The sequence below is a fragment of the Oncorhynchus mykiss genome, chromosome 29 (assembly GCF_057628025.1).
Source record: "Oncorhynchus mykiss isolate SJ-2025 chromosome 29, ASM5762802v1, whole genome shotgun sequence".
Taxonomy (NCBI): domain Eukaryota; kingdom Metazoa; phylum Chordata; class Actinopteri; order Salmoniformes; family Salmonidae; genus Oncorhynchus; species Oncorhynchus mykiss.
Window position 1 is genome coordinate 40,545,234 of NC_143050.1, and position 72,089 is coordinate 40,617,322.

Sequence of the window (72,089 nt, forward strand, 5' to 3'; positions counted from 1 at the left end):
GCTCAGCCAGCAGCTCCCGAAGAGAAAGATTACCATGGTTGGTACAGTTAGAAAGAACAAGCCTAAGCTCCCCCCTGCACTCTTCGCAACAAGAGGGAGAGAGGCCTTCTCATCAAAGTTTGCCTTCACCCCCACCACCACTCTAGTTTCTTACCTCCCCACAAGAATGTGGTCCTCCTGAGCACACTGCAAAAAAACAGCTGAGATCAGTGATCGTGAGGACAGGAAGCCAGCCATCATCCTGGACTACAACCACAACAAAGGAGGCGTAGACAACCTGGACAAGGTGATTGTAACTTACAGCTGCAGGAGGATGACTGCCCGCTGGCCCCTGGTCATCTTCCATAACATCATAGATGTATCCTCATACAATTCCTGCATGATATGGAACAAGATAAACCCTACCTGGATCCCTGATAAGCAGAACAAGAGGAGGGTGTTCCTGGAGCAGCTGGGAAAGGCACTTCAAAGAAGGGAGTGCCTCCCCCACACAGCAGCCTCTGCAGTGCTTGTGAAAGCTGTTCAGGGGGCTGAATCTTGTCCTGATCCACATGAGGCTGCAGCTGGGGCAGGCAAGAGGAGGAGATGCCAATTCTGTCCCCCAAGGAAGGACTGTAAAACAAATACTATGTTCTGCACATCCGAGAAATACATCTGTCCATGCACACACACTTGCATACTGTCCTACATGTGCTAATTAGAGTTGAATGATTTATGTTCTTCACGTTCTTCTTTTGTATCTATTATCTTCTTTTATTCTTACTTATTGTTGTTGTTTTTACACATTGTGGATGGGGCAATGGTTTAAAAAAATGGGAGAATACTAGTATTTTGTAGTTGAATTTCTCATTGTACAGTATATAAGAATATATCACTATGTTGCCAAAAAAGTATGACTCGTTTCCTTTCAATAAAATGCATTCAAAACTACTTTCTGCACATTTTTTCTACTTTCTTAGGCTATACAAGTGCTCTCTCTTGCTAAAGACAAATGTATGTTTACACCTATGCAGTACCTTTAGCAATAATAATAAAGTAAAGAAAACAATTATGACAGGTATGTTGTAGTAAAAACAAGTGGTGTCCACTGATTAAATGCAGTCTTTTTGCATTTTGAAAATGGGAAACCCAGATATTCACAAAGTTTGTGATGAATGACAAGTTGTTTCTTCATGCAAAACAGATTTGGGGTTTACAATTCAATTAAGCTACTTTATTTTAGGGGTTTAGTGAAGGCAGGTCATTTTTTACCCTTAGGATAAGGTAGTAAACAGAATGTTAAGACTACACAAGGGTTAAATAAGTATTAGCACCCCTGAGTCAATACTTTGTAGAAGCACATAGCAAAGGGGTGTGAATACTTATGTACATGATATATCTGTATTTCAATTTCAATACATTTGCAAACCTTTCTCAAAACATGTTTTCACTTTGCCATTATGGGGTATTTTGTGTAGATGGGTGAGAGAGAAAAAAACAAGTTCATCCATTTTGAATTCAGGCTGTAACACAACAAAATGTGGAATAAGTCAGAGTATGAATAGTTTCTGAAGGAAATGTAGAAAATAATAGAAAATAAAATATGTTCCCTTATCAGTGCCTCCTGAAGAGACTAGTCTTGAAAATGTTTCCAACATTTTTTATTTTTACAGTAGCCCATTACATGGTAGAAAGGTAGCCTAATTACAAATGAACAACATAAGAATGAATCCGTACAGAACTATTTATTTCCATGGGGAGTTATATTTGTATGCCATCCAAAATTTGCATGGGAAGGCTAGTGAGTGTTGCACTTTCTATTACACTGCTTGCCCTCCCATATGGTCCACCATAAGTGAGCCCAACCCCCTCCCATACTGAAAACATATCTTGCTGTTCTCCACTAACTTATTGCTGCACTCATGTATACAAGGTCATTACTCATACTAGTGCCCATAGCAACGGGAGGAAATGAGAGGGAGTCCAAATGGAGTTACCGCCCTTCCTGCTTAACCCATTAACTCAAATTGAGCAAACATGGACTGGAGAATCAGTTTAGGCTACAGCTCATTGGCAGCAACAACAGCAGTAGCAGCAGTACAACCATAAACAAATATAAAGCTATGAGTAGGCCTATAATGTGTGCAGGTTCTGGGGAAACAGTTGAATACCAGGCAGAGACCACTACAGTTGTACCATTGAGTGCAGCTTGTAACCCAAATTGCCTGCAGCAATTATTGAATGAATGGAGAAATGTGTGAGAGGGGACTCAGCCCCGCGGATGACAACACTTCATTCATCAAGGTTATTGGACTGAACCAGTTCTGCCATCTGCAGTCAAAATCACTAATCCCACATGTGCAACTGGACACAATAGATGACATGAGAGTACATGACTGCATATACTGTATGACACGTTGTTTTCTAAAATGCATCTCTTATACTCAGTACATGAAAAATACACTTAAATATTATTTTATGAAGACAATAAAAAACACTGACGCTTTAAGTACAATCAGACTCGCCAACTCATTGTTTGACGTCACATTCAATAGCAACAATTTCAGCTCAGTTACTCATCGTGAACTTGATTCGTTGCAAGCCAAGTGCCGGTGTGTCAGATTGGTCGATACTGCCCCCATGTGTTCATTAGATTTTATCACATACTGGGGGAAAATTATAACAAGATTGGGGTAAGGTGGCCCCTAGGTGCAGATCTAGTCCCAGTTACCAAACACCAATTGAGTAAAGAGCTTGGGTAAAACCTGAAACGTAGATCTGTTTACCTTCCTCTTACACATCCATTGACATTTATGTTATATGTTAGCAACATATATTTGTCATACAAGCACAGTTTAGGTTCTCTATTAGCCCGGTTGCCAGTCTGTTTCAGCAATATTTTGGAACTGGTTGCCACATCCAATTTTTGGTATAAAGTGAAGAATGTATGATGGATGATATATTATCATTCGGATTACATTTACTCACATAGATTACATGTGAAAGACATTAGAATAAATTGTGGTTGTGGCATTTTCCAGACATAAATGAGTATGCACCAATAATCAGATTTAACATAGTTCAGCCTGCTAGAGGGTTGAGGTCAGCTCAGCATCATTGTTTCAATAGCTGAGTGTTAGTTGAGTTAACAGTCAACTCAGTAGGCTATCCTGTAGATGCCGTGAGGAGTAGGAGTTATGGTCACAGCAAGAGCGCAGACTTATCACGCGAGTGCCCTTCACATGCTGGGGGAACAAGGCAACTGAGGCCGGAGTTGCGTGTGATAACTGACAGAGATATTAGAGCGAGGCGATTTGCTCCATGCTATTGACCTGGAAGCTTTTTATTCTCCAGACCCCCTGGTGTCCCTACTGCGGCAGTGACGGACCACAACTCGTGGCCTTCTTCATTAGAAACTCTGAAAACAAACAAACTAAACAACAGCACAAAAGAGGGTCCTGGGACAAAACCCCCTCTCTTTCTGCCGTGGCTGGTTGTGTTGTGTGAAATCACGTCATGGGCTACAGTCGTCCAGCACAAAACAGCAGGAGGCAGAGGACCAGGCACGGGAGGCACAAAGGACCCAGGCGCTGTGAGTAGGCCTGTTGGTGCTGCTGGCAACAAGGCCCCAGAGAAGCCTGCTCATAAGGTTTTATGGACTGGAAGAAGCAGGTGTACCAACCAGCAGCATCCCAGATCATTCCATGGTCTACGACTAGTTTCAAGTTTTATTAGTCGTATGTATGGTATACGCATAGTAAACTTCTAACCTGTACACTCGCACATTGACTCAGTACCTGTATATAGCCTCATTATTATTTTGTGTAACTTTTATCAATAATTTTTTACTTTAGTTTATTTAGTAAATATTTTACTAACTCTATTTTCTTAAAACTGCACTGTTGGTTAAGGGCTTGTAAGTAAACATTTCACTGTTGTATTCGGCACGTGATAAATAAAATTTGATTTGATACATCGTCCAACAAAATGATTACTTGCAGGTGCCTTCTCGACAATGCAACAAAAATAAGAAAAGATAAGAATACCATGGTCACCCCTTGTTCCTGCCTGTTCACTCCCTTGTTGTTACCCACCCTACTCCAGCCCCCTCTCCAACCCCGTTATAAGCTAAAAGCCCCCTTTACCGCCACAGCTAGGCTAGCCCCTGATCAACCCCCATACCTCTGCCTCTCTCCTCGATATCACTGCAAGGACATCATTACCTTTGCCTTCCAAGAACAACAGCTTATGGTTAGTTTTACTTGAGCAAATTCAGTTCCTAAAGCTCTTCTTAACCTCTCAAAAACACATGGCTGGAAAGTCACAAAACGTGTTTGGTTTGAGATGGTGGTGTACTATTTAAGTTGATTCATTACCTCAACTAAAATACTGTAAAAGCTATCCCTGTCGCTCTTGGGGTGCTGTACATTTCTATTAATAGAAGGAGGAAAATAAAACATTTCCCTACTCAACTTTTCTTGTTCAGACTTATTGACCTATAAGGCTTTTTATCTTTGATCAGACACCATGATATAAGTGAATGAAATATATTGATGGCAACCAGTTGACTTCTAACCTAAAGGGCACGTGTTTCATTCATGCCCCTCAATTGGTGGTAATCCCAACTGTAGACATGCACGATATGCCTTGGCTGAATAGTGTTATTCACTTTGACACACAATGATACATCATTATGAAAACATATTTGCTTTATTTGTGTGTAAGCATGCAGAGAGAGAGAGAGATTATGCACACACAGCAAACAGGTTAGAGGTTATTTAGGCTGCATTCACACAGGCAGCCCATTCTGATATTTGTTCCACTAATTGGTCTTTTGACCAATCACATCATATCTTTTTCAGAGCTGATCTGATTGGTCAAAAGATCAATTAGTGAAAAAAAGATGGGAATTGGGCTGCCTGTCTAAAATGCTGCCAAAGTGTATGTCACTAGCGGAGGTTATGGGACTGATGAACTGCATAAATACGACAGGGCAGGGGCTGAAAAACTGTTTTCATCCAGGCAACATAAGCCTAAATACGTAGTTAGGAAATCCCCACTTTGCAGCAGATTTGTAGACATGCCTCACAGTCACCTCAAAATAAACAAACTTTGAAAGCCAAGGCCACGTACGTAAGAAAGTAAAGTCAACCAACACACAATAGGTGAAACTGATCTATTAAATCTACCAACTCCACAGTCATGGGTTACTTTCCTACAGGGGATCTTCTGGTAAGGAGGAAGTTACCTAGCATAATGAATGTGACATTCACATGTCTTATGGTTTGCATTGCATAGTTAGTTTCAGGAAGGCGTAATTCCCAGAAATAGTTGTGATGTCACGAAAGACCTGACTAGAATGGGTCGCTGTTGACAAACTATTGTCACCTATTCAAAAACAAGCTATTTACCATGACCATACAACAAAATACTGGTAATACCTGTTACTCAGGTATAAACAACCAAAAGAAAGCAAGCTGTGGTGAGACAAATGTTGATAGCAGATTGATTTAGCTTTTGATCCTTTGTACCAGATCAGAAATCCACAGAAAGAAATCAAATAATATCTATTGCTTGGCCAATTGATCCCTAACCAAAATATAAAGTTGTGTTTTATGAGCTAAATTAGCAGCATTTGAAAATAGCCACATAAATATTAGCGGTTAAGATAGAGAGGTGGCCCCTAATTTCCTGATCTGGACAGGGGTTTAGCTATGAAAACTCAGACAAAAACAAAAGCGAATGGCGCTTAATTTAGGACTACACTCCTCTATGGCAGGACTTGACAGATTAGGGAGAAATATTTGGCATATCCCCCTAAATCAGATTAGCATGTTGCAACTTTGACCAGTGAAGGGGAAAACCTCTGACCTTTCAAACGAATGAGTAATTCCAGATTATTCAAGCAGAAGTAAAATGCTTCAAATGGTGACATGTAGAGACTTTGCAGCACAAAGGAAACACTAAAGATAGCTAGCTGGGTCAATAAATGTTTTTAATTTGATCTGAATGGTACCATATACATTTCTACAAACCTACATACTCTACTGCTCTATTACTTTAAGTTGAGAATGAAAAGAGTAACATGAAACATGCTTATGAGAGAAAATCAAAGATTGGATAAACACCTGGCACACTTCTAATATGCCTGTTTCCATCTTCTGTGATTCAAATAAATTCCCATTTATTTGTCACATGCGCTGAGTGAAATGCTTATTTTACAAGCCCTTAACTCTATTTCTTGAACTGCGTTATTGGTTAAGAAAATAAAACAAAAGTAAAAATGTTTTAATTAAAAGTAACAATAAAATAACACTAATGTGTGGGGTTACAGGTTAGTCAAGGTAATTTCAACCTGGTGTAAGGTTACTATGTATAGATAAGAAACAGCGAGTAGCAGTGAAAAAACAAGGGGGGTAATTTGATTAATTGTTCAGCAGTCTTATGGCTTCAGGGGTCTAATTGGCGTTCCTGTACTGCTTGTCGTGTGGTAGCAGAGAGAACAGTTTATTATGACTTGGCCCTTCCTCTGACACCGCCTAGTATATAGGTCCTGGATGGCAGGAAGTTTGGCCCCCGTGATGTACTGGGGCGTACGCACTACCCTCTGTAGCGCCTTACAGTCGGCTGGCTAACAGTGGCCATACCAGGCGGTGATGCAACCGGTCAGGATGCTCTCGATGGTGCAGCTGTAGAACTTTGAGGATCTGGAGACGCATGCCAAATCTTTTCAGTCTCCTGAGGGGGACCTGCTCAACTACAGCCCAGTCGATGTTAATGGGGGCCTGTTCGGCCCTCTTTTTCCCGTAGACCACGATCAGCTCCTTTGTCTTTGGTTTACAATGAGCCATTTCATTCAAGGAAAATTGAGAAATTGTTCTAATGAACCTGTGGTCCAAATTTTTTTTGCATCGCATAAACCAATTTTTAGCATTTGACCAAAACTGTGATCTTTGTGCTTCAGATGGTAATCTCACAGCAGAGTAACCAGTCTAGCCTAATCTATTATCCAAGCTTTCGTATTAAAATGGATTAACAAAAACATTGCAAAATGTCATGGTAAAACTTTAATTCACCCAGGTTAGGTTTTTGGAGCTGACACACAAGTAAAACACAGGTCCCCAAGGCCTCAAAGATTTGTATGCGGATAGGGCTTCGCAACCAGAATATGGACAACTAAAAAACAAAAACAAAAAAAGAGGCTTGGTTATTAAGTGTCATTCATTGGCAAATTTGCTAAAATACAAAATATTTTTCTGTATGTTTTCAATAATTGTAAGTGTCGCGCTAGAATAAAGCATGTTTTCGAATGTTTTATTGTTCACATACCTGGTTTTACAGTTTGGCACATTATGAAGAGAAAAAAACTATAGTGCTCATGCGCGAGAAACAAGTGGAAAGCCTGCTATCAACTCCTTGCACCATCGGTGGACATTACACAAAATGTGTTAGCTACTTAGTAAGAAATTATTATTATTAAATGTAAATCACTAACAACGGTGTAAGTTGTGCTTCTAATCAGTACGTTAGGTTGCTTGCAATGGATGATACTGGGTCTGTTAGCTAGCTTGCTAACACTTAGCTAGCTACGTCTCGTTCAACGAGTTGGCCAATCTTGGGCTAGCTAACACTAGTCGGTCTGTTTGGTCTCGTCTTTATTATTTATTTCAAAATATTACCTAACTACCAGTAATGGTAAGTCAGCTAGCTAGGCCCTAAAATGTAACGATGTAAGCCTCTGGACTGATTTGATCCTATGTTGTTAATTAGGAATGATCCTTGTCTGTTCTCTTGCAACCACTCTCTCCTGTGGGTTTATGCATATTAGCACTAACCCTCGGCCTACCCAATGCTGATGTTACGTTTTAATTTATTCTAGGCTTTCACTGACTTATCTTATGGCACACTCGATGTGGTAAACAAAGTCTTCGTTAACCAAGACAGTCGCCATCACATCCACCCAGCACTGAGTCGACCCTGTTGACTCTAACTACTCAGTCATGGACAAAGGTTTGGTACCAGGCAGGACCAGTTCGGTCTCAGAGGAGATGGAGGGGATATGTGTGATGCCAGATATGAGTGGCATCAAGTCGGAGCACCCGGGTGGAAGTGCGGACAACACAGGTGCACAGAACGTGGCCATGGGGATCAAGTTCATTCTGCCCAACCGCTTCGATATGAACGTATGCTCAAGTCACTCAACGAGGAGGACAGCAAAAACATCCAGGACCAGGTCAACTCCGATTTGGAGGTGGCTTCTGTTTTATTTAAAGGTACCAACTAACTACCAACTGTTGACGCACTCATTGGTATTACAATGCAATTCGCATGTTTTACCCTATCCCCCAGTACTCTTATTAAAGGTGCCTACCGTTACTCCCTCAGTCAAGAGTCCAAGGACCTTGTGTTATTTTCAGAGGTAGACCCGCAGCACAAAATATCAAAATTAAACGTGAATCGACTCTCAATCACGAAACGGTTCTAGAAACAAAGCCCTTTACTTCTCATATCACATGCAAATAATTTTCACAAACGCTAAGCATAACCGGCTTTCTCACAGTTGCAAGCCGACAGTATTTTCACTGACATGTTTCTGGCGGCCTTCTACCGTTAGCGTTACAATACAGGTGTTCGGAGCACGCTAGATACTGAATTAGAACAGGTGGTCCTTCGGTCTTGCTTAAAACACGAGCTGTAACATTGAGAAATGGCTACGTAGGAACACTAACCCTATAAAAAGGTGTATAAATGTTACAATATATATATACATTCTCACTGATATGCGTGTAAATGTTCAGGCCGAGCGTTGGTCTTAAAACTACCCCGTAGAAGACGTCTTCGTTCAATTACTTAGTTATGTGTAATTTAGTGGAACTGAGAGCCATGATTTTAGGCTAATTTGATCCCAGATAAATCAGGAGGTATTTTGCTAATCAATTGAACGAAGCTAATGTTTGATGATGCTGCTGCCTCTTTTCCCTTTCAGCCGAGTGTAATATTCTGACTTCACCCTCACCGGGGATACAAGTGCGTCATGTTTATACCCCGTCCACCACCAAACACTTCTCTCCCATCAAACAGTCGACAACACTCACCAACAAGCACCGTGGTAACGAAGTGTCCTCCACTCCTCTTCTGGTCCACTGTAAGTACCTGAGCTCATCTTAAACTAAAGGTGGTTTCTTTGTCCACAGACTTCCAATTTAGAGGTCGGACCTATATGACTGCGTTATCCTAGATTTGTCACATCATTTAGCCTCAAACCATACCTGAATCTAACATTGAACGATGGCTGCTTGACCTCTGAACTATGATCTTTCCAGCTCTGTCCATTCATCAGCTAGCAGCACAGGGTGAAATGGTTTTCCTAGCCAGCAGGATTGAACAAGGTGAGGATGTCCTCAAGGTGGAGTTCTATTTGTTTTGATGTTGTCGGGCTCCTTAGAACCATGCAGTCACATAATTAACAGTTGGTAAGAACAATATGCACTCAAGAACGTCTATAATATGGCTCTCACTGGTTGACTTGAAAGATGTGGAACGGAACGTGTTACTGATTGCTTTGGTGTTTGTATGGCTGTAGAGACTGATTAACCTGCAGGATGAGGAAGGCTTCACCCCCTCTGATGTGGGCTGCAGCACATGGACAGATTGCAGTCATAGAATTCCTGCTTCAGAATGTAAGCACAATGACATGTTGAGACGAATAACTCAGCAAATTACTAAATTAATTTGAACAACATGGTACAGAAATATAGTCAGACATTGTTATAAAATGCACATAACAGCAAAACACCACATTGTTGAAATCATGTTTTGACTAAATGGGCCGCTTAGACCTGACTATTTTCTCACTTATGGTCTGTCTCCATGTTCTCTTCCTTTAGGGAGCAGACCCCAACCTGTTGGCTAAAGGCAGAGAGAGTGCTCTGTCTCTGGCATGCAGTAAGGGATATACAGACATCGTGAAGATGCTCATCGATTGTGGGGTGGACGTCAATGAATATGACTGGGTAGGAAAGTTAGCTGATTCAGGATTTTAAACTGTATTCTTGTGTATGGCTTATGTAGACAAATGGATCCCCCAAATCAGTGATGTGAATGTGGTGAGCTTACCTTTCTGGAGGCTGCCCAAGGTGTTTGCCCGAATGTGATGCAGTGTTTGTGGGTTGGTTTCAGAACGGCGGGGCTCCCGTGCTCTACGCTGTCCATGGGAACCATGTACCCTGTGTGGAAATCCTCCTGGGTAAGGACTGACTGGCTGGCTGACCTTCCACTCAGCAGACATACTGTACTTATCAACAGCAATGGCAGTTATCTGAAACTGACTTAAATGTTTAGGTAAATTGTTTAGATGTAGGCTGTATTTGTGTAGACAGGTCTGTCATCTGATGAATTCAAACCTTTCCTGTCACAGAAAGTGGAGTCCGACTCTGGCTTCAACGCTATGGATATGGCTGTGGCAATGGGCCATAGGAATGGTATACAAATATGCATTTCATATCATTTATAGGCTATATACTTATCATGAATTCTGTATACTTCCGGCCCTTCTTTGGACACTGTTAACAACCCTCCAGGCAAGCTTCAATGCCATACAACTCTCCTTCCGTGGCCTCCAATTGCTCTTAAATACAAGTAAAACTAAATGCATGCTCTTCAACCGATCGCTACCTGCACCTACCCGCCTGTCCAACATCACTACTCTGGACGGCTCTGACTTAGAATACGTGGACAACTACAAATACTTAGGTGTCTGGTTAGACTGTAAACTCTCCTTCCAGACCCATATCAAACATCTCCAATCCAAAGTTAAATCTAGAATTGGCTTCCTATTTCGCAACAAAGCATCCTTCACTCATGCTGCCAAACATACCCTTGTAAAACTGACCATCCTACCAATCCTCGACTTTGGCGATGTCATTTACAAAATAGACTCCAATACCCTACTCAACAAATTGGATGCAGTCTATCACAGTGCAATCCGTTTTGTCACCAAAGCCCCATATACTACCCACCATTGCGACCTGTACGCTCTCGTTGGCTGGCCCTCGCTTCATACTCGTCGCCAAATCCACTGGCTCCATGTCATCTACAAGACCCTGCTAGGTAAAGTCCCCCCTTATCTCAGCTCGCTGGTCACCATAGCATCTCCCACCTGTAGCACACGCTCCAGCAGGTATATCTCTCTAGTCACCCCCAAAACCAATTCTTTCTTTGGCCGCCTCTTTCCAGTTCTCTGCTGCCAATGACTGGAACGAGCTACAAAAATCTCTGAAACTGGAAACACTTATCTCCCTCACTAGCTTTAAGCACCAACTGTCAGAGCAGCTCACAGATTACTGCACTTGTACATAGCCCACCTATAATTTAGCCCAAACAACTACCTCTTTCCCAACTGTATTTAATTTATTTATTTTGCTCCTTTGCACCCCATTATTTTTATTTCTACTTTGCACATTCTTCCATTGCAAAACTACCATTCCAGTGTTTCACTTGCTATATTGTATTTACCTTGCCACCATGGCCTTTTTTGCCTTTACCTCCCTTCTCACCTCATTTGCTCACATTGTATATAGACTTGTTTATACTGTATTATTGACTGTATGTTTGTTTTACTCCATGTGTAACTCTGTCGTTGTATCTGTCGAACTGCTTTGGCCAGGTCACAATTGTAAATGAGAACTTGTTCTCAACTTGCCTACCTGGTTAAATAAAAGGTAAAATAAAAATAAATAAAAAACAGGTTGAAATATCATGAATCCTTTCACAAGAGGTATTGTACTCTATGCATACATAAAGCAGAAATATAGCAGTTCATTACTTGTCTTTTGCCAGGTCTACTTTCATAAAGATACATATGGTGCAGACAGACAACTCTTAACTACATATTAGAATATTTTGAAAGAAACAAGGGTATTTGGTGAAAGTTCCTTCTAGTCAGTGTATAACAATAGACAGGTTTCCATTGACCCAGGTTTATTTGACAATCAATGTTGCCAAAAAAATACGTAATGGCAACGACAGCTATAGGAGAAATATTCTAAAGCGACATGGGTTCGACGGGTGGATTTTGAATGTCAAACTTTTTTTTTTTATATAGAAAATCAACTTAAATGCTGATTGCAGAATAATTTAGAAGGTACGTGATGTCATCACATAACTACGAAGCTCCACTGGTTTCATGAGCTGAAATAAGATCCCAGAAATGTTCCATATGCACAAACAGCTTCTCTCATTTTGCTCACAAATTTGTTTACATCCCTGTTAGTGAGCATTTATTATTTGCCAAGCTAGTCCATCCACCTGACCGGAGTGGCATATTAAAAAGCTGATAAAACAGCATGATCATTACAGGTGCACATGAGAATTAGAATGTCAATTCTTGCATTCTATTCATGCTGCCTTTCCCAGTGTACCTGAGAACACCTGTATGCCCTCCCACCACCTGTAGGCAATTTAATGCACAATTTGCCAAAATGGATCATGGAAACACTCCAACCACTATTTTTATTAGACTAGGTTTTTGCAAGAGTTATTTTTAGGCGTGACATTACATCCAGCTGTTTTTAGTTGCACAAGAACGCTCAATGGAAATGCACCGTATCAGGCAATTGTCGCATCTATTTTCTATGTCAATTTCTCTAACAATTAAAATTGCTGGACAAGTTAGTAAGGTGCTGTGTATGCCAAGGCTAGACATGTCATTTATGGAAACATATCCCAATCAAGCCATGCACAAACTAACCCAGTAGCTGTTACAATTTCATTACTTGGATATTTGTACTCTGGGAATAAGAAACGTAATGTTTAAAATGGCTGCCTTTTGGAGCTCTGCTCTGTTTGAAGATAGCATTCTTATGTCCTTTTCTTTGTCAGTTCAGGTTAAGCAACCTAGCTTTCCTATTTACCTTTAACCAACTCTACCGGATACTTGCCTTTTTGATTTCGTACAATACTCAAACTTTCATGAAACTTCTCTATTCTCTGATCAGTTCAACAGGTGATGGAGGCCCATCTACTGAAGCTGCTGATGGGGATGCGAGAGTGACCAGAGCCCAGGGAAAAGCCACTAACCTGGGGGACATGAGGAAGGATTGCCTGGGAATGGAAATGCAGTATACAGCAGACGCCATTATGAAGAAAGAAATGTCTGAGGACAATCGTGAAGCACGTCTGAGGCTCATGTGTGAAATGTTTAGGAAGCATGTGAGAGTATTTAGGCACCCCATGTATCCGTTTTGGGTAGACGTCCTGAGTTTTGTAACAATGTAAGAAACTAGTGCATAAACCCAAACGTCTGCACAAATCATGCATTAATAATGGGGGATGTTGAAAGTTGAGTTAATTGCACACGTCATTTGAGAATTCTGCCCCTCATGAAAAGGGTATTGGCATGAAAGTAAAACAGCCTAGTGGGTCAACTGCCGCAACAACTAAGAGCATCGACTTCTATGCTGCTTTGGTGCCCTAGCTCCCACGTAACGGCATTCAGCGAACCTGTGCACATACTGTGTGTGATGGAACAAAGTCTTGCATCTCAATATCTACAGTGCTGCTCGTGGCAACGTCATTTCGCGGGCTACTTAACAAGTTGTGGTGAAATTAAGTACATCGAACAATAAATAGTAATAAAATTGGTCCCATGTTACATGAGCTGAAATATAAAAAATAAAAACATTTTCCATAGCAACAAAAAAAATGTTGTCCAGAAAAAATAAACACGCACACTGCTCTTGGTAGTATCACTGCTCTTTATTAAGCTTTACGTATCGGCCTCAGAGCTTTTTCAAATATATGTAAAGCTTAATAAAAGAGCAGTGTTCCAGGGAGGGGGGGTCCTGCTGTAGGTAGGTTGTAGTTTAATGCATATTTGTGTGTTTATCTGCCCGACTTCATTGGAAGATATGGTTGAAATGCCTTCCTAGGGTACATTAGTGTTGTAGAATGTTCCTTCAGATTTTTGCTGGTGCTGCTTTATTGTAAATAAACACCTTGTAAACCATCTTCACCAAATTTAGTGCACAGATCATGTCCCATTTATCTGTACAAGTCATTGATTCAAAGTAAACGCTGTGCACGTCAGCGCGAGCGTAAATGGCCTTTAAGTCACATTGTTGGCAGTCCAGTGCACTACTCTGTACCATGCCTTAGTTGACCATGGGGTGCAATTAAAACATTTAAGTAATCAGAGAAAATATAAATTGACAATAGCAAAATGTTTATTCCAGATATGGTTTCAGCCAGACTGCAAAGAAATCAGGTTCAGTAACATGGAAGAAACAGCTGAAGAGAATATGAAGAGCACGAACCTCAGACAACCCGTACAATCTCTCACTGACTCAAACTGGACACGGACACCACAGTGCACAAAAAAGCATTTGAGTCAGGTGGCAAGAAATGTTAAAAAATCAAATAAAAAAAATAACGCCTAGTGCCCCTATCCAACCCAGTCAAGTCCTGTTGAGACTCCTGAAGGTCTGTTTTTTTTCTTTAGTTTGCCTCATCCTTGGAAGCCTCATCGAAATTCTCCACCAGATCTAAAAACAACACAAGAGCCAACGGTGGGTCAGTAAGGTTAAACAGGCCTAAATACAAACATACATGCCTCTTTCTACTAATCTCAGACCACTTAAGGAAAAAAAGGAGTGTTTATCTGAAACATGATCCCAGGTACAATCCCCCCCCCCCCCCAAATCAGCTCTCCCTTTACACTCAGAACGAGTCTCGCTCTGTAAGGGGAAGGTACACAGAACTCCAGAAAACAGATGTAAAAATCATGGCACTGAAGATCAAAAAGGCACTGAGGATCTCGAGGAGGGTCCTATTTTTTCAATGAAGACTGAAATCTGTCATGTCCATATGTCTCAGAGGGGTTGAGGGTTCAAATGGAAACAATTCAGACTGTCTCGGGGGGGGGGGGGGGGGGGACACAAAGGGAAACTAAACTCCAGTAATAACATGATGGCATAGACATGGACTGTCATCGGGATTCAACCATTCCTCACCCTGAACGGGAGTGTAATCGTTTGAGAAAACTTTGGGTTACGGGAAAAGGATAGCCCTGGGAAAAGCTGTGGGTAATTGTAATGGCAACCTCATGTGTTTGGACCCATTTTCTCCAACAAAGAAAAGCAAACTGCTTTCAGAACTCCTAAACAACGAACAAAGTTTCAAACACTAAGCCCACCACCCCGACATCACCAATTACTCTAGTCATTGTTGGATCCCCTGAGCATGACCCCCTTCAATTCCCAAAAGTAAGCAAACCCTGGCAAGGTTTTATTAATTGGAGGGAAAGTAAAAGCCCAGATGTAACTTATTCTGGAGGCAGACTTCAGAGAAAGTATAACATGTGTACTAACTAGACATGTGGGTGATGATGAGACAAAGGAGCACGTCACTGAGCAAATTCACAAGAGGCCAAGAACCAGGTCCATTATTGACGATACCTACACAGTACCTATGGTCAAGTAGAAATAAGCAGAGGAGAAAAATAACCAATAGCTAGAGATGTGTCCATCCATGCCAAAAGGGTGGGAGTGGGACAGCGTCAAATGTACTGCCAGAGGCTGGTGTGATTCTCACACGGATGCCTCCATTGCTACACTTCCACCTAAAGTGCTCCACACAGTATGCAACATATCTGACATTGCTTTGTTTCTGTAGTTCCACGTACTTTTGCGCAGCTGAAATTTTGGGATCGCTCTGTTTGCAGAGACTGAAATCACTGGAGAGCTCTTAAAAGGAATGATTCACCAATGTTGAATGTTTTGTTTTTGTGCATCTGAGTGATGTTCTATCAATTCCCTGGGTCAGTTCATGTTTGTGAGTTATTGGCATTACAAGCAGGCAGAAATCCAGCCGGTATGACTTAGCACTGCGATAGTTGCTCTCGCTACACTGGAAGGTAATAGGAACACGACTTTTAGATTGCTAAAATGTCTGTCATTTTTGCAATATTCCTACCTCGAGATGTGTAATTTAACAGAGAATTTTCCTATTTGTCTGCCTCAGTCCAGGGTGCATATCATGATGCAGTTGCCAAAGATATCAGAAAGGCGATAAGAATCAAATGAAGGAAGGAGCGTAAATTCAACAAAAAAAGAAACGTCCAGGACCCTGTCTTTCAAAGAATTTGTAAAAATCCAAATAACTTCACAGATCTTCATTGTAAAGGATTTAAACACTGTTTCCCATGCTTGTTCAATGAACATGCAACCTGTGGAACGGTCGTTAAGAAACTAACAGCTTACAGACCGTAGGCAATTATGGTCACTGTTATGAAAACTTAGGACATCAGGAACGCACAATCCCTCCATCAGTGCTCAGACTGTCCGCGATAGGCTGGACTGAGGGCTTGTAGGCCTGTTGTAAGGCAGGTCCTCACCAGACATCACCGGCAACAACTTTACCTACGGGCACAAACCCGTCGCTGGACCAGACAGGACTGGCAAAAAGTGCTCTTCACTGACGAGTCGCGGTTTTGTTTCACCAGGGGTGATTGTTGGATTCACGTTTATTGTCGAAGAAATGAGCATTACACCGAGGCCTGTACTCTGGAGCGGGATCGATTTGGAGTTGGAGGGTCCGTCATGGTCTGGGGCGGTGTGTCACAGCATCAACGGACTGAGCTGGTTGTCATTGCAGGCAATCTCAACGCTGTGCGTTACACAGAAGACATCCTCCTCCCTCATGTGGTACCCTTCCTGCAGGATCATCCTGACATGACCCTCCAGCATGACAATGCCACCAGCCATACTGCTTGTTCTGTGCGTGATTTCCTGCAAGACAGGAATGTCAGTGTTCTGCCATGGCCAGCAAAGAGCCTGGATCTCAATCCCATTTAGCATGTCTGAGACCTGTTGGATCGGGGAGGGTGAGGGCTATTCCCCCCAGAAATGTCCAGGAACTTACAGGTGCCTTGGTGGAAGAGTGGGGTAACATCTGGCACAGTCCACGAGGAGAAGATGCACTGCAGTACTTAATGCAGCTGGTGGCCACACCAGATACTGACTGTTACTTTTAATTTTGACCCCCTTTGTTCAGGGACACATTATTCAATTTCTGTTACTCACATCTGTGGAACTTGTTCAGTTTATGTCTGTTGAATCTTATGTTCATGCAAATATTTACACAAGTTTGCTGAAAATAAACGCAGTTGACAGAGGACATAACGCCCCACCAATTGCGTTGACGTTGTCATGCTGCGTCCCGCAGTTGCTAAGCTCATAGTCACGTAATCCCTTCTCAAAACGGACTATGTTGAGAAAAGTGCCCATTTTCCTCGAGTACGCAACTACACAAATCCAAAGTTACACGATATTACAGATAGCAAGTTAATTCTCACATCTTGGACAAGATTTGTAATGTTGTACTTCTTGAAATTGGTGACAATATTGGGTTTTTGAGCTAGCGCCTAATAGACTCCCATTCACTCCTTGAAGAGCGCTTGTCCCAGAATCGCTCAGAAAGCACCGCTCGGTCCATTGACGTAGCATGGGCAACGTTTCCCCATCTCCTCAAAAGTATATCTGCTGTTGCGAATGTCCGACTCCACTGAGGCACATCGATCTGCAGGTTGAACATGGTGAGATTGTAGTGATAGTGTAGTTGGTTTAGGCGATTTTACAGCTAACTAGCTCCTTCACATGCTGATATTGTCTTTGATATTATTGTGTGTAGCTACATTTGCTAGCTAGCTAGCCCATAGAGAGCATTGTGGATTTTGTAGTCGACCTGAGCTGCAACAGACTTCCACAACGATTTCCCATGTTGCTATCAACCTTATTACAATGCCAAAATGAAACATTTGTTCACAATCACGTCTTCAGGAAGATGTATCCAATCATGAAGAATACTTAACACTGTAAATTAAAGGAATGAGTGGTTTTAGGGGGATTTTTCCTCTAAGACTTAGCCCACACCAGTGTGTCACTAGTGCTTTTTGTTAATGAACGCTAGTGTAAATGTGTTTCCATCAGGAGTGTGACTAAAGACTTGGGGTGAGCAGAATCAACTACTTTTACATCAAGACAGTTGCTTTGTGAGAAAGTGTTACAAGTTCAGCTAGCCATTTATGTAAATGCCAGCGGAAAAGTACCAGTGGCCTGACTTTGGCCCAAAGTCAGAGCAGGTTTGCCGGAGCCACAGGCTAGTGAGAAACAGGTGCCGGCCCACATGGATGGAAACAGAAGTCTGAGTTAATTCTCAGATTGTGATTGTTTGAGTTTCAACCTCAGCACGTTGAGACTGCTCTTCATAGAACTCACCTGGAACATCATCATCCTCTTCCTCTATGGGGGCAATTGGTGCTTTTCCATCTCCAGCTGTGAGGAAGAAATAAGAAATGTTAAACTACTTGCAGAGCAATGTACAAATGCCTCACGTCTTCAGGAAGATGTATCCAATCATGAAGAATAAGTCAAACAAAGGGCATTTCTATTACAGTGCCTGCAGTGCTCAAGATCCATCGAAGAACCTCCAGCCCTACTTCAAATCCCAAACATTCCAATTACAAGTGCAAAAAGGTTCAAATTATTACTGTCTGTTTCGTTTACCAATCCACCTCCTCACATACACTAACACTACAGAAGTCTGTGGCCAAATCAAACAGATGAGGTGAAGACTATTTTGAAATGTCCCCCAGACACATGTACCCTGTTTGGGCAGCGCCTCAGCCAGTACCCCCTCACCATCCAGCTACCTCCCCCAGGAACACGTACCCTGTTTGGGTAGAGCCTCAGCCAGTCTCCGGAGGCTTGTCAGGCTGTCTGCTCCCAGCTGGTTGAGGATGCTGGGCAGCATCTCTGTCAGCTGCTTGGTTTCGGCGTGGCCAGTGATTGTGAAGGTGTTGGCTGCCAGGGAGGCCTGCACTTTGGGGTTGTTGAAGTGGATCACTGTCCCCTGGTTCGTAAACATGTTCACCTGCGAAGAATGAGAATGGTTATGCCATGTTACTTGCAGTCGCACTAGACATCTCCATTTCTGAAAACTCACAGACCGCAGCTAGCTAAGTTGTGCCTTGAAAAGAACCCTCTGCTTTCAAAGAGATCAACGCATACATTTAAAAAGCATACATTTAAAAAGAGATGGCTACAGAGCAAATGGGTCAGTCTAACCATTGACCAGACCTTACCTCTTCGATACCAGAGATGTTGTTGACACCTAGTTTCTTTAGGGAGAACTGAAGTTTCTTGTCATCTGCTGTTGCGGTTCTGTGCACGACCTTCTTCTTTCTGCGAGCGGTGCCCTGTATAACAGAAGACAGATTCAAGTGCATGCTCTTTTAACACCAGGTGCAAGATGAACTTTACAATTACGTTATTTTTTTTAAACATATTGACTTTTTTAAATAGTGTCTGTGTTACTAGGTGGAAAAACATGATCGGAGCATAATAGGAAGATATTGGTGTATGTTAATGGCTTATTTTCTTACCTTGCCGCCAATGCGGACTTGTGCCTGAAGTTTGGCAAGTTTTTCTTGATTCATTATTATTTCTTTCATCTGAAATAGACAGCATTTGGGTTACTGGTATTATATCATTAGGATTATGTGTTTCTGGTTAACTAACGTTACATTTGTAATACCTTTGTAAGCCCCGCCTCACTTAAGCCTGTATTTTTCTTACCGAAATTATTTTCGACTAACATCGGACTACGCACCTCTCAGATTCAGAAGGGTTGTGTTAAATGAGTCAGACACATTTCAGTTGAAGGCATTCAGCTGTTTAACTGACTAGATATCCCCCTTTCCCCTTCCTTACACTAGTAACGTTACATGTAGCCTAAATTAATTTGAGCATGAAAATACAAGTTGAAGGCACACCCCCACACGTGAGTGTACTGTTGATATACAGTAATTTAGCAAAAATCCCCAAAACCGTAAATCAATATTGTGGTTGAGAAGTTTGAAAGGCAACACTACGATGTCACGTTAGCAACCAAACTGCCTAGCAGTATCAGCTGGCTAGTTGATCACATATCAGCTAGCAAACGTTATAGAACATTTGCCAACGTCGTTAAGACTCAGAGCTGCAACCAAAAAAAAGCAGACGCCACCCACGGCTTAAATTAATGAACTGTAGCTAGCTAACAACGTTAGCTACATGTTGTCTAAGTCTAGCAGACAAACTATCAACCAACTTACCAGTACTTAGTTGGTAAGTTATTTATGTTTAGATATGAGAGCTAACGTTAGCTAGCTGGATAATAATAGGCACTGATGTAGCTAACTATGCTAATAGGCCGTTGTTCCAGTTCTTTGGACATCAACAGTTACATTTCGAGAAAATGAAAAAAAAACACTGCCAGCTAAATATCTACATACATTTGACATGTCGACGATGACCACTGAAAAGTAAAAGCCAGATGTATCGGGCTTTTTGCCTCTGGCTAGCTACCAAGTTGCTAAATTCGATTAGCGCCAACGGTATTGGACCTGTCACTCAAACCTCACCTCCCAGCTCTAAACTCCATTACCAAGCCCACTTGTGCTCAAACTCCACGATTTTTACCGGTCTGATAACCGAGGATATTGTTTACCGTGTGCAGTTGGAGAAGAGCAGAAACAGTGCAGGAAATAAGGTATTTTAGAGCTCCTCACTGACCTGCACACTAGCAGCGAGCACACGCGGGGAGCAAGATGGAAGCGAGAGAGGCTGGAGGAAGTGACGTGCGGGCAGACGTGCAACCGCAAAAGTGCCTGATGTCATTCATATACCTCAGTGGCTGATGGGCTAATTCATTTATGGGAATGAGGGATGGCCCTATATGTAATAATTCATGGAACTCTTTATGCCTTAGAATAAATAAGGGAGTAGCTCTATATAAACTGATTATTTTATGATTAACCCGGAGCATGGTGTAAAAGGCAGACAGTCGCAGCTGCACTCAACGTGTGTATTGGTGCGCCCCAATAATCTAACAATGATTACACGTACACATCTTAAGTGCTACACGACCTGGTGGCGTGTATGTGTAATGACGTGTTAATACCACATTACCACATTCCTCCTCCCTTATTAAGATTTCAATATAAAATCTTCCCCGACCCCAAAAAAACTTTTTTTTAGGATATACAACATAAGAAGACATTCCCTATGCTATTTTATTGCATTAAAATGAACTAATGCTGAAATAACGTTCCTTTAACTGAAACAGCATTCTTTTTAACTTGTTCTGTACTCTACTGAACTAAACAAGTCAGTGTAAACAATAAGCATGACAATAGACATTACATTTCACATGCTCACAAGCATTTTAGTTTACCCTGTTCACAGTTCAAAGTTCTTTAAGCAGCTTTGAAGCTTTGTGACTAACACTAGGGATAGCGTCCATTCTCAACAGAGGAGGAGCCACCAGCTGTTTCTGAGCTGGGCTCAGTATCTGACTCTGAAACTGGGTTCTCCTCTTCTTGAACTGTTTCCTTTGTTACGATCTCTATCTGTGGAATGTGCACCATAGAAACAAGTGGATAGCTAGAGACCAGCCGGTCCTCTGCCATCACAACTAGTAACTCACTTGTTGTTCCCTCATGTCTGGAAAGAATCTGATCAACATGTCTGCGAACCACTTTACCATCTCCCAACATTACCTTGTTGGAGACAGGACCAGTCACTGAGTCTATGAATCCAGGAATACATTTTGGCCCATGACTGACATTTCTGGTAAGGATAGGGTCCCCCTCTCCAAAACTTTGGCCCTTGGTACGTTTGTCATGGTTCTCTTTCTGTCTGTTTTGCTTGCGTTCAACTTTCCATTTCAGATCTGAACGGACTAGGTCCAGTGTGGAGCGTAGTCTACAACCTAACAACAACTCAGCAGGAGAAAGCATTGTTGTGGATTGAGGTGTTATTCTGTAGCTGAACAGAACAGGTGACACTTTTGTTGCTATGCTCCCTTCTGCACTTTTTTTCATAATTTCTTTGAATGTCTGTACTGCGCATTCCACCAGACTATTTGAAGATGGTTGATATGCAGCTGATGTCACATGCACAATACCATTGTTTCTGGAGAATTCTTGTGCTTCAGTGCTCACAAAACAGGTTGTGTTGTCACTCACTCCTTTGGTTACTGAAGCTCTGTCATAGGCAATCTATAATAGTGGTGGATGAAGCAGAACAGGATACACATTCACCCATTTAGAATGCGCATCAATCAAAATCAGAAATAATTTCCCCATGAATGGTCCTGCGTAATCTATAGTTGAAGCCAGACATACACTTAGGTTGGAGTCATTAAAACTCGTGTTCAACCACTCCACAAATTTCTTGTTAACAAACTAAAGTTTTGGCAAGTCGGTTAGGACATCTCCTTTGTGCATGACACAAGTCATTTTTCAAACAATTGTTTACAGACAGATTATTTCACATATAGTTCACTGTATCACAATTCCAGTTGGTCAAACATTTACATACACGAAGTTGACTGTGCCTTTAAACAGCTTGGAAAATTTGAGAAATTGATGGCATAGCTTTAGAAACTTCTGATGAGTCAAAAAAGTGTTTTTCTACATTTAATTTCACCTTTATTTAACCAGGATGGCTAGTTGAGAACAAGTTCTCATTTGAAACTGCGACCTGGACAAGATAAAGCATAGCAGTTCGACATATACAACAACACAGAGTTATACATGGAATAAACAAAACATACAGTCAATAATACAGTAGAAAAAAAAGAAAACAAAAAGTCTATATACAGTGAGTGCAAATGAGGTAAGATAAGGGAGTTAAGGCAATAAATATGCCATGGTGGCGAAGTAATTACAATATAGCAATTAAACACTGGAATGGTAGATGTGCAGAAGATGAATGTGCAAGTAGAGATACTGGGGTGCAAAGGAGAAAGATAAAGAAATAAATCAAATAAAGAAATACATTATGGGGGTGAGGTAGTTGGATGGGCTATTTACAGACTGGCTATGTACAGGTGCTGTGATCTGTGAGCTGCTCTGACAGCTGGTGCTTAAAGCTAGTGAGGGAGATATGAGTCTCCAGCTTCAGTGATTATTGCAGTTAGTTCCAGTCATTGGCAGCAGAGAATTGGAAGGAGAGGTGGTCAAAGGATGAATTGGCTTTGGGGATGACCAGTGAGATATACCTGCTGGAGTGCGTGCTACGAGTGGGTGCTGCTATGGTGACCAGTGAGCTGAGGTAAGTAAGGGCTTTACCTAGCAGAGACTTGTAGATGACCTGGAGCCAGTGGGTTTGGCGACGAGAGTGAAGCGAGGGCCAGCCAACGAGAGCGTACAGGTCGCAGTGGTGGGTAGGATATGGGGCTTTGGTGACAAAACGGATGGCACTGTGATAGACTGCATCCAATTTGTTGAGTAGAGTGTTGGAGGCTATTTTATTTTGTAAATGACATCGCCAAAGTCGAGGATCGGTAGGATGGTCAGTTTTACAAGGGTATGTTTGGCAGCATGAGTGAAGGATGCTTTGTTGCGAAATAAGAAGCCGATTCTAGATTTAATTTTGGATTGGAGATGCTAAATGTGAATCTGGAAGGAGAGTTTACAGTCAACCAGACACCTAGGTATTTGTAGTTATCCACATACTCTAAATCAGAGCCGTCCAGAGTAGTGATGCTGGATGGGCGGGCAGGTGCGGGCAGTGATCGGTTGAAGAGCATGCATTTAGTTTTACTTGCATTTAAGAGCAGTTGGAGGCCACGGAAGGAGAGTTGTATGGCATTGAAGCTCGTCTGGAGGTTAATTAACACAGTGTCCAACGAAGGGCCAGAAGTATACAGAATGGTGTCGTCTGCTTAGAGGTGGATCAGAGAATCTCCAGCAGCAAGAGCAACATCATTGATGTATACAGAGAAGAGAGTCGGCCCGAGAATAAAACCCTGTGGCACCCCCATAGAGACTGCCAGAGTTCCGGACAACAGGCCCTCCGGTTAGACACACAGAACTCTATCGGAGAAGTAGTTGGTAAACCAGGTGAGGCAATCATTTGAGAACCCAAGGCTGTTGAGTCTGCCAATAAGAATGTGGTGATTGACAGAGTCGAAAGCCTTGGCCAGGTCAATGAATACGGCTGCACAGTAATGTCTCTTATCGATGGCGGTTATGATATCTTTTAGGAACTTGAGCGTTGCTAAGGTGCACCCATGATCAGCTCTGAAACCAGATTGCATAGTGGAGAAGGTACGGTGGGATTCGGAATGGTCGGTGATCTGTTTGTTAACTTGGCTTTCGAAGACCTTAGAAAGGCAGGGTAGGATAGATATAGGTCTGTAGCAGTTTTGGTATAGAGTGTCTCCCCCTTTGATGAGGGGGATGACCGCGGCAGCTTTCCAATCTTTGGGAATCTCAGACGATACGAAAGAGAGGTTGAACAGGCTACTGATAGGGGTTGCAACAATTTCGGCAGATAATTTTAGAAAGAGAAGGTCCAGATTGTCCAGCCCGGCTGATTTGTAGGGGTCCAGATTTTGCCGCTCTTTCCGAACATCAGCTATCTGGATTTCGGTGAAGGAGAAATCGAGGAGGCTTGGGCGAGATGCTGTGGGTAGTGCAGTGCTGTTGACCGGGGTAGGGGTAGCCAGGTGGAAAGCATGGCCAGCTGTAGAAAAATGCTTATTGAAATTCTCAATTATATTGGATTTATCGGTGGTGACAGTGTTTCCTAGCCAACTTTTTTGAGTTTGTGCTACAGGATGCAGATTTCTGCTTGAAAAGCTAGCCTTAGCTTTCCTAACTGCCTGTGTATATTGGTTCCTAACTTCTCTGAAAAGTTGCATATCACGGGGGCTATTCGATGCTAATGCAGAAAGCCACAGGATATTTTTTGTGCTGGGCAAAAGCAGTCAGGTCTGGAGAGAACCAAGGGCTATATATGTTCCTGGTTCTACACTTTTTGAAAGGGGCATGCTTATTTAAGATGGTGAAGAAGGCACTTTTAAAGAATGACCAGGCATCCTCTACTGACGGGATGAGGTCAATATCCTTCCAGGATACCCGGGCCAGGTTGATTAGAAAGGCCTGCTCGCTGAATTGTTTTAGGGAGGGTTTGACAGTGATGAGGGGTGGTCGTTTGACCGCGGACCCATTACGGATGCAGTCAATGAGGCAGTGATCGCTGAGATCTTGGTTGAAAACAGCAGAGGTGTATTTGGAGGGCAAGTTGGTTAGGATGATATCTATGAGGGTGCCAGTGTTTATAGGTTTGGGGTTGTACCTGGTAGGTTCATTGATAATTTGTGTGAGATTGAGGGCATCAAGCTTAGATTGTAGGATGGCCAGGGTGTTAAGCATGTCACAGTTTAGGTCACCTATCAGCACGTGCTCTGAAGATAGATGGGGGGCAATCAGTTCACATATGGTGTCCAGGGCACAGCTGGAGGAAACAGGTACAAAAGTATCTATATCCACAGTAAAACGAGTCCTATATCGACATAATCTGAAAGGCCGCTCAGCAAGGAAGAAGACACTGCTCCAAAACCACCACAAAAAAAGCCAGACTACGGTTTGCAACTGCACATGGGGACAAAGATCGTACTTTTTAGAGAAATGGCCTCTGGTCTGATGTAACAAAAAATATAACTGTTTGGCCATAATGACCATTGTTATGTTTGGAGGAAAAAGGGGAGGCTTGCAAACTGAAGAACACCATCCCAACCGCGAAGCACAGGGGTGGCAGCATCATGTTGTGGGGGTGCTTTGCTGCAGGAGGGACTGGTGCACTTCACAAAATAGATGGCATCATGAGGAATTGAAAATTATGTGGATATATTGAAGCAACATCTCAAGACATCAGTCAGGAAGTTAAAGCTTGGTCGCAAATGGGTCTTCCAAATGGACACTAACCCCAAGCATACTTCCAAAGTTGTGGCAAAAATGCTTAAGGACAACAAAGTCAAGGTATTGGAGTGGCCATCACAAAGCCCTGACCTTATAGACCATATAGAATTTTTTTGGGCAGAACTGAAAAAACGTGTGTGGAAGGAGGCCTACAATCCTGACTCAGTTACATCAGCTCTGTAAGGAGGAATGGACCAAAATTCACCCAACTTATTGTGGGGAGCTTGTTGAAGGCTACCCAAAACGTTTGACCCAAGTTAAAAAATGTAAAGGCAATGCTACCAAATACTAATTGAGTGTATGTAAACTTCTGACCGACTGTGAATGTGATGACAGAAATAAAAGCTTAAATAAATCATTCTTTCTACTATTATTCTGACATTTCACATTCTTAAAATAAAGTGGTGATCCTAACTGACCTAAAACAGGGAATTTTTACTACGATTAAATGTCAAGAATTGTGAAAAACTGAGTTTAAATGTATTTGGCTGAGGTGTATATAAACTTCTGACTTCAACTGTATGTGCAATCATCTCCAGCATTTCTCTGGGAACTCCCAGGTGTGGAACGGGGCTGCCCGTCTCGGTGAGTGCCCTGCCCTCACCAAGACAGCGCTTGTTTCAGTAAAATGATATTATTCTTATGACTAGATTGAATAGCAAGCCTTTCTAACTGGTAGGTAGCCTAGGGGTTAGAGAGGGTTGCCAGTTTGAATCCCAAATCTAGTGGGAAGTGAGCTGGCAACTGGAGCGTTGCTGTTGTGCCCTTGAGCAAGGCACAACAGCGCCCAGTGTGGCAGCCCCCCACACGTCTCCAAAAAATCTGTATATTGGTTTAATTGCTAAATTGTAATTACTTTGCCACTACTGCCTATTCATTGCCTTACCTCCCTAATCTTACCTCATTTGCACACACTGCATTTAGAGTTTTTCTATTGTGTTATTGACTGTACGTTTGTTAATTCCATGTGTAACTCTGTGTTTTTGTTTGTGTCGCACTTCTTTGCTTTATCTTGGCCAGGTCGCAGTTGTAAATGAGAACTTGTTCTCAACTGGCCTACCTGGTTAAATAAAGGTGAAATAAATAAAAAATAGTTTTTAATTATTATAAGTAATGGCTATAAGGCGATGAGCTGCATTACATCCTGCGTTATCAGTCACAATGTAATTTTAAAGGCCCTCTCATTCTGTGTGTGAGAACAAGGTGGAAAGTGTCACCATAGCCTAGACCTAGACCAGGCCTAGCCTGTACTGAATGGTATTATAATTTCAATACAGCATAAAACTTGGATCCCATACCTAAAGCCTGTTACAATGCAATAACAGTAAGCCTAGACGTAGCCTACACAGACTGCCAAACTGGTATACCTATTTGTGGAATGCTAATATTCAAAGAATTACAACAACAACAAAAAACTCCAGTCCAGTACAAAACTCCCATGGCAATGAGAGCACAAGAATGTAATGTAGACTAAACACTATGAAACAGAAAAGCAAACAATGATAGCCCACCCATTTTGGCCAAAGTGTCTCTTTGTCCAGATTTGAATAAAACTTCCTAACATAACCCTCCACAGTGGGCTAGCACATGAGGCATCATGGATCTTCCTGTGATGAAAACATTGTGACACCTTGTCAATCTATTCACCTTACTTGTAGAAGCCATTTTGGTCTGCTTACATGCTCATTGAATCTGTTGTGTAGATGTTGTCTAGCTAGGAATGTTTGAACTTGGTTTTGTACAGTAGTGACACTCTCACATGGGGTTATAGGTCACTGGTCACATGTAGCCTATACAGGTACACAGGTTAGCTGACCAGGATACCAGGAAGTGTTCCCATAGATGAGAGGAGAGAGCAGACAGTTCTTATTGTCTCACTGGAAGAGTATGGTAAATCAAATATATTGGAACTCTGCATTTGATCATCTACCATAGGCCTAATGCATGGGATGGGAACACCAACCAAATATCTAACTGATCTCAAACTGTGCAAATAGTGTGTCATATGGAATCAGCACTACATTACCAGATCAAAGTTAGCAATGTTTACTTTGTCCCAACAGAAACAATCTCAAGTATTTTCACAAGTATTTGATAAGTAGCCTATTTATTTCTCAGGTTATTCACAAATATACAATATATTTCCTGAAGTAGCCTAAACTGTGCATTGTGTACACACACACGCACACACACACACACACACACACACACACACACACACACACACACACACACACATACACACACACACACACACACACACACACACCCTCTCTCTCTCTCACACACACACACTCTCTCTCTCTCTCACACACACACACACACACACACACACATACACACACACACACACACACACACACACACACACACACACACACACCTTACACATTAGCCCTAATCACGCACACGTACAACCGCACGGACTCACAATATGTGCACTGGTATTGTCTTGCCCTTTATGCATGTGATACATATGAATCACAGGCTACCAAGTCCCCGGGGAGAGACGGACTGTTTTGGTGACATTCATAGGATTTGTCAGAGCTAGAGACAGGGAGGCAGGGATTGCGTTCAGCAGTAAGTGCTTTCTTTGGTACCCCGTGGCACGGAAACACCCTCCGATCGCAGAGGGGAATTTAGACACACACATTTACCACACATGCGAGCCCTGCTTTAAGTGTCAGTTTTAAAATATCACCCTCCTTTAGCTAAAGGCTAAACCTGGACTATACTAATAACTTAACGAAATAATGTCAAATGAGTAATTATAGAAAGCATGATGCAAACAGGCTAAATGCTTTCCCCATATAGACCAAATGATGTAGGTGACAATCGTGACATATCAGTCCGTAAACGTATAGGGCAAAACCCATTTCAAACATCTTCAGAGAGTTTCAGTGCAGATTAAAATTATTAATTAAAATAAATTATTACCGTTTTTTAAAATCAACTTTCACCTATTAATTTGTAAGTGTCACTTACGAGAGACCCAGTCAATCGAATTTATTTGATTGGATCGTTATTCGATTTATTTTGTCTGAAAGTGACTGATAATTGATAATTTATAAGTCCTTCCGTAGCCTTCTCCAAGACTAGGTTATTGCAAGTCTAAAATAGGCATTTGAAAAGGGAATAGGACTATTACGAAAGTATTTATAATTATTTTTTAACTCTCCACTGTTCAACAAGGCTTCGTTTCCATATGGTGACAATTCAGTTGCCAGAAACGGTCAGCATCAACTGAGATTCTTTATGAGTCAATTTTTTTTTTTACAGGAATAAAACATAAAATATTCAATCCACCTTTCTATTTTACAACCTAAAACTGCATTGTGTCCATATAATGTAGTGCATGTGGCAATAAGTATGCCTAATTGTGGTCCATATTATCTATTTTCCTATAAAGACAGCACAGTATCCCTCTTAGGCCAATGGCTATTAGGGTATACATATGATATTTAGCACAAACAAAGAAACTAATAAACACATACTAGTGATTTTCAAATAATTCAAAAATGTTTGTATGCATGACTAAAAAACAATTTTATATCACTGCTGTGTTAATTTTGAAGAGTTAAATCGAAAGGCCATTATTTCGATAGTCATTGAAAATGGTGTTAATACCTGTCTGAGAGAGATGTGTATTTGAGAGAGTTCTATGGCCTTTTGGCGAGGTTTAGGCCTGAGCCATTTGTCAGCCAACAACTGGTTAATTTGTGAGAACGCAAAGGCTTGAATGTAAATCATAAACTGTTAGTGGAATATAAATATAATTCAAATGACATAGAAAATAACGAAAGGGGAAGTAAAAGTGTTGTCAATTTCATATTTTTTAAAAAGCTGAAGTCGTCAAAGTAGTCGTCCGTTGGATGGAGTGTGGACTTTTTATCCGCTAGATGGTGCTAGTCCAGCAGAAACGCTGCAGTAGATAGGCCAGAGTAAAATAAACATAAGTCGTCATACAACTCTGAATAAGCCATGGGGTAGCTTTATATGGTCATCAAAAAAGCACCAGACATTTTCTTACTGACATAAAGGGAACCTAAACCCATTATTATATTATTTATTGGCCTACAGGCTCTATTGTTGTTGTAGTGCTTTGGTAGGCTATAGTTGTTTCTGAATTTACCAACATAACTTAGTGGGGGACATAGAAAGGGACATTATGATAACAACATTAATTCATATCCTATTTGCATTAAAATGTACTTTTACTTGTACTTTATTGTTGCAGAAACGCACGTTGAGTAGGTTTTCAGCGCTTTGAAAACGTATTTATACGTTTTATTTACTGATTTATTTTCACGCACCCTATATTGGTGTGATATATTAGATATGATCATCTTTCACCTGTGTCAAGAGATATGTCTTAAATGTGTCTAGTTGTGGGTGCAATACATGCCTGATTTAGGCTAGCCTAGTGCCATAACAAAGTGAGTCCCAGTTTAGATTGTTATTGTCACATTTTTGTAAATTCACTAAAGAAAACAAATGAACCAAGTTCACTCAACAAAAAAATGGGATTCTTCACAGTTGCCCAACTTCATGAACGTAACTGTCTCCGAGTTGTTAAAGGGGGTTCTTTAGAATGAATCGTGTAACCATAGCCTATCATTTAAAATTGATTGGTGAGCAGGAACATTTTAGAAATCATAACGTATCCTACTTCTCGTGCCTATACTTCTAGTGCAAAGGCAATGAAAAGGAACACCACAATGGGGAAGATGTTTTGAACTATCGGTTCCGTTTTACAATATAATTATGAGTTATATATTCTCTAGGCCTATATATTTCAAATTAATGAATCAAAAAGCATCATATAAGCCTATGTTGGTGTAGTTTCAAAATGTATTAGCTGGTGCTGTGCATAAAGCAATTACGCACGTGTAGCCTACATTCAGATTGTAAAACTTTTAGAGATATGCTCGACACACTCTTTTGCTAGAGCCGTATTACGCAAGAAAGTTTCACACTGTTACATGCAGGCAATTACAATATATTACAGCAGATAGCATGATCGAGATAACCCAAATAAAGGATTTTGTACCATGCGTAAACATCACGATCTCATCAAAACATTATAGAAACTCATCAAAACAGATGTATTCGATGTTCTTTCTATATTATCTTGAACATCTTCATTCAGTGCTATAAAGTCTGTGCATGGGAGATAGAGGCCCTTATTTTTCGAGCTGCTCGCATGCTCTGAGTGACCCGTGACTGATGCAAGTTAACAGCTGACTCTTTTCCATTACAAATGGCTCGCGGATAATCTAGATAACTACCGGATCACGCAAACTATGATGCGTGGAGAGTGGGACATGAAATTCCGTAAAAACGCTGATAATTTAGTTTGATGTAGGCTATAAATCATTAATTAATCTGAACCATTACTTTTTAATGGTGAAATGGAATTTCTAAAATGCCATAACTTTATACATAGGCCTACTTCTTTCAAGCATAAAATCCCACTATCATGTTAGAGCTTTTTATCACAATAAATTATCATCTAAAAGGGATAGTCCTGCATTGGCTTTGTTCTGCATGCAAACTTAGGCTGCCTGCAGAAATGAAAGCTGAAATTAAATCTTTAGATTAACCATATGTGTAGCCTATACCAAGATGACCACCAAAAGAGAACCAAACTTTTTAAATCGTCCACCGTTCTTTTTCAAATACAATGTTTTGCTTTTTTCCCCCTCTATTAATTTCCCTTGGTGACGTTCCTTCGCCATGTGATCAGAGCACTGGTATAAAGCGCGATGGAAGATCCGCCCTCTTTAGGATTCAGGTTCGGCCTTTTTCAGGTCCTTTAAACACACTTCAAACTACCATCCGAATGATGCGCTACTGAAAAAACGAAAAAATCCATAAAACACATGAAAGTGCTTGGAAAAAGGGACATCTCTTACCGCCGGCGTGCTCCTCTCATCCCCTCATATGAGTTGTCTTGAAAGAGGGCAGAGTAGCACGGGCAGCATCTCCTCTTCCTATCCGCCGTAGCTTCTGGGAGCGCACAGCACAGTGCAGCGCTCTGCATAACCAGCCGTGAGCCATGACTCTGAGCTCCGAGATGTCGGATGCCTCCATCCTTTCGGAAGAGACCGACATCGACGTGGTCGGCGAGGGGGAGGATGGGGACAGCCAGACGCGCTCCTACGTAGACGAGGTGGCGCAGATGCACGATGATCTCCTGGCTGGCTCCCCGCCATGCCTAGACATCTCCTCGTCCCGGGATCCGTACAAACCAGCCAGTAAGAACATCCTGGTGAAGCCCCCATACTCCTACATCGCCTTAATCACCATGTCCATTCTCCAGAGCCCCAAGAAGAGGCTCACCCTCAGCGAGATCTGTGATTTCATCAGCAACCGTTTCCCGTACTACCGGGAAAAATTCCCCGCGTGGCAGAACTCAATCCGACACAATTTGTCACTAAACGACTGTTTCGTCAAGATACCGAGGGAACCCGGAAACCCCGGGAAGGGGAACTACTGGACCCTAGATCCAGAGTCCGCCGATATGTTCGACAACGGTAGCTTTCTGAGACGACGGAAACGCTTCAAACGACAGCAGCAGCAGGACTTGCTGCGGGAGCATAATAGTTTTATCCCCGCTGCTGCGTACGGCTATGGACCTTACGGCTGCGGCTACGGTATCCAGCTGCAGTCCTACCACACACACTCTGCGCTTTTCGCGTTTCAGCAGCAGCAACAGTCCAGGCATTCACACACTGGGACCATTATCTCGGCACCGTCCTTGCCCACCTCCAGTGACTTGGCGAGGAGCAGGTTCTTACCCCAGCTCAGTCCCAGCCTGGTTTCACCCATACACACTTCAGCCAAGTCCAGCTCGCCTGTCCAGCGCTCTACCTTCTCCATAGAGAGTATCATTGGGAGTTCGCTGAGCCCTGCGCACACTCACTGTGCTTCGCGGACTTCTACTGTTGTTCCAATGTTATCGTCTTCCCTCGCGCCACAGTCGCCCAACCAGCCGCTGAGTATGCACCCAGGAACTGTTTTACACATGGTCGAGAACTTTCCCAACATAATTCTGAACGGTACTAGTGGCTGTTAATTTCTATAAACTAACTTCCAAGTTTTCAAGAAACACAAACAAAAACGCCCCCTCTTTGAAGGTAGGATTATTTTTGTATGTTTTTTGGTAACACGCAGCTGAATGATGGACATTAACACTATTCGTGCCAATTCATTCTGTAAAAAAAATATTAGGCTATATTTATGTTAATACAATTTTAGTGTCAATCTAATTTTCTCTCCACGAACTTTCATTGTTTATGAAGTGATTCATTTAAGTCTAGGGCGTCTCAGGATATCGACTAAATGAAAGGTTATACATGATCACGTCTCAAACAATGTATATTGTGTCAAACACACATGTTTTTTAGTTTGGCATTTTTTTTTACTCTTTTGATTTGTGCTCTGTATTTAAAAGACACAAATATGAAGGTCATTCATTTATATGCAGTGTGTGCTTATTTCAGTAATAAAACATTGTACATTCTTTGGCAAGTATTGTATAATCGGAGTGTGATATTTTTTACACGGTTTGTTTTTCAATGAGAATAAATATTGTTTTACAAAAAAAGACATTTGCCTGGAAAGTCATTTTTGGAGTAAGTAATATAGCCAAATGAAGGCCCACAGTAGATCACGTGCATGAAGTGTTGTTGTTTTAAAAATACCTATAATTTTCATTTTTGTTAAGAATCCTATTCCCAAAAAGTAAAATACAATGTAGGCTATTACTTATTGAGTGGAACCTGTAAAAATAGGACTGAACAACAGTGCACATAATACTAATATCAATACTACTAGGCTACTACTTTTAGAATAATAAATTGATAGGCCTATTATAACTACTCGACTGCTGCCGTTTATAATAATACGACTTACTACTACTAATAATAATATAAATACATCTAGGAATAGCTGTTACAATTACCCATGGACATTGTTAGTTGGTTCCCATATACAAAGCAACAACAGAGTGTATTCCTCTGTTACTTATCTTCCAACTTTTACTAGTGGTTCAGCACAAATACTGAAATAGATGAGTGCGAATCAGCTGTAAGAACATTATTCTTACATTAAATAATAATTAACTTTCAGTGTAACATTGCCCAAACTAGAACCATTACTTTCAACAGGCCCTGGGTTGCAGGATCAACCTCACACCTCTAGACCTAAATAAGAAACGTCTATGTTCTATACTGTGTGTGTGAGTGTGTATGTGTGTGTGACTTTTAGAACATGGGCAATTCTACGATTAACATTCTGAATCAATATTTGTTCAAGTTTTTCAACATTTATCTTTATGCACAAAAGCAGCCAAAGTTTAGTCCTCTTCTGAGCGGCCTATGTGTGTGACTGTAATTCCATGTTCCATGCACGGGCTAGATGATAAACCTTGGTCCTACAAGTCCATTTACCCTCTCATACATTTATCCTCGTAATTACTCGTGGTGGACAGGGCGGTGTCACGGGGGTGACAAAGACTGTATTTTGCAGGACGATGATTATCACGGGTGATCAGAGGCAGCTGGCTCGGACTCTTGAGTAAACACTCCTCCTCGACCGTTTCATAATCTCCTCATAGGCCTACATGTCACAGTTGCCATGAGAGAGCGAGATGTATTGGCCAGAGAGGCTATAGCCTACTCCTTCACATTCATAGCCCACAGCTTTAGTATACAGACATGCGCCTTTTTATTTTAAAAAAGCAACTCAGATCATTTAATGATAATTAGGAGACATGAGCACAACGTATTTATCCTGCAATTATGCCTCATTAAATATTAGGCCTAACCCTGAATTCCAAGTAGAAGAAGATCCTTGAGCCACTGTTCACAATTATGAGCGGGCGACAAGCGAAGAGAAAGGCCTCCTCTCCCTGTCTCTGATGGAAGGACCACTGTTTGGAGAGTGTGATCCATCCGTGACTACAAATGCGCATCCCCGTTGCCCGGCCGCGTGTTACGGCGCCACGACTTGCTTCCCCTGACGCAGAGGAAATACGTGTAGTAGAGCTAGATCCACTCCGCGCAGCGCACTGCTCAGAGACAGTTCACTAGGCCACCGGAGGACAGCAGCATGCGTGATGATGTAACACGCAAGCCAGACAGCCAATGCAGAGTGCGAGAGAGAGTCCCTGACTGAGCCATGGCACTACACTCACACAACCCCGGGTCGCGACCTGCTTATTGGAGGCTGAGGTCACATATTTTATTGTGCTAAATTATACAAATAATTCGTAAAAAGGGCCAAGCAGGTGCGGGAACATAACTAATTCTTACCACTGCCATTTCACAGGCGATAAATATATATGCAGGTGGAGCCGCCCGACTGTCTGAAATATATGCTTTTCATTGGCTGTAAAATGAGTCAATTTACTTTTTATTACAGGCAAATATGGCTGTGCAATGCCATACAAACTCAGAGTGGGAAAATTAAAGAAATTGAGCCCTGAAATTGTTAATATAGTACATGTATACAGGTGTGTTAATGTGTGCCACAACTATGATTTTATTACTTTGCAATGTAAATCTTTTCGCCCCACGGGCCACGTGCGTAATAATGACCTTGTTTGAAATAGCCATATCATCTTGTAAATGTTGCGTGTTTTCATCACACACACACACACACACACACACACACACACACACACACACACACACACACACACACACACACACACACACACACACACACAGCAATGTAGTTTATGTTTTCTTTTATAAATATGGGTGGCTTAAATACACAAATATGTATTCCACTTTTATTGGAATTCAGGAAATATCTCACTTTTTGTTAGTCTTTGTATGACTGAAAACATTTGGTTTGTAGGCCCACAGGTTCTGAAAATTAGAGAGAGTCTGTGCGGCCTAACCAGGCCTAAAGCATAGCCCACCTTTGAACATCGTTGGATTGTTATGAAGTGAGACTAAAATGGTGAACGAAAATTAGTTCAAGAATAGAATAGATTACAAATGCCTGAAAAACACGAAAGGTCTGGAGAAAAGTCTACACGCAGACATTAGACATATTTTTTTTTTTTTTTTTTTTATTTCGTCTTTATTTAACCATGTAGGCCAGTTGAGAACAAGTTATAATTTACAACTGCGACCTGGCAAAGATAAAGCAAAGCTGTGCAACAAAAACAATAACACGGAGTCACTTAAACAAACGTACAGCAAATCAACTCACCGGTGTAAAAAAGTAGGCTACTACATTCAAAAAGCCACATAGTACACAAGCCAATACAATGCTAAAAATACATAGGCCTACATGAATGGAATGGATACATATTTATTTATGCTGAATCCTTTGGAATTTGTGTCATTATTTCCTACACATTATGTTTCGCAATTGCCATTCTATTGGTCTTTATTAGGCGTGTTATGTGTTATGTGTTATGCCTATCAGTGTTCGGATGTCAATCTATTTTACCAAGTTGTGTGTCATGCAATAGGACTTTCCACCAAACCTAATATAGACCATCAGTCACTCTGCCCACAAAAGTAGAGTGAAGTACAGCCTACAGCCTACCCACAAATAGAAAATTAGATCAAATGCATGTCTAAAACGAACAGGAGTTATTTTCTCCCCACCATCTCATGAATAATTTGTTGATCTGTCTGTATGCATGTGCATGAAACCCCACTAGCCTACTTTTTTCATTTTCTTTCATCCATAAAAGTATGATGCGAATAAATACATCTGCTAGTGGATTGATTACTTGATCCATTTATGTCATATTTTATGTTTTGTGTGGACCCCACGAAGTGTACCTGCTGCTTGAGCAACAGCTAATGGGGATCCTAATAAAATACAACAAGAAAATAATAGGATTCACACTGAACTAACTCCCTTTTACCTTTATAAAACACGTCACAACCGAACATGCTTACACCTCAATCAATAGATCAACTTAATTTTATAGGCTTAAGTCCATTTTACAGTTTTTATAAAGTGCTTTAGAGGGGCAATCTACAGTTGCTACCTCCATTTTTTAAAACTTTTAAATTAATGACATATTCATTGATTGTTAAATAATATACCTTATAAATTCCCCATGAGCCTAGTTCTAACGTCACACCCCATCAGAACCTCACAAATAACCTAGTTTTACTCTAATGTTTCTAAACATTGTAAATGTAAGCAAACGCTGTATAGCGCTGTCTATGAATTTGAGAGTGGTTGCATTTCTTCAGGCACTCCCTCAGTTTTTTTTTTTCGAAACAGTATCCGCTTTGTTATTGCTTCAACTGCGGATTGGCCTTTAAAGATACCCAGCCTAAAATGTATAAATTATGCTAAATTGATGTTAATAACTTGGGTAAGTGACCACAGGAGTTACCACACATCTGCATGATCTTAATTACCTGCTTTTTACTGTTGATATGGCCGGGGTGCTTGGTTAGGTAGGACTTCTATGTCTATAGCCTGGTTGTTCTGTGTTGTCATTGCACCTGCACGGCATAACTGATCAGTTTTTATTTATTTATTGCCATGCTTCGATATAAACCCTGTTGACTTTCTTAGGTGATTTACCCTTTCTACAAAGTTTAGCCAGACATAGGCCTATTCACTTTGACAATGTTTGACGTTAGAATCATTATATTCTCACCCTAATTTATACGAATGTTGATTGAGTAGGCTATTGGACAAATGTTGACCAAAGTAAAAGTACACTAACTTGATAACTGAATTATTTTTAAATTAATCTGTCCAGTTTAATTTTCTAATTTTCAAATAAAATAAATAAAATAGTATAAAATAGTAAGCTACAGCAGCGATTGAGTAGAAATCTCAAAAGATAGTAAAATGTCGACTTGGCTTTCTGTCGATTTGCCGAAAGGCTATTGTATAATTAGCATAGTATTTCTATAAAAAAATTGTGAGAGAGTGTGTTTGATGATAGATGTCAGAAAGTGAACCAATAGGCTACAATAAAATAAGTTGAAGTCAGACAGAAAATAAGAAGGAACGTTTATAGTTATAGGCCTAGTTAGGTGACTGAGCGGTAAACAAGCGCTTCTCATAAAATGTCACGGATCATGTTGGCTGGCATCAGCCTCCTTGAGCGTGACTGAAGCTCTGCAGTTAACAGTTTATCGTTGGCGTGTCACACAGGTCATGAGGAACGGGGTTACAACCAAAACACTCATAGCTCACAAAGCAACCCGAAGGCGCTGATAGTGCAACGTGTATGATCACAAACACTAGACTAGAGAATGAGCAAAGTTAGTTTTCGTTAACCCTAAATTCAATTCAGGAACAAAGGCATTTATTCAAAGTAGGTTATTTTAATCCTACTTCATTTCAAATAAATGTTGCTGTAAAACATGCATGCGTAGCCTAACCTCACATTTAGCCAGTCCATTGAAAACAAAAGTTCTGCATTATGGACTAATGCTGTGCAGATGAAAATACAACAACAAAGGGGTTTACAAAGACAAATGATTGATGAACAACCACGAGACAAAAGTCAAACTATCTCAAGTAAAATCCAACTTCTGGACTCAGTGTGTGTAAAAGTTGTGTGCTGAATGGGCTCAGTGGGGTACACACATTCACAGAGTATTTTACTATTGCATGAGATATCAAGCTATATATTTCCAATTAGAAGAGTGGTAGCCTACACATTCCAGAATGGGTGGTTGAGCTACAGTACATTCGGAAAAACGTACTCTAAAATGTTTTACATATTTTTTTCCCCCTCATCAATCTACACATAAAGTGAAAACAGGTTTTTAGACATTTTTGCAAATGTATATAAAAAAAAACAGAAAAACCTTATTTGCATAAGTATTCAGACCCTTTGCTATGAAACTCGAAATTGAGCTCAAGTGCATCCTGTTTCCATTGATCATCCTTGAGATGTTTCTACAACTTGATTGGAGTCCACCTGTGGTAACTCCAATTGATTGGACATGATTTGGAAAGTCACACACCTGTCTATATAAGGTCCCCCATTTGACAGTGCATGTCAGAGCAAAAACTGAGTCATTAGGTCGAAAATGTGTTTTTACAGCTCCGAGACAGGATTGTGTTGAGGCACAGATCAGGGGAAGGGTACCAAAACATTTCTGCAGCATTGAAGGTCCCCAAGAACAGAGTGGCCTCCATCATTCTTAAATGGAAGAAGTTTGGAACCAGTTTAAATGGAAGAAGTCTGGAACCAGTTTGGAACCACGCCAAACTGAGCAATCGGGGGAGAAGGGCCTTGGTCACAGAAGTGACCAAGAACCCGATGGTCACTCTGACAGATCTCCAGAGTTCCTCTTTGGAGATGGGAGAACCTTCCAGAAGGACAGCCAAGTCTGCAGCACTCCACCAATCAGGCCTTTATGGTATAGTATCCTGATGGAAATCACTCCTCAGTAAAAGGCACATGACAGCCCACTTGGTGTTTGCCAAAAGGCACCTAAAGGACTCTCAGACCATGAGAAACAAGATTTTCTTGTCTGATGAAACCAAGATTTAACTCTTTGGCCTGAATGCCAAGCGTCACATCTGGAGGAAACCAGGCACCACTCATCAGTTGGCCAATACCATCCCTACGGTGAAGCATGGTGGTGGCAGCATCATGCTCGGGGGATGTCTTTCAGCGGCAGGGACTGGGAGACTAGTCAGGATGGAGGGAAAGATGAACTCTGCAAACTACAGAGAGATCCTTGATGAAAAGCTGCTCCACAGCGCTCAGGACCTCAGACAGGGGCGAAGGTTCACCTTCCAACAGGACAATGACCCTAAGCACACAGCCAAGATAATGCAGGAGTGGCTTCGGGACAAGTCTCTGAATGTCCTTGAGTGGCCCAGCCAGAGCTCGGACTTGAACCCTGAAAATAGCTGTGCAGCGACGCTCCCCATTCAACCTAACAGAGCTTGAGAGGAACTGCAGAGAAGAATGAGAGAAACTCTCCAAATACAGGTGTGCCAAGACTTGAGGCTGTAATCGCTGCCAAAGGGGCTTCAACAAAGTACTGAGTAAAGGGTCTGAGTATTTATGTAAACGTGATATTTCCTTCTTTTTTTAACCTGATTTTGTGGGCATTGTGTGTAGAGAAAAACAACAACAATTTAATCCATTTTAGAACAAGGCTGTAACGTAAGAAAATGTGGAAAAGGTGAAGGGGTCTGAATACTTTCCAAATCCACTGTGTATGGAACATTTGGGGCCTAGGGGTTCACCCTCAGATCCTTAGTCGCCTGGTGTCTCAGACTCTGGCCTCATCTTTGCACCTCCACTACCACCACAAAGATAACACTGTCTCAATAACTTTGACTCCAACATTGTATGATAATATAGCACTATACTGGATGTGATAAAAGCAATGTTATGTTTTTTTATTGTCAATGCTAGTGCTTAGCTCATGATATTTCAGTTGAATGTTTAGAATTATATTTCCAAATTCATCCTTGTGTGTATAGATAGACAATATAGTTTAAACCTGTTTTGAAAAGTTTGTATTTTAAATGACATGTGGTGCTCCAAATTCTTGACTTTAAATGACATGTGGTGCTCCAAATTCTTGATTCTTGACTTTATTGAGACATAAACCTTGAATGTCATTTTCACAACTACATTTGCTATAATGTACACCGATACTACAGTAACTACATCCATAATCTATTAAGAATTCATAACAGATCCATAAACAACAAATAGACATGACGTCAAAGTGTATTTTCCATCCACAGTTCCATCTGACTATTAGATGCATTGTAAAATACATTGTAAACTTTTAGTGGTGCTCTGCAGTGCATAACTATTACATCATTTATATTTAGTGCTCACAGGTGTGTTATGTATGATTTACGTAGATTAATTAATGTAAATCTCTACCAAATAAACACAAGGAAAAATTAATTATTTGGAGTCAGTGTGTAAGCCTTTCTCCTTCCATCCACCCTCCTCATAGAGTTAATCAGTCATTTGTGAATTATAGCTTTTAAGAGAAAGTTCTTGGTTGGTCTGACACTTGAGCCAGGGAAAAAAACATATTTTATGTACATGGTTTGAATCAATGGTTTCTATTACTTTCCATACTTCTAATTTCCATAGTTTCTAACTCTCCATAATACTAAAAAGCACAAAACCTCATCAGTCTCTACTGCAACAGTCAAGAAACATTCCTCGACAAATATTGAACTATAAAACATGTTTTTCACAGATTGTGTGACTTGTGTCACATTCATACAGGTGTCCAAAGATTACTGTTACACTAAAACTAAAACTCAAATTCAAAACCATCATCTAGAGTCACGACAACGACCAGAATCAAAACCTCCCTGAGTAAGGCAAAACATATCAAAATAAGTTGTTGCTCAGTGTTGATTGGAATGGAACATCATCTGAAAGTATGTTGGCTCTTCTCAGTGCATCGCAATTCCTGTTATAATGAGTCTAATTAGAGAAACATGTAGAGATGTGTACTCTGTTTAACATGATTTGTTGCATTGTGTTTTTTCGTTGGAGTGAAGAAAAAGCATTCTGTGTGTGTGTGTGTGTTAGTGTGTGTGCGCATACATGCCTCCGTGCGTGTGTGTACAAAATCTAAAATACACCGGGAAAAGAGAGGAGAGAAGGGGGAGGCAAAGAGAGAAAGGAGAAAAAGCTGAAAAAGAGAGAGAGAGTGAGAAAGAGAGGAACAAGAGGAGTAAAAAGGAGGGAATACCTCCCAGGGAGGCGTAGAATCCCCCCATCTGCTATTCAGCGTATAGAACACTCCCTACCCTTATCCCCTCTCTCAAAAAGGAGCTCCGCTTTCCGCCCCATTAAAACGTTTAGAAAAAAAATGCCACCCCTGAATACTAGTCTAATTAGAGTACCCAGAGCTGCAAGGGCCCAGCTACACAAGAGGAGTCTGAGGCTCTGGGATGGATTCTTCCATTTCCCTTTTGTGGAACCTATCTTTTTTTGGTGTTCTTTTTTGCTCTTTGTTCTTTCACGTTCCGACTCTCTTTCTTGCTCTCTTTCTCCGTATTCTCTCTATTCATTGTGTGTATAGAGAGCAGGAATGAGGAATCCTACTACAACCGAACAGACCTTTCATCCTAGAGATAACGTTACTTTTGATCTGGGAGACAGGTCCAGATGGACTATGAAAATATGAATGGTGTCGGTCTCCATGAGGCTGCCCAGGATACCATCACTGGCCTTTTGGGGGGTCAGTGAAGAGTAAGGTGTTTATTTTGAGAAGTATGAATAGACTGGAATGACTACAAAAACAAAGAATTTTGATATTGTTGCTTTTCTTCTCCCAGGACCCTCTCTCTGGTGTGATTTGAGTCATGGGTTGAGTTCCTGCTCAACTAAATTGCAGACGCGTGGATAGGTGTAACCACTTCTAACCACATCATTTGATATAGCAATCTGATGCACAGGCTTGCGTCCCAAAATGGCACCCTATTCCCTTTGGGCCTGGGTCAAAAGTAGTGCACTTACATAGGGAATAGCACGCCAATTGGGTCTCAGTCCAAACGCTTTGTTATGTAGAGGCAGACTGCTTTGAGTAACGCATTATAAACACTATTCGATGTCTGGCTTAATAAACTTAATCCCATACCCTCATACACTATACACAGGGTTGGCCTTTATTGATAATAACCCAAAACTGTTGATTAAAGAACATTTTAATCCTAAAAACAAATCTCCCTAGATTTCACATAATGGAGAGATATCATGGTGAGAGAGATAGAGGGAGGGAGAGAGAGAAGAAAAGATGTACAGTTATATCAACAACTCGTTGAGCGAGACGGTTTAGAGAGAATAGGGGAAGCTGAGAGAGAGAGAGAGAGATAGAGAGAGAGAGAGAGAGAGAGAGAGAGAAAAAGAAAGAAAGAAAGAAAGAAAGAAAGGAGAGAGACAGTGAGAAAGAAAGATAGAGAGAGAGATGTAGTGTTTGATGATAGGATGAAAGGTTGTAGCAGTCTGGCACAGGGCCTGGTTCTGTTTCTGGTTCCTCCAGACAGGCCCTGGTCTAAAGTAATGCACTTCATAATGAATAGGGTGCCATTTTGGACACAGGCACCCTACTGGGCACACATTGGTTGAATCAACGTTGTTTCCACATCATTTCAAGGAAATGACGTTGCACAAACGTGGAATAGAAGTTGAACTGACGTCTGTGCCCAGTAGGACGGCCTTCACTGACTCCCCACGTAATCCACGCCACCACCTCCATCGCATCCATAATTTATTTTGATGAAGAGTCTGAGTTTGGGAGTAGGGGTTATTATTCCTACATCTTGGCTGTCTCACCTCGAGATGAACTTGTTCAATCTGAGATTCCGCTGCAGAATTATGTCTCTGCCTCTCACCGACCGACGACCGCGCTTTCTTTCTTTTACTCTCCTTTTCTTTTTCCCCCTCTCCGTGCTTGTTTGCCTTGGCATGCTCAGTGCCCGTACAAACAACCCAGAGCCCATAGCCCTATCCATCAGGCTTGTGCAGAATGTGATGATAAAATAACAGGCGGGCTGAAACAAACCATTTGTTACAACTCACAGATTTATTATTCTGTCCACTTGAAACGAAGCACAGAGGTTAGCGAGGCATCTCCTACTTAAGCTACAACAATAAATATAACAAAAAATGTGTTGCCGCCATTTACGCGGTTCGGGCCCTCGCCACATGGAAAGTTCCGGAAAGTCTTGAGTCTTGGGTCCTAACTCTCGGTCACCATAAAGAGTCTTGAACTGATGCCAACCGCCAGCAGCTGTCTGTTGTCACAGCTAGCAGCGAACAGATTTCCCTGGCGGTTTGCATCCAACACATCATTTAGCATCCCGTGTTCTCCCCAGTGCACACCCATTCAGGGGGGTTCTGGCAGAAGGTGTAGCCGCTGTAGCTGGTGGACTGGAGCGGCTGGCTACCAGTCTGGGACCTGGTTAGCTACATGCAACAACGCCACTGGGTTGTAAACACTTCATCAACCTCAAGCAGCCCGTTCATCATAGTGACACCTGCAGGTAATGCACACTGCCCAGTTACAGCACAGCTCCTTTCAACCCCAGACCCTAGTTCTACTATCCAGCACCCAAACACTGTCCAATATTAACAGAGGACTGCCAGAGATCTGACCAAACCCATTTAAACATAAAGCTAAGAAAACATATGCATCCATATAAATACACTTATGTCAAATATCAAATATAATTTAATTTCATGATATGGTATCAGGTTCATGTACTATACGATGCATTAAATATATATTTACTGGATCAACATACATTAATGGGAAAAGATATAGGCTCACATAATTATGTTGTTTGGGAATATTGTGTGTGTGTGTGACTGTTTGTTTGTGTGTGCGTAGACTCAGTGGGGAAAGTTCATGTTTGAAGTTTCTACCTGCAGTCTCTGTTCTATGTGATCTTTTCCCTCTCTCTCTCCATGGCGACGCCCCCTGTCACTCAAAAAGCAACAACAACAAAAAACATCAACATTGGAAGCCACCCATGAAGACACTCTCCCCTCTCTCTTAATGTTTCCTAACTAGCTTTGGTAGCACTTTATTTATAATTGTTTAAGTAACTAGTTTACTCATCATGTATTAATCATTACTCAATTCATAAGATGTTTAATATAGGTCTTTATAAATCATTCACTACTAATTAGTCAAGTCTTTTTGCATGGCCTCATCTAAAGTGTGGGCTAATCATATTTTATAAATACTTTAGAAATGTTGTGAGTGACCAGTGTAATTTCTCACAGCAAGATGGACATGCCATTGGTAGACATTCCAGCAGAACATGATGCTCTGTGGTCTCAAAGCAACCTAGAACATATCATTGGTAAAAGAATAAGCACACAACGCATGATGTTAAAGGAAATATATTGGATATTTCACAAACTGGAACTCCCAATTTCTAACACGTATGAACCCGGAACTTAATAACGCAGCTGACCAAATAACGCAAGATTTTAGTTCTGGGATGACTGAGATTAAACTGCTCTAAAGAGTGACTGCAATCCACACTTTAAAAGTTTATGTTAGCATTTTCGGACTAAAACGTTATTTTACTCAGCATAAAGTGTTTGAAGTTACACATCTCACTATGACAATAGTGTGACTGTTTTTGAATAAAATGTTAAATATACTGTACTTTCTTAAACATACTCTGTATTGTGTGCTTATTGTTTAACCATTGATATGTTCTGGTACTGCTGGAATGTCTAACAATGACGTGTCCATCATTTTTTAGAATTTGCAATAGTCACTCAAAACATAAAGTAGTTATAAAGTATAAAAAGCCCAAACTTTAGATTAGGACACACAAAAATACTTAACTAATGATTAGTAAATTGTTTATAAGGACCGATATTAAACAACTTATTATATTATCTTATGAATCGTTATTAAATACTTTTAAAGTTGTTTATAAATGTGTGAATAACTGGGTTAAAACAAATGCGGGAGAAATGATGAATAAACGATGAATAAACTATTTACTAAACCATTAGAAATGCTTCATCATGTGGAGTTATTATAAAGTGCTAGCTTTCACTCCCTCTGTCTCACTCTGTCCCTGACTCCCACTCTCTCTCTTTTCCCTCCCTAATTTCTCACTATCTCTCTTTCTCCCTTGTTCCCTGTCTCTCTATCTCTCTCTCTCTCTCTCTCTCTCTCTCTCTCTCTTTCTCACTGTCTCTCTCGCTGTCTCTCTCGCTGTCTCTCTTTCTCTCGCTCTCAGCCTCTTTGAGCCACAAAGTGTCTGCTGCAGATGCCCAGAGCCTCTAAAAGGACTAGAGAGACACCAGAGCTAAGCGTTTAAGTGGGTAGATTCTGCTGCATACACCCCCGCCTCTATGCCTGTATGTGTGTGTGTGTGTGTGTCTTCCCAGCTTGTTCCCAGTCTCCTGGAGGCATGCCCAAAACTCTCCCGACCCGGGGATCAGTATTTGAGAGACGTGGTGTTCTCATAGCGGTAGATCGACACCACAATTAGATCCAGAGGCTTTGTGATACACACAAGACCCCTGTCCCAGGGCCCACCCCTCTGCCAAAAAATGAGCCACATCAGAGGCAGCACCACGACCTTCTGTAACACATTAGAAGGGCTTGGGTCTTTGATATTCTGCAAGATACTGATCTTAGACCATAGGTTATGTATGGGGTTTTCGAGGTGGGAATCCCTCAGAACTATGTGTGCTTCAATGTTACGCCGGTTGATGATGTATGACGGGCTAAGAGCTGCTATGTGAACTGGGTGACATTCTTTAAAGCCCTGTAAAAGAACTTCTTGATCTACAATAAAGATTACCCCAAAATCTGACAGTTCTTTGCACTGTGAAAGAATAGGCATTCTAAGTGATAATCTGATTTCAGAGAGGCTATTTATTACATTGATCCATTTTCTTAAATGATTGTAACACCAGTTATTTAAGCTGTGTGTGTGTGTGTGTGTTTTTGTGCGCGCATGCTTTTGATGTCTCTTAGATTGACAGATCCAATAAGCCCTGAAATAGAGCAAGCAAACATTGACAAGTTAGTGTAGTTTTGCTGTATTTCATTCCACAAATCATGGACTTAAAAAATGTGTGGCACTTTTATTGTTTAGTTCTTTCATTTTTTCATTAGTTAATTCATTAACTAATTCAATCATGTGCTTACCATATGTTGAGTAAGCTGCTGTAACTTCTGTAAAAGCTCAAATTCAGTCGCCAGCACTTCTGTGGTAATATGAAGATTATCTCAAATCAAGGAAGTTCTCTTTCCTTCTCCCCATCTGCCTCTCCCTCCCTCTGTCTACCCGTTCTTCCATCCCTCTCTATTCCCCTCCTGAGGTTGGATACAATAATACCCAAAAATCATATACCTAGTGTGCAACATCAACATTGACTCTCTCAAAGGTCAGAAAGAATACCTTAAAACAACATAGTGTTTCCTATAGAAGGAGGCAGGCTGAAAGCACCCTTTTCTTTGGGAGCAGAACACAGACAGACACACACACACAAACACACACAGCTCATCTCTCGTTCCGTCACAAAGCCCATGCAGAAAGCGTTTAACCAGAGAAGTCTCAACAAAGTGGAAAAAGATGCTGTTTGATTTGATACTTCCTCGGTGGTAGGAACTTCCTGTGCCCCGTCACAACTGTGTAGGGGGGAGGAGGGGGAGGGGGGGGGGGGGGGGGGGGGGGGGTAAAGAGGGTCCCTGTGCTTTGGGGAGGTCAGGGCAGCATATATTGAGCGGATCCCTGTTGGAGATGTGAGGTTGTTTCATGGTCCCATGGTGGTGGTAACTAGATATATCAGGCACATGTAACACATGCAGGGCACACTGGGCTGTAGCTAGTGAGCTGCTGGGGTTCCAGTGTGTGTGTGTCACAGGAGGTTGGCGGCACCTTAATTGGGAAGAACGGGCTCGTGGTAACGGCTGGAGTGGAATAGGTGGAATGGTATCAAATACATAAACACATGGTTTCCATGTGTTTGACGCTATTCCATTTACTCCGTTCCAGACGTTACTATGAGCTGCCCTCCCCTCAGCAGCTTCTTGTGGGGTGTGTGTGTGTGTGTGTGTGTGTGTGTGTGTGTGTGTGTGTGTGTGTGTGTGTGTGTGTGTGTGTGTGTGTGTGTGTGTGTGTGTGTGTGTGTGTGTGTGTGTGTGTGTCTGTGTGTCTGTGTGTGTCTGTGTGTGTGTGTGTTCTGCTCTGTGTTACGGAGTCAACAAGCTTCACTGAGCACTCACACTCGACTGGTGCAGATAGCGAGTGGTGAAGGGGTAACGGTCTCATCTCAGGTGTGTACCAATGCCATCATGATCAGAACCCTATTCCACTCATTCCCATTGAATCATTGATGAATCTGGTTGATTTTCACAATTGTGTTTCTGCTCCTTGCTTTTAGTGATTCACTTACAGGTTTCATTCGGTACCTCTTCTGCACAGCTAGCCTAACTGGTAATTCAGCCACTATCCATACTATTACAAGCGGATTACAGAGCTTCATCCTCAAAGTGCTTGTCTTATGAGTTTTGTTTCTACTCTATGTTGCTGATACTCTGAATTGTAAGCTCCCCCCCCCCTCTTTTTTTTTTTTTTTTTTTACATTAGTAGAATGTCCTTTAACTCAAATCTCTTCCTATTAGGAATAAAATGGCATAACAACACTGCATGCATGGTTGGATGTGCAAATGATTTTGAATGTATGAATTTAATTGAACCTTTTCTGATCCATTTGATTAGTCTCTTTGAGATATGTTGTTTGAAGAGAGAGAAGCCTGGTCCAGACCTGGTCTGTATTAGAGATGAAAGAGAAACTTCTTGAAAGAGGGTGTAGGGTCAGAGGTCATCTCCCATCATCCTCCTTGTCTAATGTTTGGTCAGGTGTTTACCCATAGTCCTTAGGGGAACATACTGTACTGTCTGTCTGTTGTGTCACTTTCTGTTTGTTTTCTATTAATGATTTAATAGTAAACTTCTGAGAGTTGAGCACACACAAACACATTTTGTATTCTTCTAAATTGTACCAGAAAGAGGATCTTTGGCTTGTAACCATAGCAGGAAACTTTTTGATGCTATATATAACCTTTTTTTTAACATTCAACGAAGAACCATGCAAGTTTCTAAATGGAATCTGTATGGTACTATAAAGAACCCTTTCCTAATGTAATATAAATAATGATTAAAAAAGGTTCCGCTACGGTTACAACCCTATTTGGGGGTACAATGCTTTCAGAATGTGTTCAGACCCCTTGACCTTTTCCACATTTTGTTACGTTACAGCCTTTTTCTAAAATGTATTAAATTGTTTTTTTTCAAAGCAAAATTATTTAAAAATGTTTAAATAGTTGCACATTTATTAAAAGTAAGAAATGGAAATATCACATTTACTTACATATTCAGAACAATTACTTAGTGCTTTGTTGAAGCACCTTTGGGAGCGATTACAGCCTTGAGTCTTCTTGGGTATGACGCTACAAGCTTGGCACACCTGTATATGGGGAGTTTCTCCCATTCTTCTCTGCAGATCCCCTCTGTCAATTTGGATTTGGAGTGTCGCTGCACAGTTATTTTCAGGTCTCTCCAGAGATGTTCGATTGGGTTCAAGTCCGGACTCTGGCTGGGCGACTCAAGGACATTCAGAGACATGTCACGAATCCACTCCTGCGTTGTTTTGGCTGTGTGCTTAGGGTCATTATCGTGTTGGAAGGTGAACCTTAGCCCCAGTCTAAGGTCCTGAGCACTTTGGAGCAGTTTTTTTAATCAAGGACTTCTTTCCACTTTGCTCCTTTCATCTTTCCCCTCGATTCTGACTAGTCTCCCAGTCCCTGTTGCGGAAAAATGATGCTGCCACCACCATGCTTCACCGTAGAGATGGTGAATGGTTCCTCCAGACGTGACACTTGACATTCAGGCCAAAGAGTTCAATATTGGTTTCATCAGACCAGAGAATCTTGTTTCTCACGGTCTGAGAGTCCTTTAGGCGCCTTTTAGCAAACTCCAAGTGGGCTGTCATGTGCCCTTTACTGAGGAGTGGCTTCCATCTGGCAAATCTACCATAAAGGCCTTATTGGTGGAGTGCTGCAGATATGGTTCTTCTGGAAGCAGCTCCCATCTGCACAGAGAAACTTCTGGAGCTCTGTCTAAGTGACCATGGGGTTTTTGGTCATCTCCGTGACCAAGGTCCTTCTCCCCCGATTGCTTAGTTTGGCCAGGTGGCCAGCTCTAGGAAGAGTGTTGGTGGTTCTAAACTTCTTCCATTTAAACGGATGGAGGCCACTGTGTTCTTTGGGACCTTCAAAGCTGCAGAAATGTTTTGGTACCCTTCCCCATTTCTGTGCCTCGACACAATTCTGTCTCTGATCTCTACACACAACTCCTTCGACCTTATGGCTTGGTTTTTTTCTCTGACATGCACTGTTAACTGTAGGACCTTGTATACACAGGTGTGTGCCTTTCCAAATCATGCCCAATCAATTGAATGTACCACTGGAGGACTCCAATCAAGTTGTAGAAACGTCTCAAGGATGATCAATGGAAACAGGATGCACCTGAGCTCAATGTCGAGTCTCATAACAACGGGTTCCGAATACTAATGTGAAAAAGGTATTTCTGTTTTTTATTTTAAATAACTGTGCAGCAATGTCAAAAAATCTGTTTTCACTTTGTCATTATTGGCTATTGTGTGTAGATTGATGAGGAAAAATAATAATGTAATCCATTTCAGAACAAGGCTGTAACGTAACAAAATGTGCGAGGAGGGATGGCGTCCGAATACGATCAGAATGTACTTGATATTTAACCATTTTCGATGGTTCTTTATACAACCTTCATGGAACCTTTCTCAATCTGAAAGGTTCTTTGTAGATAGATCCTTTTGAAGAACCATACAGGGTTTCTAATTCTGGTCAGCCATATTATACTGTTAAAAGGTGTTATTATTGTGTTAACTGATACGTTGAATCAAGTAAGCTACCTCTAGAGCAGCTGGGGGTCCCCGAGGAAACAATTGAGAACCACTGACTTAGTCAACAGTTCTCAATCGACACAAGGCCATACGTTAGTCGCTGGACATAGTAATATATAGTGTATAATGGCATGACAAAACACAATAGCTAAACTGGAATGGCACTTTCACGGTGGCACAAAAAGAGCTGCGCGCAAACCATGCCCGGAAATACACTGACATGACCAAAAGTATGTGGACACCTGCTCGTCGAACATCTCATTCCAAAATCATGGGCGTTAATATGTAGTTGGTCCCCCCTTTGCTGCTATAACAGCCTCCACTCTTCTGGGAAGGCTTTCTACTAGTTGTTGGAACATTGTTGCAGGGACATGCTTCCATTCAGCCACAAGAGGATTTGTGTGGTCGGGCACTGATGTTGGGCATATAGGCCTGGCTCGCAGTCGGCGTTCCAATTGATCCCAAAGGTGTTCGAATCGGGTTGAGGCCAGGGCTCTGTGCAGGCCAGTAAATTCTCCCACACCAATCTCGACAAACCATTTCTGCATGGACCTCGCTTTGTGCATGGGGCATTGTCATGCTGAAACAGGAAAGGACCTTCCCCAAACGCTTGCTACAAAGTTGGAAGAACAGAATCGCCTAGAATGTCTTTGTATGCTGTAACATTGAGAATTCCCTTTACGGGAACTAAAGGGCCTAGCCCGAACCATGAAAAACAGCGCCAGACCATTATTCCTCCTCCACCAAACATTACAATTGTCACTATGCATTCGGGCAGGTAGCATTCTCCTGGTATCAGTCAAACCCAGATTCATCTGTCAGACTGCCAGATGGTGAAGCTTGATTCATTATTCCAGAGAATGTGTTTCCACTGCTCCAGAGTCCAAAGGTGACGAGCTTTACACCACTCCAGCCGAGGCTTGGCATCGAGCACAGTGATCTTAGGCTTGTGTGCGGCTGCTCAGCCATGGAAACCCATTTCATGAAGCTCCCAACGAACAGTTCTTGTGCTGATGTTGCTTCCAGAGGAGGTTTGGAACTCGGTAGTGAGTGTTGCAACCGAGGACAGACGATTTTTATACGCGACATGCTTCAGCACTCGGAGGTCCCGTTCTGTAAGCTTGTATGGCCTACCACTTCGCGGCTGAGCCGTTGTTGCTCCTAGATGTTTCCACTTCACAATAACAGCACTTACAGTTGATCGGGGCAGCTCTAGCAGGGCAGAATTTTGATGAACTGACTTGTTGGAAAGGTGGCATCCTATGACGGTGCCACGTTGAAAGTCACTGATCTCTTCAGTATGGCCATTCTACTGCCAATGTGTGTTTATGGAGATTGCATGGCCGTGCCCTCAATTTTATACACCTGTTAGCAACGGGTGTAGCTGAAATAGCTGAATCCACTAATTTGAAGGGGTGTCCATATACTTTTGTAAATATAGTGTATTTTAACTAGCCAACTCCCCTACATTTGAATTATCACTCAAATAGTAAACAACCCTTTTGTGAACTGTAAAGAACCATTGAAGAGCTCAAAGGGTTATTTGCGTCACTATGGTTCCTCATAGAACAACCACCCTTCCCTAAAGAACCCTTGAGGAACCCTCATTTTCAAATTCATCTAGAAACTAGGATAATATTTGGTTTCTGTATTTGACAGGTTTTGCTAAACATACACTGTGCTTCTTCTAATTGTGGTCCACAGTATCCAAAGCCTAAGACAACATTCCCTACATTTGTTTTAACTTTGTGTTTGTTGGTTTAGCCAGGGAATCAGTTAGCCTCTCCATACTCAACAAAGTCTCGGGGTGGACGATTGTAACTGACTTTCCTACAGATTCATGTACTCTTATTCATGCTGCCAAGTTAAACAAGGAAGAATAATACATTTGGAAACTTTCAACAAATCTCTACAGGAATTAAATTATGAGTTTATTTTTCAATAAAAATGGATTTGATTAACTGAGCTGAGGTATATATTTTTAACAGATCTACTTTAGATGAATGACTACAGTGCATTTGGAAAGTATTCAGACCCCTTCCCCTTTTCCACATTTTGTTACGTTACAGCCTTATTTTAAAATGGATGAAAATAAAATATTCTCATCAATCTACACACAATACCCCACCATGACAAAGTGAAATTGAGCTTGGGTGCATCCTGTTTCCATTGATCATCCTTGAGACATTTCTACAACTTAGTTGGAGTCCACCTGTGGTAAATTCAATTGATTGGACATGATTTGGAAAGGCACACACCTGTGTATATAAGGTCCCACGGTTGACAGTGCATGTCAGAGCAAAAACCAAGCCATAAGGTCGAAGGAATTGTCCGTAGAGCGCCAAGGCAGGATTGTGTCAAGGCACAGATCTGGGGAAGGGTACCAAAAAATGTCTGCCAGCATTAAAGGTCCCCAAGAACACAGTTACCTCCATCATTCTCAACCCTTTTTTGGGACTGTGGGACCCATTTTCAATGTTTACTACCCCCCACTGGTAATATAAGTGCTTGTGTAGGTGAAAACAAGTAAAAAATTAAACAAAAAGGTTTGCTGTGTGCCTTCACTCTGTCTTCCTCCTCCCTGGGCCTGCTGTTTCAACAACCTGTCTGCCTGTCTCCCGCTTTTCTCGCACTCTTTACCCTTTGTAGTGTGTGAAACTACACAATGTCTTGCGGGAACCTGCACAATGTTATTACAATACATTATTTTAAGAAATTCAGTATTTTCCCACATTCTACCCCAGCCAGATGCAAATTGGGGGAGGGACACAACAAATAAATTGCTTTGCATGTATGGCAAAAATAACCTCTTCTCAGAAGGCCGTAGAAATAATTTTTGCAGAGAGAGAAGCTAGTATGGACGGAGCGTCTTCCACTTCGGAAGATGAAGAATATTCTGTATATGAGGATACAGCAGCCACCCCCAGGACCCGTCAGCAGCCAGCCCCAGGACCAGCCCATCAGCAACCATCCCCAGGACCAGCCCGTCAGCAGCCACCCCCAGGACCAGCCCATCAGCAACCATCCCCAGGACCAGCCCGTCAGCAGCCACCCCCAGGACCAGCGCATCAGCAGCCAGCCCCAGGTCCAGCCCGTCAGCAGCCAGACCCAGGACCAGCCCGTCAGCAGCCAGCCCCAGGACCAGCCCATCAGCAACCATCCCCAGGACCAGCCCGTCAGCAGCCACCCCCAGGACCAGCCCATCAGCAACCATCCCCAGGACCAGCCCGTCAGCAGCCACCCCCAGGACCAGCCCATCAGCAACCATCCCCAGGACCAGCCCGTCAGCAGCCACCCCCAGGACCAGCGCATCAGCAGCCAGCCCCAGGTCCAGCCCGTCAGCAGCCAGCCCCAGGACCAGCCCATCAGCAACCATCCCCAGGACCAGCCCATCAGCAGCCACCCCCAGGACCAGCCCATCAGCAACCATCCCCAGGACCAGCCCGTCAGCAGCCACCCCCAGGACCAGCCCATCAGCAACCATCCCCAGGACCAGCCCGTCAGCAGCCACCCCCAGGACCAGCGCATCAGCAGCCAGCCCCAGGTCCAGCCCGTCAGCAGCCAGCCCCAGGACCAGCCCATCAGCAACCATCCCCAGGACCAGCCCATCAGCAGCCACCCCCAGGACCAGCCCATCAGCAACCATCCCCAGGACCAGCCCGTCAGCAGCCAGCCCCAGGACCAGCCCGTCAGCAGCCAGCCCCAGGACCAGCCCGTCAGCAGCCACCCCCAGGACACGTCAGCAGCCAGCTCATCAGCAGCCTGCAGGAGGAGAAATATGGATGTCAAAAACTGGTGAAATGTAATGGTCTTCTTCCCCAAGGAATGAGTCCCCCCACATGGCTGCCAATGTGATAAGGATGCAACCAGGGCCGACGCGGATGGTGGTTATTCATGTGCAAGACATAAAGTCTTCTTTTGAACTGTTCATCCCAGACACCATCCAGAAAATAATTCTGGACTGCACTACACGTTGGGGTTCTAATCCTTGCTGGTGTTTTCAGATACAATGGGGAATCCACAGAATCCCTGTGGAATGCAGAAACGGTCAGAGAACTTTTCCGTGCAACAATGTCTCTGGAAAACTTCCACATTATTTCCAGGTAAATCCGCTTTGATAACCGAGACACCAGACCAGCTCGGCTGTAGAGAGACAAGCTAGCTGCAATCAGGTCAGTGTGGGACAAGTGGTTGGACCTCCTTCCCCTGTTTTACAACCCTGGGCCCAACATTACTGTTGATGAGCAACTTATGTCATTTAGGGATCGTTGCCCCTTCAGTACAGTGCATTCCGTCTTAACCCACAAAATATGGAATCAAGATCTGGGCTGCCTGTGATGCTGCTTCATCAAATGCGTGGAACTTGTAAATGTATACGGGGAAGCCACATGGAGGAGCCCCTGAGAAGAACCAAGGGATGTGGGTTGTCCTGGACATGACACAGGGACTCCATGGCCACAACATCACATGCAATAACTTTTTTACTTTGCACAAGCTGGGACAGGAGGTCCTCAAGAGGAAGCTGACGATGGTAGGAACAGTACAAAAAACAAGCCAGAGCTCTCACCTCAGCTGTTGAAAATACGGAACCGGCCTAACAATTCCCTCTAAGTTTGTGTTCACGGCCGACACATCCCTAGTGTCCTACGTGACAAAGAAAGGTAAAAATGAGTATGTGTCATGGGGATAAGAGAATCTGTGGCCAGGAACATCTAAAACCAGAAATCATAATGGATTACAATGACACAAAATAAGGAGTGGACAATATAGACAAACTGGTGACTGGCTACAGTTGCAAAAGAAGAACCCTACGCTGGCCGCTTGTGATATTCTTCAACATTTTGGACATCTTGGCATACAACGCGTTTGTCATCTGGATAGCGTTGAACCCAGATTGGAACAGAGGGAAGCGCCAGAGGAGGCAGATTTTTCTCGAGGAGCTGGGCAAGGCATTGGTAAGACCTCAAATCCAGAGGAGGCAACATATCCCAAAGACCTCAGCTTCTGCAGCCATCGTGAAGATGATTCAGGAGGAGGATGCTGGTGCCCCATCCGCCCAACCCACAGAACCAACAACTCCAATACCCGGAAGTAAGTGTGAGTGCTGTTGTTGCATGTGTGTATGTCTGACTCTCCTACCTTGGCCTGCTGTAACTATATATGTGAGTAAGTGAGTGAGTGAGATGTTAGTAAAATTCCTGAACTAAGTGTTTTCATCATTCAAGATTGCAGCCTGTAGCAACAAGAAGAAACCCTGCTATGTTTGTGGACTCAAGAAGGACAGGAAGACACAGTACACATGCATCAAGTGCAAGAAATACATTTGCAACACACACACGGTAAAAATATGTCCCTCATGTGGTGTGTAGACCGGCCTTCATTTGTGTTCAATGGGGCTCATTTATAATTTCCATAAAATACTGTATGTAAAATTTGTTGTTCCAATTTGTTCAGTTCAAAACAATAAACATCAATAGAGATGAAAACCTTGTTTCATTTCTATTTATTCAAGATTAACATGATTTATTCCGCCCATGTCTTGATTATAATTGATTTTTGGTTTGCAAAAATCACATTTTATCAAAAAAACAAATAGTGGTTTTACTGATAAATGTGATCGCTCTCTTTCCCTCTCATCTCTCTCCCCCTCCCTCTCTCCCCCACTTCATCTCTCTTCCTCTCCATCTCCTCCCCCTTCATCTCTCTATATCTTTCCCTCTCTTCCCCTTCATCTAGCAGAGGTAAATGGCAAATATTAACCATGTATGATGTCTATATTGCTTGTAATTGATATGAGTCAACATCTAAGTATTAAGTATTTTTATGTAAATTATTTTGGCTGTATTGATTTAAAACCCCCAAAATGTTGTGGGTCCATCAGACCCGCGAACATTGGGTGAATAACAAAAACATGAATACCACACAAGGGTTAAATGGAAGAAGTTTGGAACCACCAACACTCTTCCTAGAGACAGCCGCCCAGCCAAACTAAGCAATCAGGGGAGAAGGGCCTTGTTCAGGGAGTATACAAAAAACCAGATGGTCACTCAGAGAGCTCCAGAGTTCCTCTGTGGAGATGGGAGAAACTTCCAGAAGGACAAGCATCTCTGCAGCGCTCCACCAATCAGGCCGTTGTGGTAGAGTGGCCAGACGGAAGCCACTTCTCAGTTAAAGGCACATGACAGCCCACTTGGAGTTTGCCAAAAAGGTACCTAAAGGAATCTCAGACTATGAGAAACAAGATTCTCTGGTCTGATGAAACCAAGATTGAACACTTTGGCCTGAATGCCAAGTATCACGTCTGGAAGAAACCTGGCACCATTCCTACGGTGAAGGATGATGGTGGCAGCATCACGCTGTGGGGAAGTTTTTTAGCAGCAGGGACTGGGAGACTAGTCAGGATCGAGGCAAAGATGAACGGAGCAAAGTACAGAGAGAATCTTGATGAAAACCTGCTCCAGAGCGCTCAGGACTGGGGCGAAGGTTTACCTTCCAACAGGACAATGACACTAAGCACACAGCCAAGACAACGGAGGAGTGGCTTCGGGACAAGTCTCTGAATGTCCTTAACTCACCCAGTCAGAGCCCGGACATGAACCTGATCGAACATCTCTGGAGAGACCTGAAAATAGCTGTGCAGCGTCTCTCCCCATCCAACCTGACAGAGCTTGAGAGGATATGCAGAGAAGAATGGTAAGAACTGCACAGAGGACTCAAGGCTGTAATCGCTGCCAAAGGTGCTTCAACAAAGTACTGCGTAAAAGGTCTGATTACGTATGTAAATGTGATATTTCAGTTTTTATTTTTTATACATTTGCAAAAAATGTATAAAAACCTGTTTCTGCTTTGTAATTATGGGTATTGCTTGTAGATTGATGAGAATCAAAAATGATGGAATACATAAAAAAAAAAAGGCTGTAACGTAACAAAATGTGGAAAAAGTCAAGGGGTCTGAATACTTTCCGAATGCGCTGTACATCAAAACATACACTTGCAACATAGACAAACATACAAACAGACCGGATTTGACACAAACAAAGGCAAAAGTTCCAGTACTCATGCAGGGTGCACACTCATATACACGCAGATGCACACACGCATACATATTAAAATATATATGGCAATAAATACAGTACACGTTCAATTAGAACAGGCAGGCCAGATGTAGGAAGCACGACCTGACCACAGAGGAAAAGGCTTATAGAATAATTGCCCTGGAAAGAAGTCAAATGTGTGTGCCAGCACTTAGCTAGTGGACTCAGAAGAGCAAGGAAGAAAGACAAAAATAATCCAGGTACTTGTGGTTAGACCTTATGTGAGTAAAAAGTGCCTTGTCAGGGTTGGATGCTACAGTGCCTTGCGAAAGTATTCGGCCCCCTTGAACTTTGCGACCTTTTGCCACATTTCAGGCTTCAAACATAAAGATATAAAACTGTATTTTTTTGTGAAGAATCAACAACAAGTGGGACACAATCATGAAGTGGAACGACATTTATTGGATATTTCAAACTTTTTTAACAAATCAAAAACTGAAAAATTGGGCGTGCAAAATTATTCAGCCCCCTTAAGTTAATACTTTGTAGCGCCACCTTTTGCTGCGATTACAGCTGTAAGTCGCTTGGGGTATGTCTCTATCAGTTTTGCACATCGAGAGACTGACATTTTTTCCCATTCCTCCTTGCAAAACAGCTCGAGCTCAGTGAGGTTGGATGGAGAGCATTTGTGAACAGCAGTTTTCAGTTCTTTCCACAGATTCTCGATTGGATTCAGGTCTGGACTTTGACTTGGCCATTCTAACACCTGGATATGTTTATTTTTGAACCATTCCATTGTAGATTTTGCTTTATGTTTTGGATCATTGTCTTGTTGGAAGACAAATCTCTGTCCCAGTCTCAGGTCTTTTGCAGACTCCATCAGGTTTTCTTCCAGAATGGTCCTGTATTTGGCTCCATCCATCTTCCCATCAATTTTAACCATCTTCCCTGTCCCTGCTGAAGAAAAGTAGGTCCAAACCATGATGCTGCCACCACCATGTTTGACAGTGGGGATGGTGTGTTCTGGGTGATGAGCTGTGTTGCTTTTACGCCAAACATAACGTTTTGCATTGTTGCCAAAAAGTTCAATTTTGGTTTCATCTGACCAGAGCACCTTCTTCCACATGTTTGGTGTGTTTCCCAGGTGGCTTGTGGCAAACTTTAAACAACACTTTTTATGGATATCTTTAAGAAATGGCTTTCTTCTTGCCACTCTTCCATAAAGGCCAGATTTGTGCAATATACGACTGATTGTTGTCCTATGGACAGAGTCTCCCACCTCAGCTGTAGATCCCTGCAGTTCATCCAGAGTGATCATGGGCCTCTTGGCTGCATCTCTGATCAGTCTTCTCCTTGTATGAGCTGAAAGTTTAGAGGGACGGCCAGGTCTTGGTAGATTTGCAGTGGTCTGATACTCCTTCCATTTCAATATTATCGCTTGCACAGTGCTCCTTGGGATGTTTAAAGCTTGGGAAATCTTTTTGTATCCAAATCCGACTTTAAACTTCTTCACAACAGTATCTCGGACCTGCCTGGTGTGTTCCTTGTTCTTCATGATGCTCTCTGCGCTTTTAACGGACCTCTGAGACTATCACAGTGCAGGTGCATTTATACGGAGACTTGATTACACACAGGTGGATTGTATTTACCATCATTAGTCATTTAGGTCAACATTGGATCATTCAGAGATCCTCACTGAACTTCTGGAGAGAGTTTGCTGCACTGAAAGTAAAGGGGCTGAATAATTTTGCACGCCCAATTTTTCAGTTTTTGATTTGTTAAAAAAGTTTGAAATATCCAATAAATGTCGTTCCACTTCATGATTGTGTCCCACTTGTTGTTGATTCTTCACAAAAAAATACAGTTTTATATCTTTGTTTGAAGCCTGAAATGTGGCAAAAGGTCGCAAAGTTCAAGGGGGCCGAATACTTTCGCAAGGCACTGTATATGTACTATTATGTATGACGACAAGCCAGTTAGATAAAAAAAAACTCCCAGTCTTATCCTTTTGTTTTCCAGTGGAAGTCCCAGAAACATACAATATATCTGAAGTATTCATTGGCAATTTCGGGTGGCTTATGTAGTAATAATACCGGTATGGTAGTTTTTAGCATTTGTGTTTGTTTTGTGTTGTAAAATGTAACAAAGTATGAACTTTCAAATAGATAAACTCCCATCTCCATTACTTCTGCCTCCCTCTGTATTATTGAAAACATCCACCTGCCAAATTTGATTTCAGTCATAAAAATTTGAGGAAAGTTGTGTGGAGATTTATCACTTTTACAAGTGTTATGAGTTCTAATTTCCTGTTAGTGTAGCAGTAAACAAAATGCTTTGTTTGAATGTGAGACATCTGTGATTTAGTGGGAGGCAAAATTGATATAATTTTGACATAGGACAGTGTAAAATTGAGTATTTAAAAAAATATATATATAAAAATAAGAGTGCTTTTAATATATATATATATTTTTAAACTTAGTACTGAAACAGAGCAACTATTCCCCAACTCTTGTGGCAGAGTTGAGTTGGTGTAAGTGGGGTAGCAGTGGACATTCTATTGACACTGATCCTGCTGTAACTTCTCGACCTGTCTGTCTGTGCAGGCCCCATTGTTTTTACACTGTGTAATTGATTCCTACGGCGTTCTTCCTCTCCTCTTGATCGCTCCATCCTCTCCTGTCATGTCTCACTCAGGTGGAACTGACTAGCAGGGGGTCCAGCACCACTCTGCGTCCTGCCATCCTCTCCTCTCCACATATGTTACACAGATCAGCGTGTTTCCTTCCTAACCCCCCTCCCCTCCCTCCTCCCCTCCCTCCCTCCCTGGCGGGTGCGTACGGATAGAGTTTCTGTGAGTCGACAAGGGAAGAGAAGTGAAATGTAGTGCTGGTCGGATGGCGCTAGGATGTCACAGAGCAAACACATAAACCTGAACACCAACCCTTTGTTAGCTTTAGAGTTTTCCCCTCCCCTAGCTGCATGAGCCCAGAGAGACCTGGAGCACCCCTCTCTCTTTCCCCGTATTTGGAGACTATTGGTTGGTGTGCTGAGTTTTATATTTGGAGTAGGTTTCACGGGTTGAGGAGGAGACTGCTCATTGACAAAACACAACTTAATGATGATTATATAGAAATAAACTTGGTAATTTACAGACATAAAGAAACAACACCACTGGCCAATTTTTTTGAAATTGGTCTTTCATGTTTCCTCAGGGTCGATAGACAAACCTTTTATGCACTTAACTAATTTTGCCTTATTAGCCTGAGTAGCATGCGCCAAATCTCCAACACATTTTGAAAGGGTTCTATAGATCAGGGATTCCCCAAACTCGGTCCTGCCCCCCTCGCCCTTCTGGGTGCACGTTTTGGCTTTGGCCCGAGCAATAAACAGCTGATTCAAATAAGGTTGATGATGAGTTGGTTACTTTAATCATCTGTGTAGTGCTTGGGCAAAAAAACAAATGTGCATGGGTGGGGGTGCTGTAGATGAGTATCAAAGCATTTTCACACCCAGAGAGTTTTCATTGCAGAAGAGGAGTAGTAGGACTGAATCCCAAATGGCACCCTATTCCCTACAAAATGCATTACTTTTGACCAGAGCCCCCCACATGAAAAAATATGACAGTTTACAATAGAATAATACACTACTTACTATAGAATTATATAGTAAACTATAGTATACTGTAGAATACTATACCTAGACTCTGCATTATCTCTTGATCATGTATAGATCATATGGGGTCCCATGTGGCTCAGTTGGTGGAGCATGGCACTTGCAATGCCTTGTGCTTGATTCCCACTGGGGAGAAAGGATGAAAATGTATCCACTTGTAAGTCGGTCTGGATAAGAGCATCTGCTAAATGACTAAAATGCAGTACTTACTATAGAATGTTGTAAAATACTACAGTATTATCTGAAAAAATACATGTAGTAAATAATGAAGTAATGTCCACAAAAAAATGAAACTTTTTTAACTATGGTATTTCATGTGTTCTTGTCCACTCCCCTCCCAATTTCGCAATTTGTGCTACCCATAAGTGCAAAACCTACATGTCAAGTATAGACCATATTATGTTCCCTACAGGTTATAGAAAAGAGCAGACACGCTGAACTCTCTGTTAGTATATACTACAGTTTTCTTTTACTAGAGTTTTTATAATATAGTTAACTGTAAATACTACAGTATACTACATAAATACTTTAGTCCACAAAAAAATTACAGTGAATACTACAGTAACGCCCACAAAAAAACTACAGTGAATACTATAGTTTTTATACCATAGTATACTATAATACTTTTTCATGTAGGCCTGTGGCAACATGGAATAGTGTGCTATTTGGGACACAGGCCAGAGGTTGGTTGGGCCGGGCTGGGCCTGACAGTGTAACAGCCTGTCAGATTGATGCTCCATCGTTAATGCTTAATGACTTTACCAGTCTAAACAAATAATCAGTCTCACAGAAGCTGAAGACAGGGATTCATAGGCCTATAAATTCACAGTCTATAGGGGTGGAGGATAGGGAGGGAGGGTTTAGGGAGAGACGGATGGACTGAAGAGGTGGAGGAGGGAGGGAGGAGAGTGGAGGGCAGGAGAGAGGATAGAGAGTGAGGGAGTGAGTGAGTGAGTGAGGAGTGGAGGAGACGAGAGAAAGAGGGTTACCAGGGAATTTATCCTTCTTGTCTTGGACTTTCTCCAGCGTGCTCCTGAGATGCCACCAGGCTGGTCAGTGGGGTGACCTTTCCCCATGTAGGAGGGGTCTGGTGCTGACCCTATATTCCCCCCTGTACACCCCTCCTCAGCCCCTGCACCCTTCAACCCCGGGCTCAATGCAGGCCATTCATAGCTGTGTGTTTTTCCTGGGGATGTTCCGTAGGGACGCATGGCTATCCACTGGCATTTTATGGAGCTGGAGCGAGAGCGAGCGAGAGCGAGCCAGAGAAAAGCTGTTGGCAGAGAGGGGCCTCCCAGCAGCCTCGGGACCTGGAGGAGGAAGTCAGAGAGGTTTAACTACCCTGGATACAAGCGTGCGCACACACACACACACACACACACACACACACACACACACACACACACACACACACACACACACACACACACACACACACACACACACACACACACACACACACACACACACACACACACACACACACACACACACACACACACACACACACACACACACACACACACACAAACAAACACCATTCCAACACTTCTGTGCTCCCCTTAACAGACTACTTCATGTCATTTGCTTTTCTAGTTCTTGCTCTACCAAATAATGTTATACGGCACATATGAATCCTGACATTGTGTTGCAAATAGGCTTTTTTCTAACTAGTGGGGTGGATGATGAAAAATGAAAGGGAGGATTGACATGCATTAAAGAATAACACACACTTTCTCTCCGTCACACTGTCTTAAATAAACACACACACACACAGAACTGTTGAAGTGTGTCCTAACACATAAAACCATCTAAACCCTGGAGGTATTTGGCTTGCTTCAACCCAAACTCCCACATCCCCAGCCACAAACATCCAGGAGAGGTGTTCCTTGCTCCCACCCCACCCCAGGGACCCACGCCTGGATGTGTGGGTGAGGAGAGGGGTGGGTGCACCAACTGTTTTTACAGCTGAGGTCATACCTAGAGAGTGCATGCAGCATAAGACACACAGAGATACTGAGTTAAATCTCCAAACAAGGTTTGAGAAAAGTGTAATCTCTTGTGGACAACGCACGAAACATAAATGGTATTGTAGTGTATGTCAACAGGCTGTGGGATGTGATGACTAAAGGGGAGGGGACGTTGAGAAAGTACCTGAAACATGCAAGACAGTTTCCGTTTAGGGGGGCGGATACTTCACAAGTCATGTTAATATCTTTCTCTTACCATCTCCCCAAATAACCTAATCCAGCATCTGTCATAATAATGGTTCCTGAAAGTTTTCCTGGCAGGTTTTTACTAATGCTCTGAGAACGTAAATTATAGGTTATTTGAAGATAATTAAATAACATTTTGAGAACATTCTCTAAACACAGCATCGGTGAGATTCAAAACTATGATCTTCTGTTCTCTATCCTTGAAATGAGTCTTCTGCGCCAACAGGATGGAGCTAGTATGCCACGTAGTTCAAAGCTGTTCATTTTAGTCTATTGAACTAGACCTCATTTCAAAGGAAACAAGCACTCATTGAGATCAGGTGTGGCCAATTAGTGGGGGCACAGCCAACACACCTGAACACACTTAACAAGATAGAGGAGAGAGAGAGATGTGTTGATGCTGAGAACAGAATGTATATGTTTTGAAATAACATTCTTAGAACGTGTACTGAATGTTACTACATTTTTGTTGTGGTTTTTATGGAAAGTTTTCTATTTAGAGGAAATGTAAATTCAATTTGTCGATTTTTAAAATGTTTGCATTTCCAGAATATTGCCAAGAACTGACATAAAAGAGAACCATACATTATCTGAACGTTCTGAGAACATCACTTAAGTCACACCATTTTTCAGAACATTCCCATAATGTCGTAAGAACATGACATTAAATAGAACCACATGGGAATTTGTGTATAATATTATGGGGAAGTACTGAAATTCCCTAAGAAGAATGTTGCTTCTTAACATTCTCGTAACAATTTGAGAACATGACTTTAATAGAACCGTCAGGAAACCTTTAGGAAACGTTATGCTGAAGTACTAAAATTCCCACAGAAGAACGTTGTTTCTTACATTCTCTGAACTATTTGAGAACATTCCCTGTGTCAAACCAGTTGAGGAACTTTCCTAGACCATTACCAAAAAGTATGTAATTATCTTTGCATTTTTAGGAAATGTTCTGTTAATAAACTAATGAAATACCAAGAAAATATTTTTTGGGGTCAAGTTCCTTAAATGTGCTGAGAATATTCCAAAGCCAAGCAACTATAGAGCAACACAATATGAGTCATAATACCCATAAAACCTAGCGGTCAAACAAGGAAATGGCTCTAATCGTTTTTCCACCATTCATTTATCCCATAGGGAATTTTAGAAACACTGTTTTTCGTGTAGCTTGATGTTTTTATAACCGTTTAAATGTCTCTAGAACAAGGTGACTTTTATCAATACATTCACCTGTACTCACCCCCCCCCCAGAAAATGAATGCAAATTAGCTGCTAATGTGGCTATCATAATGAACTACAAGTGCCATGATGATCTGGACAAGACTGCAGAATCGAAGCAAATATAAGAATCTCTGGATTAGCTATCTAATGTTAGCTAAATTTAGTAATGAATAAATTCGCAACATTTATACCTGTTAGCAAAGGTGTCAGCTAGAGATGACGTGCAGGAGCTTGCAGGGATTTGTAGTCTTGCATGATGTCTACTTTGATGCTAATTATCATTTTCAAATCTTAAGAGTAAATAGAGCCAAATATATTGATAAAAGTCACCTTGTTCGAGAGAGATTTACATGGTTATCAAAACATCACGCCAGGGTAAGCCTACACGAAACACAGCCCTTATTTTAAGTGCTTCTAAAAGTCCCTATAGGAAAAACGATTGGAACCAGTTCCCTGTTTGACCACATTTTTGGGGTATTATGACACCACCACTGTGGGGCTTTATCCTGCACCATTCCCAGAAAGTTGTGTGAAGGTTGTATGCAAAATAACCATAGAACAACTGCACTTTCACCAAGCTCTAAAAAACATACACACAAAAAAATGCTGGGTTAAAAACAACCACATTTGGAATTGTGTGAATAACCCAACAAGTTTGGTTGTTGGGATTAGCCAATCGTTGTGTTAACTTAACCATCAGTTGGGTATTTTTGCTCTCATGCTAGGTTGACATAGCAGCTGGGTGTTTTTTAAAACTTAATCCTCAGGTTATTTTCAGGAGGCACGGCTTATTAGGGGTGTGTCTTTCAGCTAGATCTTATTGGCCACCTGTGAGAGTAAATGTCATTCTGGTTCGTTGTGTTAAGTTTACGTACGGAAAAGTATCCAATTTTTTTGTTGCATTTTGCACAGCCTTCTATAATATTACAATGATTTATTACATATATTAATATGGTATACCACTTAATTGCATATTAAAGTATACCACTTTACTGTATCCCAACAATGGATTAACATAAGCTTTTAATAAACTCATTCATACCTGTAACCCTAGCTGAAGCTACAACAATGCCAATGTTTGCTCTTAACATGTGATAACTATACAACAGAACAAATGAACAGGAATGACATTTACTCCCTACTAATCTAAGCCTCCAGTCATATCCCAATAACCCAGCACCAATAACCCAGCACCCAGCCTCAATAACCCAGCATTTTTTAAGAAAAGAACCCAACTAAGTGTCCCATTGCCTTCAACCCAGCAGTTGGGTCAACCAAACAAGCCAGCATTTTTTTGAGTGTATGGTTCTCAGAACGTTATGTGCTAGCTAGGTTGGGAATTATTACACTCTGCAACGTAATAATCATTAACTTGAATAATGGCTGTAATGCAATTAATGGAGTTTCCAATCTCATGTGCTCAAGTCAGTGTGCTGATAAAATCACAGAAAACCCCTTTCCAACATTTGACTGTGAGTGACTATGAGTGACTATGACCATTCAAATTTACACAATCACAGAGCAAACCAAGGGAGACTGGATTGTAACATGTTAACACCTCTACACTGTATACAGTTATTTCAATTCTGTGTGCATTCCTCTCTGACATGTTGTAAGTATAAATCCAGCCAGCTGAAGGCTCCCATTTTTCTTCAAGTAGCTTGCTCACACGCACAGACACACACACCTGCGAGGCTGATCTGAGGTTTAGATAATCCTAGAGCTCTATCAACACCTTCGTGGGGCTGTTTTTACACTCCCTCACAACTCCATCACAGCACAGTGTCCCAAAAGATACCCTATTCCCTTTATAGTGCGCTACTCCATAGGGCTATGGTTTACTCACACACTGTTCAGTTTGTAGGGAAGTCTCTCAAACCCCATTTATACCTGGTTCTAATATGCATTTTTTGTCCTAATCTTGTCCACATTCGGATTATGCCCTTCATCCAAGATGGCGTAGCAGTCAGACGTCCTTTGTCCTCGTCTTGTCGTGTCCTGTGTATATATATTTGTATATCCTTTTCTTCGCATATCTTTTTTTTTTTAAAATTCTAAAACTCAACTTCAAAACACTCGCCTGCAACCTGCCTCACCCAATGTGGTGCGGATCTGTTTTTTTCTCTAAAGTATTATTCACCTCGAATCTGGAATCCCCCAACAGAAGCTAGCCAGCTCACTAGCTGCTAATTAGCAGTCAGCTAATTACTGCTAGTGGTCATCAGCTAAAGTTTAGCTCGGAAAGCTCTCGCCAGTTTGTACAACGTGTCTCATCCAGAGCATACCGGACCTATTTTCTCTCCATATCCCCGTATTCCTACCACAAGCTCTGGACATTTTCACCTGGATCTTCGCAGCTAGCGAGCCGAGTACTGGCTAACGTCGGTCCTGGAGCAAGCACAAATTATCCTGGAGCTAGCCCATGCTAGGCCCTTTCTCCCGGCTTGCTAAAGAGGCCCATCAGCCACTCCTGGGCTACAATACCCGGAACCCTTCTACTGCCGTTACGGGGCACGGAACCCCGCCGATCCTTCACGACTGGACTACGACTTAATCTGTTCAAGGGGGTACTCAACTAACCTCTACATCGCGACCACCCCTGCTGCTAGCTGTCTAGAGCATATAGGACTGTTAGCTGTATAGATCCATCTGCCAATTTCTTGGGCCACTATACTTATTTTGCCAATTGGACTTGGACCCCTCTGCTACTCGGAACCCAACTAATCCATCACAACTGGTCTATTGACGTCACCAATGCAGAGGCCAAAACAGACTTTACTCTGTCGAGCGTCCCTCTAAGGCCCTTCTGCTAGCTCTCTAGCCCCGGTCTGCTAGCTTGCTAGCCACGGTCTGCTAGCTTGTAGCCCCGGTCTGCTAGCTCTCTGAATCAACGTGTCTCCAGACAACCACCCCTCATCACTGTCAAACGCTCCCTAAAACACTTCAGCGAGCAGGCCTTTCTAATCAACCTGGCCCGGGTATCCTGGAAGGATATTGACCTCATCCCGTCAGTAGAGGATGCCTGGTTATTTTTTTAAAGTGCCTTCCTCACCATCTTAAATAAGCAAAAAATGTAGAAACAGGAACAGATATAGCCCTTGGTTCTCTCCAGACCTGACTGCCCTTAACCAGCACAAAAACATCCTGTGGCGTTCTGCATTAGCATCAAACAGCCCCTGTGATATGCAACTTTTCAGGGAAGTTAGGAACCAATATACACAGGCATTTAGGAAAGCTAAGGCTAGCTTTTTCAAGCAGAAATGTTTATCCTGTAGCACAAACTCAAAAAAGTTCTGGGACACTGTAAAGTCCATGGAGAATAAGAGCACCTCCTCCCAGCTGCCCAGAGCACTGAGGCTAGGAAACACTGTTACCACTGATAAATCCACAATAATTGAGAATTTTGATAAGCATTTTTCTATGGTTGGCCATGCTTTCCACCTGGCTACCCCTAGACAGACAGACAGACAGAGACAGACAGACAGACAGACAGACAGACAGACAGACAGACAGACAGACAGACAGACAGACAGACAGACATAAAGCGAGTGTGTGGTGTGCATACATTCTCTTGTGTGCATGTGTGCATCATACATACAGTATGTTTGTGCATGCCTGTGGTTGTGTATGTAATTGATAAAAAACTGAAAACGATGTTTTAAGTGAGAATAGGCATTGGTCTGAAAAAGAAAAGATGAGCACAACAATGCCTATTCCACCAATGCTCTACCAAGGTTTTCCAGCACACAGCTTTGACCCATTACAGTAGCAATGTTGGTATTGTACTTCAGGTTGCTTAGGATTCAAACCTTCTTAAACAGCCTAATTCATATTCATGGAGGAGGTGCTTCCACAATAATGTGATTTTTACTGCATACAAGGTAAGGTATTGGATTCTTCACATACCACAGTAAGAAATTATATCCTACCTTTTCATTATTTGTTTATGAAATGAATGCAAGCTTTGCTTTTATACCATCAGGCTTGATTGAGCTGTTTTGTCTTGTAGTATTGTGGTGCATGTCTGCATTTATTTTAGAAAAACATGTCATTGAAAGTATCCTTTTTTGGTAAGTAGTTGCCCAACATAACAGCAGGTGGTGGTGTGTTGGACACAGCAGATTGGATAGATAGAGCCCATCTGCATTCCTGATTTCTGTAACTGTTACCTTACCTGTGTGATACTGAATTAAGTTCAGAACCACTTATGTTTTAAAAATGCTCCTGTTTTATCAATTGCTGTGCTGATCAACGGACAGTTCATTACCTCTGTCAAAATAATATGTCGTTTAAAGTTATGTCTCTACATGTATTTATTTTTGCAATAAAGATGGCGATGCAACAATTCCACGCATCTACAATAGGTCAATGTCTAAAAATTCATACACAATTATATACATATTTTTTTATACCAAAGTAAAGTCCATTATCCCTCTGAGGAGTATGAATTAGACTGTTTGTTTGAGAAGGTTTGAATCCTAAGTAATCTGCCAACATATACAGGTAGCTACTGTAATGGGTCAAAGCTGTGCGCTGGACAACCTTGGTAGAGCATGGGTGGAATAGGCATTGTGGTGCTTGTGAATTTCCTTTATTTTTTGGCTTCAACCAATGTCTATTCTCACTTTAAACATGTTTTTTGTTTTTAATTTCCATTGTTTTCACACCGGAGGTGATTATGCAACATTATTATACAACATTATAATACAGTTTAACACACGCCCTCCTTGTAAACCCTTACAATGTTGTGCATTTTCTTTATTGATAAGATCCTAGATCATAATCCTACTCATCATTGCTCAAAGCAAATTGGCGAGGGCATGGAAATAAAGACTAAGGCAAATATTTACTATGAGATTAAACTGGCTAGATGATTACAGGAGCGTGTAATATGGATGAGCTGTTCTCTATGGAAGGGTTCTGAATTATTCTCGCTCGCCAAGGCCAGGTGTGACCGTGAATATGTCATACTCATCCACCTCGGTGGAAACGATTTATGACACACAAAGGGGACAGCCCCGGTGGTCTACTTTGTGGTCTACTCAGACATCACACAGTGGAGGAGTTGGATGTCCCAGTGGGAGGAGGACATCAACAAGCACGTAGAGATGGCCTGGTGCTCTGTGAACCAGCTGGCGTTTGCATTTCTCCATGACAGACGCAAGTCCACTATTCGCCACTCTGCCATAAAGCACTGTATCCCTGGGCAGTTACCGTAGGGATGGCATGCATCTCACGAGCAGCTTATGGGTAAAAATAAAGCTATGCATAAAACTATGAGAGTCACACCTAGTCGACAGATATTTAGGACACCTCATGAGCTGTCCTAACCAGCTGAAACTCGTAACATATACAAAATGGGTGATGGACATCCACAAATTAATACATAACATACAGTAACATACTAAAAGGTGCAGCTCGGACACTTAAGGTGTCTTGATTATAGAAAAAGTTAGCGAGTCAGTGGTTCCTGCATCTTAGACAGCAATTGCTTTAGAGTTTAAATAATGTTTTGATATTTCTATATGATCAAACCATACATAATCTAGATCTATATGCAACAGTACCTATTGTGCATGTCACAATGATTTCACAAGGCCTAATTTACATGATATATGCCTAAATATTTATAACAACTAGGGTAACAAATAATCAAAATTTTTCTTTTGAGGGGCCTCCCGGGTGGCGCAGTGGTCTAAGGCACTGCATCGCAGTGCTAGCTGTGCCACCAGAGATTCTGGGATTGAGCCCAGGCTCTGTCAAAGCTGGCCGAGACCGGGAGGTCCATGGGGCGATGCACAATTGGCTCAGCGTCGTCCGGGTTAGGGAGTGTTTGGCCGGCAGGGATATCCTTGTCTCATCGCGCACTAGCGACTCCTGTGGTGGGCCGGGCGCAGTGCACGCCGACCAGGTCGCCAGGTGTACAGTGTTTCCTCCGACACATTGGTGCGGCTGGCTTCCGGGTTGGATGTGCGTTGTGTCAAGAAGCAGTGCAGCTTGGTTGGGTTGTGTTTCGGAGGATGCATGGCTCTCAACCTTCGCTTCTCCCGAGTCTGTACGAGAGTTTCAGCGACGAGACCAGACAGTAACTACTACCAATTGGATACCACGAAAATTGGGGAGGAAAAAAGGGGTGAAAAAAACCCAACATTATTTTGATTCTTTCATTAACATATATCATGCTATTTCAAGCAGAATATCACGTTGTTAAAAAATATGCTTAACTTGGTCACGCAATTGAAAGCATTTAATTGTGTTCGGTAAAAATGATGGACCTTTCAAACGTTTTATGCAACATTATTGATGCCTACTGTGCCAAAGCGATTTAGAGTTGTTTAATAGGAGTGATGAGTGTGTGGATATAATAAAGTAATATTATAAAAATCCTGCTTTTAAACCATTATAATGTATGATTCAGTACAACATCACATTGTTCAAAATATCGGAATTGGTAAAAAAGGTTATGCATGCTCAACATATTCTGAAACTAACTGCAGCACTTTAAGTATTGTAGTGATTTCACTCGTTGTAGTAGCTGACGTGTATAGTGTTGAGTCATCCACATACATAGACACACTGACTTTACTCAAGGCCAGTGGCATGTCATTAGTAAAGATTTTTAAAAGTAAGGGACCTAGATAGCTGCCCTGGGGAATTCCTGATTTTACCTGGATTATTTGCTCTGTGTTCTTTTAGACATCCACAATATAGCGTGTGTAAAGCCATAACACATACATTTTTCCATCAGTAGACTATGATTGATAATCTCAAAAGCTTCATTGAAGTCTACCAAAATGGCTACCACAATATTTTTATTTTTTTACGGAATTAAAAATTACAACGCTTGTCTTTCAGAATTTGGTCAGTTATACTTGAATGTGTAGTGTCAGCATTTGTTGCTGGCATGTCATGTCTAAATTTGCTAATCTTGCCAATTAATATAATAATAAGGACGGGACATGTGTTTTGAATGGGAATGGAGTATATAATGGTTTGGAGTCGATCTGTATGAGAATTGTGGTACAGTTGCTTTTCGCTGTTTGTGATTACCAGCTGAGATAAACTTTTAATGAGTTGATTTTACTCCTCAAAGTTTGTCTGAGCAATGTCTTAACATTGTCCTAAAACCTACTCTGAGTTCGGATTATAATTTTTTTGTCTTAAAACTGGTTTTAACAGGACCTTTGTGAGATGCTTTGAGGATACTGGTTCTGGTCTAGCAAGATGCATGCAGTATTGCACACCACAACACTTAGTGCCATTTGCCTGCCTCTCCACAAACCCAAAGGCTCTTTTCTCCTAATGAATTAAAATAAGTGTGTGTGTGTGTGTCGGAAGGGGGCTGTCAAAACTGTTAACCAGTTAAGTGTAATCTACGTAATCCCCCAAAGTAAATATTTATCCATTTATTTAAACAATAACTACTAATGCAAACTCAAAGAAAAGTTCAAATCTCACCTATCTGGTAACAATAGTTATGAACTGCTGAGGTGTAGTCACTTTTGAGGACACAAGCTCAAGTACACAGTACAAATATGATACAAACATGAAAATATGAAATATTTATGATGAATTTCCTATTAAAAAAAACTGTATAAATAAGGCTTGAAATGACTTACAGTTGAAGTCGGAAGTTTACATACACTTAGGTTGGAGTCATTAAAACTTGTTTTTCAACCACTCCACAAATTTCTTGTTAACAAACTATA

At 41.8% G+C, this 72,089-nt stretch overlaps 3 protein-coding genes and 1 long non-coding RNA gene across 8 annotated transcripts; 2 read left to right on the plus strand and 2 right to left on the minus strand.

The window, feature by feature from the left end:
- The first annotated feature begins 7,348 nt into the window (after window positions 1–7,348).
- On the plus strand, window positions 7,349–13,988 carry LOC110509578 (uncharacterized). 3 transcript variants are annotated; one of them, XR_016493389.1, is made up of 8 exons: window positions 7,349–7,438; window positions 7,859–8,252; window positions 8,966–9,124; window positions 9,303–9,368; window positions 9,563–9,659; window positions 9,867–9,992; window positions 10,159–10,225; window positions 12,975–13,988. XR_016493389.1 is itself a non-coding variant. In XM_090227190.1 (5 exons), the coding sequence occupies exons 2-5, from the start codon at window positions 9,582–9,584 to the stop codon at window positions 10,453–10,455; spliced, it is 330 nt and encodes a 109-aa protein (XP_090083316.1). In that variant the 5' UTR covers window positions 9,266–9,368; window positions 9,563–9,581; the 3' UTR covers window positions 10,456–11,719. The 3 variants fall into 3 exon arrangements, 2 of the variants coding, with proteins under 2 accessions (XP_090083316.1, XP_090083317.1); XM_090227190.1 differs by lacking the exons at window positions 7,349–7,438; window positions 7,859–8,252; window positions 8,966–9,124; window positions 12,975–13,988 and adding an exon at window positions 10,397–11,719 and having other exon boundaries at window positions 9,266–9,368; XM_090227191.1 differs by lacking the exons at window positions 7,349–7,438; window positions 7,859–8,252; window positions 8,966–9,124; window positions 9,303–9,368 and having other exon boundaries at window positions 9,572–9,659.
- Window positions 9,387–10,208, minus strand: LOC149970449 (uncharacterized). The gene is made up of 2 exons (XR_016493390.1): window positions 10,096–10,208; window positions 9,387–9,650 (listed from the first exon to the last, which is right to left on the minus strand). It is a non-coding gene; the product is annotated as an uncharacterized LOC149970449 (long non-coding RNA).
- A 191-nt stretch (window positions 13,989–14,179) lies between the features above and the next one.
- LOC110509577 (transcription factor BTF3) lies at window positions 14,180–20,723 on the minus strand. 3 transcript variants are annotated; one of them, XM_021590546.3, is made up of 6 exons: window positions 20,589–20,723; window positions 19,418–19,486; window positions 19,118–19,231; window positions 18,705–18,906; window positions 18,252–18,308; window positions 14,180–14,519 (listed from the first exon to the last, which is right to left on the minus strand). In XM_021590546.3, the coding sequence occupies exons 1-6, from the start codon at window positions 20,691–20,693 to the stop codon at window positions 14,473–14,475; spliced, it is 594 nt and encodes a 197-aa protein (XP_021446221.1). In that variant the 5' UTR covers window positions 20,694–20,723; the 3' UTR covers window positions 14,180–14,472. The 3 variants fall into 3 exon arrangements, with proteins under 3 accessions (XP_021446221.1, XP_021446223.1, XP_021446224.1); XM_021590548.3 differs by having other exon boundaries at window positions 20,524–20,675; XM_021590549.3 differs by having other exon boundaries at window positions 20,438–20,661.
- A 10,854-nt stretch (window positions 20,724–31,577) lies between these two features.
- LOC110509574 (forkhead box protein D1) lies at window positions 31,578–33,395 on the plus strand. The gene has a single exon (XM_021590541.3). The coding sequence runs from the start codon at window positions 31,845–31,847 to the stop codon at window positions 32,862–32,864; it is 1,020 nt and encodes a 339-aa protein (XP_021446216.2). The 5' UTR covers window positions 31,578–31,844; the 3' UTR covers window positions 32,865–33,395.
- Window positions 33,396–72,089: the final 38,694 nt, after the last annotated feature.

Bases quoted from the DNA above. Each gene is read 5' to 3' on its own strand.
- LOC110509574 (XM_021590541.3), top strand. From the start codon at position 31,845: ATGACTCTGAGCTCCGAGATGTCGGATGCCTCCATCCTTTCGGAAGAG.
- LOC110509577 (XM_021590546.3), bottom strand. From the start codon at position 20,693: ATGACATCAGGCACTTTTGCGGTTGCACGTCTGCCCGCACGTCACTTC. The intron at 19,232-19,417 runs GTAAGAAAATAA...TCTGTTATACAG, and splicing joins AAGTCCGCATTGGCGGCAAG to GGCACCGCTCGCAGAAAGAA. The intron at 14,520-18,251 runs GTGAGTTCTATG...TGTTGTTTTTAG, and splicing joins AGAGGATGATGATGTTCCAG to ATCTGGTGGAGAATTTCGAT.
- LOC110509578 (XM_090227190.1), top strand. From the start codon at position 9,582: ATGAGGAAGGCTTCACCCCCTCTGATGTGGGCTGCAGCACATGGACAG. The intron at 9,993-10,158 runs GTAGGAAAGTTA...GGTTGGTTTCAG, and splicing joins ACGTCAATGAATATGACTGG to AACGGCGGGGCTCCCGTGCT. The intron at 10,226-10,396 runs GTAAGGACTGAC...TTCCTGTCACAG, and splicing joins CTGTGTGGAAATCCTCCTGG to AAAGTGGAGTCCGACTCTGG.